The sequence below is a fragment of the Benincasa hispida genome, chromosome 8, assembly GCF_027475165.1.
Source record: "Benincasa hispida cultivar pf3 chromosome 8, pf3_genome.v1.1, whole genome shotgun sequence".
Classification (NCBI taxonomy): domain Eukaryota; kingdom Viridiplantae; phylum Streptophyta; class Magnoliopsida; order Cucurbitales; family Cucurbitaceae; genus Benincasa; species Benincasa hispida.
Genome location: NC_143485.1, coordinates 9,977,799 through 10,049,887, shown reverse-complemented (window position 1 = coordinate 10,049,887; position 72,089 = coordinate 9,977,799). Strand labels below are relative to the sequence as shown.

Below are 72,089 nucleotides of genomic sequence, written 5' to 3'. Positions count from 1 at the left end.
TTATTTTTTAAATTAAGCATATAAGTATCACTATCATCTATTTGTTTATATGTTTTGTTGTCTAGGTTTGAGAAATGTTTTCAAAATCAAACCTATATTTTGAATTTTTTTTTAAAAAAAAAAATAGTTTTGTAAAACATTTTTTTTTTTTTTTTTTTTGAGATTGGTAAAAAAATCAAATGTTTATAAAAGAAATATAAAAACCATGAGTAAGAATTTTGAGAAAATAAACACAATTTTTAAAAAGCAAAAAATAAAATAAAATATTTATCAAATGGGTTTAAACTTTCAGTTTTGCATTTAGTAGATATATGAATTATATATATATATATATGTATGAAAGTTAAGGAACTAAATTTGTAGTTTTAAACTTGAAACCTCAAAGTTTAAATATTAAACTTGAAAAATAAATAAATAAATAATTCATGTCTATTTGATTCTTAAATTTCAAAGTGGACAATTAAGTACATAAAATTTGAAAAATGATTTTAAACCGTCCTTTAACTTAACTTAAGGTACAAAGTTAAGTATTGATTTTGAAGACTATAAAAGTGATTCTTAAACAATTTTAATGGTTTTTTTTTTTTTTTTTTGGCGTTTGGTAAAACTGACTATTAATTTTAATAAAAGTTATTTATCGATTGAGTTGATTTGTAAAATCTAATTAAGAATATTTTTTTTTGAAGGGCAAAATATACTTTTTAGTCCCTAAATTTTGATGTTGTTATCAATATGGTCTATGAGATTTGAAAAGTTATAATTTAGTCCTTGAAGTTTGGAATATGGTTCTAAATGGTCTCCAAGTTAATTTGACGGAGAGTTAATTAATCGAAAAATGATGTAACATCTTTTAAGTGAGGTAAATTTTTTTATTAATTTTCTATATTTTTTATTAGATGGATTTTTTTAATACCATCTATTTTAAGGGTGTACATGAGTTGGGTTGGATTGTGGCATAATTTTGGATCAATTCGAAAATTAAGATTGGTCAAGTTGATAACCCAAATAACTCAAACGTGCTCTCCAATCCAACCTTCAAATTTTGAGTTGGATTGAGTTATCGGGTTATTATTTGTTTTATTTTTAATTTAAAATATTTAAATTTATCTATAACACATATCTAATAACTAAAGTCACATAATACTCAATTCTTACCTATCAAATATCTATAATATCTATTACAAACTTTTTACAAAAGGAAACATTTTTAAAAGAAAAACATAAAGAATTCACAAATATATATATCACCGTCGTTGGATGAATTTCATAGTTGCATGCTATTTATCTTGAAATTATGTTTAATACATGTGAAAAAGGATCAAGTAAGTAATACAAGCTCTGATCAGTATTAATTAAGTGAAGAAATGATAGTTGCATGCTTATGGGTTATTTTGGCTAATTTCAGCAACCTTTTGGTATTAGTTTTTTTTTAATGTAGAACTAACCGTATTTTTAACACAGGACAAGTAAATTTTTGCTTCAATGTGGTTGCATTGCTTCATTGGTAAAAATCTATTCGTTCAGTGATTTTCAGTTCCTAAGGTGTTCGTCCACTTAGAAACTAACTAGGGTTTCATGGTTTCTTGGAGCATGAATATATCTCGACAATAAACCATTCATTTGGAGTCTAATTTAAAAGCACCAAAGGTCATCATTTCGGGAGAGCCAAGTCTTGAGTCAAAATCTACACTTAAAATCAAGAAGAAATCTTCCATTACTTTGAGAACGAGAATTCCTATGGTGATTAGGGTTCCTCGTCCAAATCTCACCTAAGAGAATGTTGTAAACCGAGATTCACCTTAAGGAGAGAATTTTAAAATGTAGAAATTATCCCAATACTCACACATTCGGAATATTTTGAGATTCTTATAGTTGTTGTCCTTCGGTTCTTTATTGTTTTCTTTTCTTTACTTTTCATCTTGTACTTATGTGCATTATATTTCAATGAAATTATTATTATTCTTTTTCATGATGAGCTAAATTCTTTAAAGGATTTGGTCTTCTCGATGTCTAAAAATGATAATTAAATAGCTTGAGAAATTGTGAAGCATAGCATCCGTTATTTTCTACCATTTCTTTTGTTGTTAATTTGAATTAATCATTTAAGTTAACATGCTAGTTGAGACTTAACAATAAAAAGGTTAAGACAATATACAGAGTTTACAAAAGAATACAAGACTAACAACTTAGACATAGAATATCACATTATTTTAAACATAGGCACATCGTAAAATTAAAAGACTGTACGTACTGATTACTTAAACTCTTGAAATGCAAGATTGCATAGAAGTTAATCTTAGTTCATTGTGTGAAAGACAACTGGCTACAATCCTCAAAGCATTTTTTTTAAGGGCTAAAACTTGACTTAAATCTCTTGTTTGTTATAATTAATAGTGAATATGGTTGAAATTTGAACTGTTATGATGTAAGTTTCAGAAAAGAATATATTTTTTAAAAAAAAAAATACTGAAATATACTGCATTAAAATCCGTTCACTATTTTTGTTTTTTTTGTTTTTTTTTTTTTTGTTATTTAATATTTTATTTTTTAAAATCAGTTCTCTTCTATATTTGTTTCAAGCATATTTACAAATACACTCTACTATATTCAAGCTAGGAAAAAATACGTTTTGATCTTTAGGCTTTGGGTCTAGTTTCTATTTAGTCACCTCGTTTATGTTTCAAAATATTACATATTTAATCGTTAAGTTTTGATTTTGGTTTCAATTTAGTCCATCGATTTCAAAATGCTACAATTTTATCCTTGACACTTGAATTTTGCTTGAATTGGGTTCCTATGTTTCAAGGATTTACACTTTTGACCTTGATTTTCGCTAAATACTCACTTTTCGTCGTTACAGTTAATTTATGTTAATAAATTAAAAATCATTAAAAGCATTATAATTAATTAAGTTTCACTATTTTTATCACTTTTAAAATTAAATTTAAAACTTCACTTCATAATAATTTTTAATTAATTAATAGAAATTGGCGTCAATGATTAAAAGTGAGTATTTAATGAAAAGTTGATGTTAAAAATGTAAAATCTTGATACTCAGGGATCAAATTGAAACAAAACTCAAATCTCAAGGATAAAATTATAGCATTTTGAAACTTAGAGACTTAATTGAAATAAAACTCAAAACTTAAGAACTAAATGTATAACATTCTAAAGTCTAATTATCAAATAGAAATTAGAGCCAAAATCTATGGGCCAAAAAGATATTATTCCCTTCATTTTATTTTCTCAATCGAGGTACTTTTGTCTATTTTAGTGAATTGATTGGTTCGTTGGTTTGTTATTTGTCCTAAAACAGGTGGTTGTCTGTTTTTAAAAAACTGACAAAAAATTTAGGCATCATTTGATAACCATTTTGTTTTTTGTTTATGTTTTTTAAAATTAAGCCTACGGACACTACTTTCACATCCAAATTTCTTCATTTGTTTTCTACTTTTCACCAATGGTTTAAAAAACAAAGCCAAATTTTGAGAACTAAAAATAATAGCTTTCAAAAAGTTATTTTTGTTTTTGAAATTTGGTTAAGAATTCTACCATTATACTTAAGAATGATGAAAATCATTGTAAGCAATGTGGATGAAATAGGTTTTAATTTTTAAAAAAAAAAAAAAAAAACTAAAATGGTTACCAAACGAAACCTTAGCTATTTGTCTCGTTAATCCAAATAAATTAAGGGCTGGTTTCATAAATAGAATTCAAGTCTAAAATAATAGAATATGTAGTAAGGATAAAACAATTGCATATATAGATCAAAAAATGGTAAAAGACTAAAAAACTCATGCCTAGCCACCATTTTGCTCGCTTCTTCCCAGTTTTCTCAAATTAAAAGCTATCACTAATAGCAGCTATCAGTGATAGCCACGATACCTGCTATCAGCTGCTATCGCTGATAGCTTCTATCAATTGCTATCAATGATAGTTGCTATCAGCGATAGCTTTCAATTTGAGAAAAATCATACAATCTTGAAATATTAGCTTTAAATTTACTATCAATTATCAGTAGCTATCATTGATTGACTTTCATCAATTGGAATCAACCTTGAAATATCAATACTTAAGGCTATCAATGATAGATTTATAAATAGTGATAAACTTTGAAAGAAGACCAACAACTTCGATTTCTACATTAGCTATCACTGATAATCTTTTATCATGGCTATCACTGATAAGCTTTCATCAATTAGAATCAACCTTGAAATATTAACACTTAAGGCTATCAATGATAGACTTCTATAACTGATTATCACCTTTGAAAGAAACTCGATATATAGATATCACCTAAGTTCTGTCACTGATATCACTAACATCACTCATATTATGGTTATCAATGATAGCTTCTTTCACTGATAACATCACTGATAAGATGCTATCAATGATCTCGCTGATATCATGCTATCAGTGGTAGTTCTCTATCACCAATAACGTGTTATTAGTGGTAGCTTCTATCACCGATAACGTGCTATCAATAGTAGCTTCTATCATCGATAACGTGTTATCAAGTAGTTTCTATCATCGATAACATGCTATTAGTATTAGCTTTTATCACTGGTAACATGCTATCAGTAGTAGCTTCTATCAATCATAGCCACTGAACACCTTTTTGCCCTTTATTGTCCTTCCCAAACATTTATAAGTCCCTTTTCTTTTCGATGATAGCTTCTATCACTGATAAACATGCTATTAGTGATAACTTCTAAGCATTCCACTTACATTTTAGTTCGAGATTCAACTTTATTAATTAAGTTCACTAAGTTGGCTATCAATGATAAATTTCTATAAGTGGCTATTAACTATGAAAATATAATCAAAGATTAAGCTATCAATGATAGAAAATATTAGTGGTTATCACTGATAGACTTTCATTTGCTATTTATATTTATTATTTATTATAATAATCAAACTTGATGATTGGCTTGATGGTATTAAGTCACTTATGAATTGAGTACTTTCAAGTCTTGGGTACAAAATACAGCCTCATAATTCTTGTGAAAAAAAAAAGAGGAAGAAGAAAAAATTCAAATAAATGAAAGAAAAATTTTAAAAATAAGAGAAAGAGAATAAAAAAACTGAAGAAAGGAAAGAAAATTAAATAGAAAAAAAAAAAGAAGCAAAAACTAGAGAAACGAAAGAAAAATTAAAAAAAAAAAAAAAGAAAGGTAAGAAGCAAAAAGTCGGAGAAATAAAAAAAGGAAAAAAGAAGGAAATGAAAGAAAATAAAAAATAAAGGAAAGAAACAAAAATCGGATAAAGGAAAGAATAAAGTAAAATAAACAAAAAAAAAAAAAGCAAAAGTTGAGAAAAAAAGAATATGAAAAAATGAAAAAAATGGAGGAAAGAAGCAAAAATCAAAGAAAATAAAAAAAATAAAAAGACTAAAAAAAAGAAGGTGTGTAATTAAGATAAGACAAGGGACGGTGAAATTGGAAATTAAAAAAATTCAAAAATTGACTAGTCAATTCATCCATATTTGCAAATATGTTAAAGATGTAATATATTTTTAGATTTTTTCTCTTATTCTACTATGTATTACAAATATCCATAAATTAAATAGTGGTATTTGCCTAACCAAACCAAGCGAAAGTCGATTGTGGATTGTACCCCAATTTAGGTCTTGTCATGCAATATCAAGTCATCTAGACCTCAACTAACAAAATGTCGATCTAGTTTAGCAAGACATGCACTCCTCGACTAAAGGAGGTAAGACCTTAAAATCTTAATTCTTAGTGAACCTATCACTATTCTTGTTTGACATAGGCGTTGGATTGTGTGTGGCAAGACACCACATCGATTCATTTTGTCTTCTCTCAAATTCTTATTCACCTTTGTTGGATTCATACATGAACAAATTCAATTGGTAACCACAAATATATATTTGAAGAGAGATGCAGTTGAATTTATGAGATAATAGAAAATATATTAAAACTAGATAACTTTAAAAAAAAATAGTTGTGAATGTGGTTGAAATTAAAAGTGTCATGATGCTAGTTTCAAAAAAGAATATGATGATATAGATAAATGTTCATCATTACCCACAACTTGAAGGTAATAATAAGAAGGAATAACATGCCATTTTAGGTTTGTTGCATTAGTTTTGTATTGCTTGAAAAACAAGATTGTTTTGTTTAGTAAGGTATTCAAAATGTCTCCCAAATTGACCCTACAATACAACAAGGATTGTGAAGTTGGCTTCCACTAATCAGGTAAGTGGTTATATGGATATAATTTTATAAAGTGTGTTGATGAATATATAAATATTAATACCAAGAAACACTAAGTATCCATCGTATATCGTATGTAAAAAAGGTGAGAATTTTAATTGATACTAACTAACAGAGTGGTTATTTTAAGGATTGAGATTGGATGAGTTAGATTTCGTAAGTCCAGTTCTTATTTGGGCAAGAGTTTAGGAAGCCAAACTATTCAAATTGATGGGTTACATTTTTTTCTCTTATTTAATATAGGAAGTTTGCCAACCAACTTCCGGACACCACCTCCGATGACAGTCATCGGCCAACTCCAACAACTACCGTCGACCAACCTCCGGTTGCTATTTCCAACAACCCCATTGGCAAACTTCCGTCCACCAACTCTGGCTGCCACTGACCAACCTTGAAAAACATTAATAATTAAGAACACTTCTAATATATAACAAACCAAACAAACTTGTGTATAAAAATACTTTTAAGAAAGAGTTGTCAAACACATGTATGTTGAAAAACTTTTTTTTCTAAGTCATTATAAACATGCTTTTAATTTAATTACAATAATATTTTTTAAAATGAACTCTCTTTCTTCTATTTTTCTTTTCTTTCATAGTCTTTTTTAATTATTATTATTATTTATCAGATTTTTATTAATTCTCTCTTCCATTCTTTGTTTAACATTAATGTTTTCTTCATTTTGGGAGTTTTCATTTATTTTCTTCTATTTTTCCTAGTTGAAAATAGACCTTACCTTGTATAGATTATGAAAAAAAAAAGTTTTGAAAAGTTGATAACCACAAGAAACTTCCCCTACAGGTTTCTTTTTATAGTAATAATAATAATAGTCAAAATTATTATTATTAATATCACCATCATTAAATAGTAAGAAGTGCTCAAATAATAAATTTGACTCGATTTTTATGTAAAATAGTAGTCCATTAGACTATAATTGCGTAATTAGCTAATTAGGTATATTTGTTTAGATTATATGTATAGAAAGTCCTAATTTAAATTAATTAGAGTGATAAAAGTTTATTAAATTTTATTTCAAAACCTAGTAAAATCAAAATATCAAATTATTAAAACAAAAAACAAAATAAAATTATAATTATATTCAAATCTCTATTTAATTCAAAAAGAAATTCTTCTAAATTTTTTAGTTTATTTTAAAACTAAACTATATTAAGATAATTAAGATGATTAATTTAAACTAATTTAAAATCTAACCACTAATTAAATACAAGAAAAATATTTTGCAAACTCAAGATTTATAAATCTGCACTTCATTCCTATACTTCCTAAGCCTTCTCAAACCCAGGCTTCCAAAACCTGCCCTCCAAACTAGAGATGTCTACAGGGCGGGGCGGGAACGGGAAAGCCTTCCCCCGTCCCCGTGAATTTTTCCGTGGAGAACGGGGAGGAGATTCCTCGCGGGAAAAATTCTCCGCCTTTATTTTTCTCTTACATTTTTTTAATTTCAATTTATTATTATTATTTTTTTTTTTACAATTCTTTAAACATTTTCAATGGAATTTTTATTTAAATGAAATATTATCAATTTTACTAATTAAAACAATAATATAAATGCAATTTTAAAAAATATAATTAAAATACTAAATTCTTATCATTTGTAAAAATTAAAATTAAACATTTAGAGCATCCTATGTTAAATATTACAATATCTAAATAATTAAAGTAATAAAAATCTTAAACTTAAATAATTAAAGCATCCATAATTATCTTAATAAAATCTACAATATTAATATGAATATATATATATATTAAAAATTTATATTTTATATACAAAATCGGGACGGGGCGGGGCGGGGCGGGGCTAGGGTCGGGGAATATATTCTCCGTCCCCGGCCTCGGAAAAAAAATTCCCCACTCCCTCTCCCATTCCCCGTGTATTCAGGGATTCCCTGTCCCGTTTGGAGCGGGTTCCCGTGGGCCCCAACCCCACGGATTTTTTGGACATTTTTACTTCAAACGTAGTTTTTTTTTTAAACTCAGACTACCTAAACCTCCTAGTCTAACCCCATGCTTTTAGGCTTAACATTCCACCAAACACCCCTAAGTGTAAGGATATAAATTATTTTAAGTGTAAGGATATAAATTATTTTTTCTCTATTATTTAATTCTAGCAATCTATACTAGGTAAACATGGATTTCATCTCAAAATCAACTGGTAATAAAATAAGTAACTCATGTATCTTATAAAGGTTAGGTCTCTTTTTTCAATGTGTGATTCTTAACATGCATACCCTTTTTGGATTCACAATTCTTGGATCAAGAACCTGATCCTCTTTTGGATTGAATGCACATTTGAGCTTCATAGGTTCGTTCATTAAAATGAGAACACCGATCTCGCCCTTGGTTGAGGCTAAATAGGTTAGTTCAGTCCTTTGGCCCAACCTCTCTTCTTCTCCAAGCCTAATTGGGTCCTAGGATATGGTTTTATTGGCTTGATTTTCATCCTTTCCTTGATTTGACCGTTTGTGGATTCGACAAAGTCTATTATGCCCTTTAGTCTAATTCTACCTTTACAAACTATAGAATTAGTCATAATTACTTATGAAACATTAGGTTGAATATAAACTATTATTAATATTTATGAACGTGTTTTATCTTATGTAAAAGTACTATTTTACAATATCATATAATTCATAATATAATATATTGCACATATTTTAATTTAACAAAAATAAATTGAGTTTATAACGTGATATTATAAATTTATTTTAAAAAGCTATCTTTTTTCTTTAAAATATAATTTACAATTTAAAGTTTTCAAATTCAAAATTTGGTTGATATAAAAAAATGTTATTATCAAAATTTGCACTATTTGGATCACAAACTTCAAATAGAGGCCTTAAAAACACATTTTTACATATTCACTTAACTCAATGAATCTGAAAATATTAAATAAAATTTAGATTGTCTAGCAAATAGACTTTAGATGATGTTTTAAATTAGAGGTATTGCAAGAATAGAAAAAAAAAAATATTAGTATATTTGCTAATCTAGTAATAGCTTTTTTTAGTTTTACAAGTATAGCCAAAAAAAAAAAAAAAAAATTAAACATGATTTCCTTTATCATTTCAATATTACATTCATTAGTGTCAAATATATTTATTGTATATTTGATATACTTTATATTTCATATATCAGTAAACAAATATATATGACCTACTGATATACTAAATTCTATCGTTGATATACCAAATTGACTAATCAATATGTATGCTCGTACAATTGTTGTTATTAGATTATTTTGTTTCAAAAATCATTTTACTAATACATTCTCATCAACTTATAATGGTGCATTTCATCTTGTTAGTAACCATCCACAAGTATTATAGAGATTTATTGTAATGTATTAACTCCAATTACTAAACATGAAATGGGAAGGCCTCGTAGAAAATGATAGCTTCACAATGATGAATCGACAAAGCTTACACGTGAATAAAATGATAGCTTCACAATGGTGAATAATTTTATTCTCACTAAATTCGTTTTAAATGTAACTTCAACAATAACATTGGTGTATTCATTTTTAGTATAATATTGATATATCAATAGCATATTATTACTTCATTAAAATGCATTTCCAACATATAACATATCTCATTAATGTATTAGTAATAGATCATGACTCATTTAAAATGCAATTTGAAACATTGGTGTATCGACAATTTGTAAATAATCATTCAAAATTCATTTTTAGAGAATTACAAGATCTATTATAAACTATGAGGTTTGTTACAATTACATCCATGAAGTTTTAATTTGATCAATCATCCCCCTAAGCTCTATAGTTCGTTACAATTACACCTTATAAATTTTTAATTTGGTCAATTAACCCCCTGTAATTTGTATATTGTTGCAATTAGTCCCTATAGTTTGTTAAAACTTTATATTTATCCATGCTCATGAGCTAAATAAATACTTTTATTTTTTTTTTTATTGAAATAACGTCAAATATGAAATCTAAAATTCACAAAGAAAATTAACAAAAAGAACTAAACTAGAACATAAGAATAAAATTGAAAATTTTTAATTAAATAATATTAGAAACATATAAAAATTAATATTAAAGTTTTACATTTACCTTGTTCATGAGTTGCAAATATATATATATATATATATATTATTAAAGTGATATTTGATAGAAATTAAAGTTGAAAAAGAAAATTGGCCAAATGAATTGAGGCCACGTTTATGGAAGACGTATCACAATAAATGAAGGGTAATTTGAAAAGTGAGACCCATTTTTTTTTACATTTGTTAGTGTTTACCAGCATTCCGCATTCGTACTGACAGGTGGACCCCAATTGAAAACCCGTAATCAAGTAATGTAATCTGAATGACGAGCGTGAGGTGATCAATTGAATTGTGTCCGAAAATTACGTCATATTGTTACCATTATTGTTATGGTTATAGTTATGGTTACCATTATTGTTACTGTTTCAGAGAAAAAACTATGAATTTTGACACATTTACTGTTACAGTTACCGTTACGGTTTGGCTCTCAGAGGTAAATGTAATCGTCATGGTAATAGTAAATTTGATAAAATTCTTAATTGTAGGCAAATGTGATCAAAAGGGATCTAATTACATTTGTAATTGAGTCTCATTACGATTGATCTGTCAATGAAATTCGATTACGATTACACCAATTTTCATTACAAATTGGTAAATGTGGCCTGAATGTAAAGTAGAATTGAAAATTGAAAATTGAAAATTAAATAATATTTAAAGAGTGTTTAAAATTAAAGATGAAAGTGAGGTCAAGTTTTAATGTAGATTAAAGAATTAAATATTAGCATGCCATAAATTGACGAGGAGCATTATTAATGACAAGCTTTGAGGAGCAACAAATATCAATATAATTTGGATGGCGTGGGTGGAGGCGTATGTTGTGCGTGGGCGGTCGTTGTGGGTTGTTCGGAGTGAGGTTGGGAGGTCTTGGTACTTGAGGGCTATCTTGCGAAGTAGATAGATTCAAACATCTGGTTCGCTTGATGATTGGCGATGGATGGTCTTGTTTTGTTTGGTGGGATCCTTGGCTGCCGGGGGACGCGATGTTAGAATCATATGGGTCTACGGTGGTTTATGATACAAGGAGTAGTTTGGAAGCGCGGTTGTCGGAGTTCATGGATGGTGAGGGAGGTTAGAGGTGGCCTACAGTGTTTTAAAAGTTGTTTGAGATCTAGGGTTTTATCCAGGCAGTAGGGCCTAGGGTGAGGGGAGAAGATTATTGGGTTTGGGTGCCGGATGCTAGTGGTCGGTTTTTTATCGCTAGTGCTTGGGAGAGTATACGTCCTCGTCGTCCTAGGGTGTTATGGGCTGGTATTTTGTGGGCGGGGGGTGGTATTCCGCGTCACTCCTTTTGTGGTGGTTAGCAATGAGGGACAGGTTGGGTACGCGGGATTGGTTAAGGAGTTGGGGTGTGTTGTCAGAGGGGGGGTGTCTTCTGTGTGGGGGAGGTGTAGAGTTGCGGGATCATTTATTTTTTAGTGTGGATTTGGGAGAGAGGTATGGTCTAGTGTGTTGCGTCAGTTGGATTCGACGCATCGGGTGACTGGTTAGGATGTAGAGTTGAGTTAATTGTGTCGAATGGGGTTGGGTAAGGAGGTTCGTAGTAAGTTGTTCCATGTTTTCTGGTGTGCTTCCATATACTACATCTGGCAGGAGCGTAATCGGCGGCTGCATGGAGGTTGACCGAGGTCGGTGTCTGCTTTGGTTCACCTTATGGTCTCTACGGTTCGTGCTCGTGCTACTTCTTGGCAGGTTAACCTTCTTGGCTTATCTAATGTGTGTACGGATGTTTTTTTCTTTTTGAACTTCATGTTGTTCTCTGTTTTGTTGTAACCCCTAGTTTGTGGGGTTTTGGGTTCTTTTCTCTGTCTTTCACCTTGGGTCTTATCCTGTTGGCTTTGTTTTGGTTTTGTTGCCCTGTCTTTGCTTGTGCTTTGTTGCTTTGATGCCTTGATCCCGGACTGTGGGATCCCCTTTGTTGTTGTATAATAATATCACATATTCTAAAATATATATATCAATATCACATAGGGGTGGATTGCAAAAAATACCAAATTACAAGGGGATAATTGATCATAAATTAAAAGTTTAGGGATATATTGTAACAACCATATAGTTTAGGGGATGATCGATCAAATTAAAAGTCCACCATATAATAATTGTAATAAGCCCCATAGTTTAGGGGTAGTCTGTGCAATTTTCCTTTCATTTTTTAAAGTATAACATTATTAGTGTCTTGATAGTATATTAGTACCCCTTCAAATGACATTTGAAGTATCTCACTAGTGTATTAATAATATATCAACACTCATTCAAAATCTATTTAAACATAATGTTGGTGTATCACTAGTACATAAGTACTCGTTAGAACTTTATGATTTCAAGTATGTCATTAGTGTATAAGTAGTATATCAATACTTATTCGGAATATAATTTCAAGTATAACTTTGATGTATCAATTATATACTAACACAGTCAAAATTCATTTCAAGTATGACATTGGTATGTCAATAGTATATTAGTACTTATTCAAAATGCATTTTAAGTATATTATTACTGCATCAGTAGAATATGAATAATCATTGAAAAATGCAATTTCAAGTATAGACTACTATTACTATGTTATACCTAAAATAAAATTTGAATGAGTATTGATATATTATTGGGTATAGCGGTTGATTTAAATATATATATATATATATATAATCAAATACACTAATGTAATATACTTTATATATCATACATATTTGAAGGAAATCAAACAAGAAGATTTCCATGAGTAGCGGAAGGATTGTTCCAAATTCCATTCGAATTGAACACTAACAATTACAGTATAAGAACAGAAACTAAAAAGTCATGTACAACAAGAAATTACAGCATGCTAAGATAGAATTCAAGGGATAGAGTATGTGTACCTTTGAAGAAACATTCTTCAAGAATCCCTTGAACAGTCTCCTATGCGTCCAACACAACAATATACGAACGCAACGAACAGAAACACCACATCCACGAACACAACGAACGATCAACAGATCCTCAAACCCAATCGAGTCCAACTCGATCCACGAAGTAAGTGAGGACACCACCACAATGGTTACCTTGATATTCTCGGTGTGAGAATCCAGAAGTTTTGGGCTCTGTATGATCTTGGCTTGAGGAAGAGACTGGAGAACAACGATCGTGTAGACGATCGAGCAAATGGGAGATAGAAAGTTTCTATCATATAGACGAAGTGTTCGATGGTTTAGTAAATGGCAGCCTCATCGTTTAGCTACGATCAGCTGATGAACTATCGTATAGTAAAAGCTCCGTGATCGTTCTCTGTACAACTATCGCTTAGTGAAACTCTTTCACTTGATAACTTATCACCGTAAGTTATTTTCAAATGAAGTAACTCTTAATTTTAGGAAAACATTTTTCCTTTTATCTCACGGTTACCATAAAACCACCAATAACCTCCCACTTAATCGGTTATTAGAGAAAAAGAAATTAATCATCAAATAATTAATATATTATAAATAAATATGATAACCAATTTACCATATTATATTTATAACCTATAGTTTTAATATTTCAGTTCATGAAACATATAAATCATAGTTCTTTTTCTATTTTATGGTACTTAATGTAAATCATATACGATAGGCTGATATACAAAACATCAAGTATATCACATATATTGTCGATACACCATTGAAAGTAAACGTACACCCTTAATTCCTTTTCCTTACATCTAACCTAAAAATGCACTAAAGAAAAACTTGAGCCAAGGAAGTATGATAGGCACATGCTTGGACCTTGGAAGATAAAAATTTGGCTAAGTGTTAAACTATGCTGTGAAGGAAGCAGTGGTACTTAGGAAAACTTCTAAGTACTGAAACTGTGCGTTTAACATTAAGAAATAAAGGTTTAACGCACTATCCATGAAGGATTGGAAATATGATAAGGAATAAGGACTTAACTTCTATTAAAAGCATGATTGGAGTATGATTGGAAGTCTTGGATGCATACTAGGGTCAAGAAAGTACCAATATGGACGCATTCTTTGTGTAAAGGGAGTTATCTTGGTCGCATCTAAAGTTAAGCATACTTAGATGGACACGTGAGGAGAAACCAGGGTTGAAATCCAGAGTTAAAGAAAGAATACATCATGGGCGCATGATTGAACTCTTGGATGCATCATTTGGATGCATACTTAAGTCAAGAAGGAAGAAGAGTGTAAGAAGAAGCATTCTTGTGACCTATGCTTTGAACTTAAGAAGTAGAGGTTGGCATATGAAGGGGGAACCATGCGGCCAATAAAAGGTAGGAGGCGCCAAAAGAAGGAACCATGCGACCAAAAGAGGAGAAGTATGTGTTGAGTTGGGAATTACTTGGGAAGCAAGGCCAAGTTAACAGCTAGAAGAAGCATGTGGCAAATTTGGAAGAAGTCTTGATCAAGGTCTAAGTAGGAGGTGGCCACATATGGAGTGAGGAGAAGTCATGCAAGAAGCTAATGAAGACACCTTAAAGGGGGTGTATACATGCTGAAGACACCTAGGCATGCATGTATGGAGAGCTGCCACAATAAGAGGGACTTGGAACTAGTAAAAATAGGAGGAAAATAGGCTTAGCTCTTCCAATTCATTCGTGCAAACTTTGATTTTCTTGAGCCAAATTAGAGAGAATTGAGTTGTAGAAAAGGGTTCTAGGTTGCCATAGAGTTTGGAGAACAAGAAGGTTGGGAAAATTGTTGCATAGGCCGACACCAGGCACCCAAACCAGCCACTCTGCCCAGCTGTCGTATGCCCTCAGCATGCTCATACGCGCATGCTGTCATAGATTTTTGCACGCCTCACGTGCATCATTTCCGTTAGGATGCGCATGACACTAGCATTGGCACCTCACCCCTACTGCGTGGACAACCCCTGACACGCTCGCCGCACGCCCCACGCCTTACACTGAGCCTATACTCGCATGCCAACTGCTAATCTATGTAGCCAGAAAGCCTAGCTTAGCAACCGCTCGTGTCGATGCGCATCAGTAGCCCCATCCACGCCCACTTGCGTGTATGTTAACCCAGCAAGCATGCCCTACGCACCCAACATGTCTTCTACGGCCTTTTGAGTGCCAAACTACCTAATTTTGCCCTATTTTAGTATTGTTAAGAGAAGTTTATGGCCAATGAGGTATTTTAAGAATATTTTAGCCCTAAATTAAATAAATTTGGATTTTTTAGTTAATTTTAAAATAAATTAGGGAAGGTTAAGAATTAGAGAAGCCAAGAGACAAGGAAAGAATTAGGAAACACTTTAAAAATGAGTAATCCTTGCCGGTAACTGTGAGTAGTTTATTTTTAAATGTTTTATATATATATATGTTGGTATATGTATGTATGATTTGAAAAGCTTGATATGATATGTTTTATATGTTTTATTCTGGTTGAAAACTCTGGATTTAGATAAATGTATTTTATCTATGGTTTATACAAAAGTCTGTTTTCTACCAGAATATATCTACGATTTCAACTTGTTTTATATGATAAAGTAAATGTTTAAACCTATGGGTTGAGTTAGGAAAATCATACTCGAAGGTAGTTTGAGGGATTGAATTTCAAACCACTAAAGGATTATGAACCTTAAGAAACTGCACAGGATAGTCAGAAAGATCTGTGGATCTAGATTTTGGGCCTGTGGGCAATGTACCCATTGGATAGTCAGAAGATCTCACGATCGGCTATCTGAGTCATTGGAAGGGATTATCATATAGGATGGATAGAAGGGACTACATGCCCAGTTTTGAGCCTATGACGAGATTTTAAGTTGACATGTGCACATGGTTAGGTAAAATTGAATTCAAGGAAGATTGGTTGTATTTTATGAGGAATCATTGCCAGTAACTATAGCGTGAAGCGGAAGAGTTCCGGAGTGCCACTGGAAATCAAGGTCTGCCACACCACAGGGTCAATTCTTTGTCTTAGTTATTTAGGAGTCTTGCAAGTCTGGTTGTAGGTATTAAAGTTGGTGGTCTGTAGAACTTGATGTAAAAACATTAAATTTGCTTGTAATAAAGTAAATTATTTGTACCTTAAAATATATAGATTTGTAAAGGTAGGCAAACAGAGTAAAGTGGACAGTAGATATCACAAAAGGGTAGTATCTACTGTCTTCACGCCTCTTTATGGGTGAAAGAGGTAAACTCGAGAGGGAGTATGACACTAAAATTAGTAAATTTAAAAAAATGTATATTCAAATTATAAAAAAAAATCTACATTTGCAAATCTAGCAAACTATTCATAAATTTGTAAACATTCTTAGGACAAAATACACTTTTGGTCCCTGAGGATTTAAGTTAAACCGATTTGATCCTTGAAGTTTCAAAAGTGATACTTTAGTTCCTGAGATTTAGAAAATCATTCTAAATAGTCCCCCGGTTAAATTGACTAGTAGTCAACTAACAGAAAAGTGACCTAGCATTAATGAGTTGACAAAATTAAGTGATTTAAAAATATTTATTAATCTTTACATTATATTTTATATTGGGTAACATTTTTTTCGCTCTCTCTCTCACCCCTTTCCCCCACAAATTAGAGCTAATAACAAAAATACTCGTATTTTTGCTATTCTTCTTCCCCTGCCTTTACATATCAAACTGTCGGTATTATGTATGAAATTTGTCCATTATTGGACACCGTTGAAATTGTTGCTTTGATAAAAATATTTCAGTGGGCGGACTTTGATTTTTTTTTATGGAGCTTTTGTGTGTTTTTTATTTTCATTTTCATTTTAGGTGACTGTAAGGTTTCATTTCCTATTAGAATTTTGTGTGCTCTATTTTAAGTGTTCAAGGTCTAAATAGGGACCAATAGCTTAATAAAAGTAGTTTAGTTGGCACTCTAAATTGTAACCTAGTTTTCCAGCTTGTAACATTTGTTCACTAATTTATTTTATTTCCTTCCTCCATGATTATAATTTGTTGATGGAGCTTTGTATTTGGAATTCTGGGTATTTTTGTCATTAGCTCTAATTTGTGAGGGGAATGTGGCTCAAAGGGAGGGGTCAAGAGAAAAGGAAAAAAAAAAAATGTTATCGATATAAGTACGGAATAATACTTTTTTGGTCCCTACGTTTTGGCTTAAGTTTTTATTTGATTCTTAGGTTTTAAAATGTTATACATTTAGTTCTTAATAAGGGTGTTCGTGGGTTGATTTGGGTTAAAGTTGAACAACTTTTTAGACCCAACTCAATTGTTGCGATTATTAATTTATCCAAATCCAAATTACTCTTATTAAAAAAATGAATCCAACCCAATCCAACTATGAAACACTTGGGTTGGGTTGGGTGAATCGGGTTATTTATTTAAATTTTCATTCTAAAAAGAAATAGGATGTTAATAAATAAAAATTTGATTGAAATATTTTCATATATTGAATTAAGATTAACAATTTAATTTCAATTTATATAATGAATTTTTTCTTTCTAAAGTATTAAAAAAAAAATTTTTTTTTTAATAGAAATTGTTGGAGAATTAATTATCCTAAAAGACAATCAAACTTAAATAAATATATATTTATAATTGTATCATAAGTAAAAAAAATATATACATTTTAAAGTTAATAATAAGTTCGGATTGGTTTGAATTGGTTTGGATTATTTTAAGTGAACCCAATAACTAACCCAACCCACAAAATTTTCATATATTTCAACCCAACCCAATCCAAATGACTTGATAACTCAACCCAAACTAGAATTGGTTGTTGGATCGATAGAGTAACCCTAGAGGGGTGAATAGGGTTTAATTAAAAAAAAATTTAAATTAACCCAATTAAACTAATTAATACATTTTTATAAATAATAAGAAAAAATCAATTTATGCAACAAATAAGATACAAAAAGTGTGATAATTTAATTCTATCAAATTTTAGCAAATAAATAAGAATAAACTAAAACATACAATAAATTGCTTAAATTAATTGCAAAAATAAAAAGGAAAGAGTTAGAGAAGAAGACACGGTTCGGTCAAACTTGACCTACTCCACTCCCTAAGCGTCTCTTGGAATTTGAATAAAATCTTTCCGACTCCTGACTCCTTCCACGGATTAGAGCCTAACCGTTACACCACCGCTCCTTTTACGAGTTCAAAAGCAAACCCGATCCTTTCCACGGTTTAGGATCAAACCGTTACAAATGTTGGAATCTCACTAGAGTGGATTTACAAGTTTAAGCACTCAATCAATTTATCAAAAATTGGGGATTATGAAATGTAAAATTTGTTAGTTCAAAATTTAGAAAGAGAGATGATTTATATAGAGATGGAAAGGGAAACAATCGAATTTAAATTGGACCATTAGATTTGTGTTAAAAAAATGAAGGACGAAAATTAAAAGAAATTAAGAAAAATAAGAAGATAAAATATAATATAATATAATATATATATATATATATATATATATATATATATATATCTTAAATTCGAAAATTTTCAAACAATAAAAAACATATATAAAAAAATATAATAATAATAATAATAATAAAAAGTTAACGGTAAAAAAATTTGAAATATATATATATATAAACTTCCAATAACAAGAGCATTTAATGTTTTCTGAATTTTTTTTTAATTTCAAAGAAATCGGTTGACAAATTTTTTTTAATAAAATAATAGATATATAATATTTTAAATAACCAAAAGCCCATGTGTCACCGGATTGGTCATTGATGTTGACTCAGTCGCAATGTCATCGCCACCATTATTTTTCGACAAAACTTGTTTTGGTTATAACTTCTTCGTTTTAGCTCCGATTTGAGTGATTTAAGAGATGTTAGAATCGTTGTTCCAAGCTCTACGCTATGAACATAATAAAACACTAAAATTTTCAATAATTAAAAATTAAGTTTGTTAACATCAAAACATTGATTAATTAATTAATTAAAATTAATTAATTTGAGATTAAGGGCCAAAAAACCAAAAATCTCCCTTTTTTTATGATGACAAACCATTTAAGAAAAATAACTTGAAATACAGGTAAATCATATGTAGCACATAATAAAATTCAACATATCACCATTGAAATTCACTCAAAAAATAAATTCTCCCCTTAATTAATACAATCAAAATCATAATAAATTTATAACATATTTTTCTCAAACTTCTCCCCCTTTGGAATCATCAAAAAGAATAATTAAAAAAAATTTAGAACTACATAAATATTTCCCTTAAAAACACGAACATAAATTTAGCACAACTCCCCCTAAGAATATTAACACATGTTTTCCATATCTCTCCCTATCAAAATGTCTTCTGAAAGATTTAACAAGTAAAATTATAAAATCAAGAGGCATCACAACGAATAATACCGAGCTCAAGCCTATTTTTGCAAAAGTTTGCTTCATTTAAAGGCTTGGTAAAAATATCCGCTAATTGATTATTAGAGCCTACAAATTCAAGAGTAATATTATCATTTTGCATATGCTCTCTAATAAAGTGATGTCTAATATCAATATGCTTAGTCCTAAAATGATGTATAGGATTTTTAGTAAAATTAATAGCACTAGTATTATCACAAAATATAGGCTATCAAACTTTAATCCAAAATCACAAAGAGTTTGTTTCATCCAAAGAATTTGAACACAACAACTAGTAACTGCAATATATTCCACTTCGGTAGTGGATAAGGCAACCGAATTTTACTTTTTACTAAACCAAGAAACTAAGGAACTACCAAGAAATTGATAAGTCCCACTAGTACTCTTACGGTCAAGTAAACTACCCGCAAAATCCGCATCGGAATATCCTATCAAATTAAATTCAACATTTCTAGGATACCATAAGCCTAAATCAATAGTACCAAGCAAATATTTAAAAATTCTTTTAACGGCATGTAGATGTGATTCCTTAGGACAAGATTGAAATCTAGCACAAAGACATACACTAAACATAATATCGGGTCTACTAGCGGTTAAATAAAGTAAAGATCCAATCATACCTCTATAGGTTTTTATATCCACACACTTACCTTTTTCATCCTTGTCAAGCTTAGTGGATGTGCTCATAGGAGTTTTTGCAATTTTACCTCCATTGAATTTGAACCTTTTGAGCAAATCCCTTGTGTATTTTTCTTGACTTATAAAAATACCATCCTTGAGTTGTTTGATTTGGAGTCCAAGGAAGAAGCTAAGTTCTCCCATCATACTCATCTCAAATTCACTATGCATACACTTAGAAAATTCTTCACACAAAGATGGATTAGTAGAACAAAAAATAATATCATCCACATATATTTGTACTAAAAGCATATCATTTTCTTTAGTCTTAATAAAAAGAGTAGTATCAATTTTACCCATTTTAAATCCATTCTCAAGCAAGAAATTACTAAGTCTATCATACCAAGCTCTTGGAGCTTGTTTTAAGCCATAAAGAGCCTTTTTCAACTTATAGACATGATTAAGAAAATCAAAACTTTCAAACCCCGGAGGTTGTTCTACATAAACTTCCTCCATGATATAACCATTTAAAAATGCACTTTTCACATCCATTTGATACAAAATGAAATTCTTATAAGAAGCAAAAGCAAGAACATTCTAATAGCTTCTAATCTAGCAACAGGTGCAAAAGTTTCTTCATAATTTATTTCTTCCTCTTGACAATAACTTTGAGTTACAAGTCTAGCTTTATTTCTAATGGTATTTCCATTTTCATCCATTTTATTTATAAAGACCCATTTAATTCCAATTATAGAAGCATGAGAGGGCCTAGGGACTAACTCCCAAACTTTATTCCTTTCAAATTGATTTAATTCTTCTTGCATAGCTAAAATCCAAAATTCATCATTTTCGGCATCTTTAAAACTTTTTGGTTCAATTTGAGAAACAAAAGCAAGATTATTAAACATATTAAGAGAGGAAGGAGATTTCACACCTTGTTCGGGATCACCAAGAATTAATTCTTTGGGATGGGAAGAAGCATATCTCCACTCTTTAGGCATGGAAGAAGAACCAATTTCGTTCTTTTCGATTAAGCTCACCTCTTGCTTACTTGAAACAATTTCCTTGCCTTTGTCACTAACAAGTAAATCTCCAAAATTTCCTTCTAAAACATCACTATAAATAGGCTCATTAGAAATAACATTGTAAGATTCATCAAATACTACATGCATAGATTCCTCAACTACTAAAGTTCTTTTATTGAAAACTCTATAAGCTTTACTAGTAGAGGAATAGCCAAGGAAAATACCAACATCCATCCTAGAATCAAATTTTCCAAGTTTTTCTTTGTTATTCAAAATAAAACATTTGAAACCAAAAACTTTGAAATACCCAATATTTGGAATTTTGTTATGTCAAAGTTCATAAGGAGTTTTATCCAAATAAGGTCTAATTAAAATTCTATTTAAAACATAACAAGTGGTGTTAACGGCTTCCGCCCAAAAGTATGTAGGTAAACATACTCATGCAATATTGATCTAGCAAATTCTTGCAAAGTACGATTTTTCCTTTCAACTACACGTTTTGTTGAGGAGTTCTTGGAGCAGAGAAATTATGAGAAAAACCATTTTCTTCACAAAAAGTTTCAAAAGCATTGCTATCAAATTCTCCTCCATGATCACTCCTAAATTTAGAAATCAAAAAACCTTTTTCATTTTGAACTCTTTTTGCAAAACTAGAAAAGCTTTTCAAAGCATCATTCTTATGTTTTAGCATCAAAACTCAAGTAAATCTTGAAAAATCATCAACTATCACAAAGGCATAATATTTCCCTCTAAAACCAGCAATTCTAGAAGGTCCAAATAAGTCCATGTGTAATAGTTGAAGGGGTCTAGTTGTAGAGATCACATTTTTAGATTTGAAAGAGGGCTTAGTTTGCTTACCCATTTGACAAGCATCACAAACTTTGTCTTTTTCAAATTTAAATTTGGGAAGACCTCTAACCAAAGAATTCTTGGAAATATTTGAAATTAAGTGCATGCTAGCATGTCCTAGTCTTCTATGCCATAACCAAGAATCATTATGCAAAGCCGATAAACATTTATCATTAATAGGACAATCATTCAAATAAATAGTATAAACATTTTCATCTCTATTTCCAACAAATATAACTTTTTTGTCACTAGCATTTTCAATGATGCAATTCTTTTTATCAAACACAACTCTAAAACTTTTATCACACAATTGACTAATACTAAGTAAATCATGTTTCAAACCATCAACCAAAAGTACATTTTCAATTAAAATAGAAGATTCATTACCTATACTACCTTTACCAATTATTTTACCTTTCTTGTTGTCACCAAAAGTTACGAGACCTCCATCCTTTTTGGAGAGAGAGACAAACTTGGATGGGTCTCCCGTCATGTGTCTCGAGCAACCACTATCTAAGTACCACTTGTTTTTCTTAGAGGTTTTCAAACAAACCTACAAACACAAATGTTCAAGTTTGATTCTTTGGTACCCACACTTATTTGGATCCTAGATGGTTAACATTGACAAACTTGGGAATCCATTTCATTTTTGCATAGACATTTAAGGTATTGGATTTAGACAAGTAGCAAGAATAAGTTGTATGTCCAAACTTACCACATGAGAAACAAACAGCATTATGCAAAGATTTATCTCTTACAACAAATTTATGCACTCTACTTTTCTTGGAGAAATTATTCCTTGGAGCATTGTGAAACTTTACCCTTTGAGAAAAATTTCTTCTTAGAGAAGTAGTATGAGCATATTTCAATTTAAAACACTTAGGTCTAATATGGCCTTCAACACCACAATAATGACATATAGGCTCAAAGTTAGATTTAACATTCTTAGACACAACCTTAGGCATATTGAGCTTAGCATATTATGAGATGCTTTAACAAAAATAGTTTTAGAACTTGAAGGAGTAGACCATTCATCAATATAGCCTAAACCTCTTTTATCACCAAAAGGCTTGCCTACTTCAATTATCTTGTCTAATCTTTGAGCATTTATTGTCAACTTTTTAATAGATTCTTTAGCCTTATCAAGTTCTTGCAAAGCACTAAATTCCTTTTCTTTGAGTCATTTAATCAAATTATATTTTTCACAACTATCATGCTCGAGAAATTTAACTTTGTCAAGCAAGGCATTTTTCTCATCACAATCAAAAGCATGCTTGGCACAAGAGATATTCATTTCATTAATATGCATAGCATCATGCTCATTCTCTTTTAAGCAAGGAATTTCTTCAAGTAAGGACTTATTTTTACTAGATAAAACATTGTATTTCTTTTTAAGCACAACATACTTAGAACTAAGTTTTTCTAAATCATTTTGCATATTTTCAAAAGCGTCAAACAATTCATTATAAGAAAGAGGTTCTAGAGTTACCTCATCATTTTGTTCATCCTCTTTGTCACTATGAGTTATGAAGCAAAAATTGGCCACTTCTTCATTATCACTCCTACTTTCGCTTTCACCGCTATCATCCCAAGTAGCTTTCATTGCTTTCTTTTTAGATTTCTTGGATGATTTGAGAAGAGGACAATCGGTTCTAATATGACCCGGCTTCTTGCATTCATAGCATATTACCTCATCCTTTTTGCTCTTTTCACCTTTTGACTCTTTTTGGTTGGAGAGATGCTTCTTGAATTGCTTCTTTCTCTTGATGAAGTTCTTATACTTACGTGAAAGATAGGCAACATCATCTTCATCAAGGTCATCTTTATCTTGGGAGTTAACTTCTAAAGAGATGGTCTTTAAAGCTATACTTTTTTCTTTCTTTTTCTTTTCATCCTCCATGTTTTTCTTGATCTTTATCTCATGCGTCAACAACGAGCCCATGAGTTCATCAATGGAGAGAGATTTGAGATCCTTTGCCTCTTGAATGGCGGTGACTTTAGGCTCCCATTGTTTAGGCAAAGACCACAATAACTTCTTTATCTTCTCAAGATTTGAGTACTTTTTCCCAAGTCCTTCTAAAGCATTGACAATGTTAGTAAATCTAATAAACATATTGGAAATAACTTCATTTTCATCAATTTTAAATATTTTATATTGATGAACTAACATGTCAATCTTTGTTTCTTTTACTTGACTAATTCCTTCATGAGTAATTTCTAATTTATCACATATCTCTTTAGCAATTTTGCAAATAGACACCCTATTATACTCAACTTCATTCAAAGCACAAAATAAACAATTAATAGCCTTGGCATTTAAAGAGCATGTTTTCTTTTAATTTATTGACCATTCTTCCTTAGGTTTTATAGTGTTAACACCATCAACATCTTTTGTTGGAATTTTAAAACCTTCCTCAACAATATCCCATAAATCATAATCAATAGAAAGCAAGAAAAATCTCATTCTATTTTTCCAATAACTATAATTAATACCATTAAAGAAAGGAGACTTTGTAATAGATTGACTATTGATAAAAGGGATAAAACCTAAAGTTATCGTAGCTAAAAAACAATTAAGTTTATCAAGAAATAAATATTTCAAGAAGAGCAACTCGCTCTGATACCAATTGTTGGATCGATATAGCAATCCTAGAGGGGTGAATAGGGTTTAATTATTTTTTTAAAAAAATTAACCCAATTAAACTAATTAATACATTTTTTATAAATAATAAGAAAATTTCAATTTATGCAACAAATAAGATGACAAAAAGTGTGATAATTTAATTCTATCAAATTTTAGCAAATAAATAAGAACAAACTAAAACATACAATAAATTGCTTAAATTAATTGCAAAAATAAAAATGAAGGAGTTAGAGAAGAAGACACCGTAATTTTTATAGTGGTTCGGTCAAACTCGACCTACTCCACTCCCCAAGCGCCTCATGGGAATTTGAATAAAATATTTCCGACTTCTTCCATGGATTAGAGCCCAACCGTTACACCACTGTTCCTTTTACGGGTTCAAGAGCAAACCCGATCCTTTCCACGGTTTAGGATCAAACCGTTACAAATGTTGAAATTTTTTAATAACACAATACAACTCTCACTGGGTGGATTTATAAGTTTAAGCACTCAACAAATTTATTCTCACAATACAATAACACTCTCTTAAGAATAAAATGAAAAGAAAAAAAAGTGGGAGCTTAGAGAGAGCAACAATGGAAACTTTTGAGTTTTAGAAGATTATGAAATGTAAAAATTTGTTAGTTCAAAATTTGGAGAGGAAGATGGTTTATATAGAAATGGAAAGGGAAAAAATTGAATTTAAATTGGACCATTAGATTTGTGTTAAAAAAATGAAGGGTGGAGATTAAAAGAAATTAAAAGAAAAATAAGAAGATAATATATATATATATATATATATATATATATATATATAATATTTTAAATAACCAAAAGCCCCACATGTCACTCTCCCAAAGCTCCACGTGTCATCGCCAGATTGGTCATTGATGCTGACTCAGTTGCCACATCATCGCCATTGGTATTTTTCGATAAAACTTGTTTCAGTCATAACTTCTTCGTTCCGATTTGAGTGATTTAAGAGGTGTTGGAATCATTGTTCCGATCTCTACGCTATGGACATATTGAAACACTAAAATTTTCAGTAATTAAAAATTGAGTTTGTTATCATCAAAACATTGATTAATTAATTAATTAAAATTAATTAATTTGAGATTAAGGGCCAAAAAGCCAACATGGTTTGGGCTGATTGATTTTTTCGGGTCATCAGATTTTTTGAACCTTCCTAGTTTTTAAGTTTTAAGTTTTTTTTTCAACTTAGTCCATAAGTTTCAAAATGTTACAATTTTACTCTTAGATTTGAATTTTGTTTCAATTTGGTCCATGGATTTCAAGCTTTTATATTTTTAACCTCAAATTTTCATTAAATACTTACTTTCAATTATTGACACCGATTTCTATTAATTAATTAAAAATAATTAGAATTGAAATTCTAACTTTAATTTTAAAAGTGATAAAAATAGTTAAATTTAATTAATTATAATTCTTTTAACGATTTTTTAATTTATTAACATAAATTAACTCCAAACGACGAAAAGTGGGTATTTAGTGAAAATAAATTTGAGGTTAAAAGTGTAAACCTCGAGATATGGGAACCAAATTGAAACAAAATTCAAATGTCAATGGTACAATTGTAGCATTTTGAAACCTAAGGACTAAATTAAAACCAAACTCAAAACTTAAGGACTAAATGTGAAACACTCTGAAACCTAGAGACTAAATAGAAATTAGATCCAAAACCTAAGACCAAAAAGATATTTTTCCCATATAAAAATTAACAAATATTTTAAAGTCACTTAATTTTGCCAACTCGTCAATGTCACATCACTTTTTCGTTAATGAATTAATGGTTAATTTAACAGAGAGACTATTTAGAATAATTTTCCAAACTTCAGGGACTAAGTTGTCACTTTTGAAACCTCAAGGATGATAGACATCAACTTCAAACCTTAGGACTAAAAATGTATTTTGTCTTTTTTTTTTTTTTTTTTTTTACTACTCATCACACATTCCCTTCGAATTATTGATCACTATACCTCTAATAAAGATAGTGTGGACTTTAAAATAAATAAGAAAAAGAAGGGGAAATGAATAAACAATACGATGGAAAAGCAAATTAGCTGGCTTTCCAAAAATCATTGAAAAATTATATGCTTAGGGACTTTGTAATAAAAAAAGAGAAAAGAAGAACCGACTTGTATCACTTTTTCATTAAAGAGATTAATTTGTACGAACGGCATCTCAATGTGAATTAATTTGTACGAACGGAATTTTAATATGATTTTTTTCTAAAGGCAAACAAATCAACAAAATAGGTTTTCTATTCATTTTTAATCTTTAAAGTTTAATTTCAATTTTATCTCTTAAGTTTCAAGAGTTCTTTTTTTTTTTTTTTAATTTTTAATTTTTTATGAGGGACTATTACAAAGTTCTTTTTGATTGATGACCCGTCCCTCATGAATTCTAACCTTCTACTTATGCCACATCACACTACCACTATTTTATAATGAATCGATGACTATATCTATGTAGCACTAATGCGGTGATCATCTCTATCCAATCTCCACTTTTGTGTTGTGTTTTCCTTATTTTTCTCAAAGTTTGTTGTGTTTTTTTGGTAAAAAAATAAGTTCATGTTATAGTCAGTTTTTTGTTTATTGGCGTTAGAATGTTTATAGTCAATTTTTTGTGCTTTCCTTAATTTTCTCACAATTTAGTGTGTTTGGATAAAAAAAAAAATTAGAAATCCCGATAGGGATAGAATTCATACATTTATAGGGGTGAGTCATCGGTCATAAACACATTTGGAAAAGGATCATCCGTACAAAACCCTCAGATTTCAATGGTCTTTTATGATTTTAAATTTTGTGGGTTAATAATATTATCTAATTATATTAATGGCTAAGGTTTTGAGTGAGGTTAAATAAATTTAGTCCAACCATAATCGACATGTACTCCTACATTAAATAAGAGATAGGAGAAAAGTTAGTTTCAAGGAATCGAGAAAATTTTCCTATTAGACATAAGATTAAAAAAAAAACTTAAAAACATACTATCTACATAAACTTGAAAAATATCAATTATATCCCTATACCTTGGGTTATATTAATTAAAACTCTAAATTAATAATTGCATCAATTTAAACTCCTTTTGTAAGTGTATTAATTTACACTCTCCACTACATTTCATTTGAAAAATATCGTGTAACACTTATAATTGTATTAATTATAATCTTAAATTTTCATAACTAAATTGATTTAGGCTCTTTGTTAGAATTTTCTTTCAGAATTTCTCATGAATCAACTCTAATCATCTATTTTGTAGTATTAACACTTGAAGAAGTCTACCTATTTATGATAATTGATGCATCGACATTTTTCAAATGTAATCGTAACGAAAGGTCTAGATTGATTTGGACATAAAAATTTAGAAGCTTAATTGATGCAAATTATATAAAAAAAAATGCATGAACGAAATCTGGAGGAAGATGTAAATTAACATACTTACAAAATGTTCAAGGTTTATAATTGATAAAAATAATAATTCAAGGTTTTAATGAAACAATCAAAGTTTAAGGGCATAAATTAATATTTCCTCAACATTTTTTTATTACAATTAAGTCGAGTATGAGAATTCTATACATATCAATTACTATTAGACTAAAATCGCTTTAGATGAATTTGACACAAACTTAAAATTACATACATTAAAATTGTATTTAACTCATTAACATATCTTAGGCAGTCAGTATACCCCCAACACAAAAACATATTTCTTAGAATGGAATATTCCTGCCATCACTTAACTTCTGTACATAACTAAAATACTTCTAAATTTAATACCTTGTTTCAAAAAATTTTGAAACTTTCAAAATTTTCATTAATATCATTAAAGAGTATTAATGAAAATTTTGAAAATTTAGAGGCATTTTTTAAAACAAAAGACAAAGTTTTAGGAATATTCTTTTTTTTTTTTTGTTACTTTACCTTATATATATTTCTTTTTGAATAAAATTCTCTTAGAATGATTGAGTGGGGTCCAATGCATCTATAATTTTTTTTAAAAGATTTAGAGTGTGTTTGGAATACATTTTCAAGTGTTTAATTTAAAAAAATAAATCATCTTAAAAGAAATTTGAGTGTTTGACTATTACTTAAAATAGTTTTTTAAGTATATTTTAATAAGTTTTTATCAAATGTGTTTAAATAAAAATAAATATTTTGAAATTTTTTTTTTTTCAAGTCATTTCAGACAACTGTTTAGGAGTGTACCAAGATTACAATGGAAATCTTATGATCACAACTATCATTACTTGTTTACATGAATATCAAAATTTGGAGTTAACGTGACTTTTACTCTTATAATTGTTAAATGTATAATAAAAAACTAGATTTTTAAGGTTTCGTTTAGTAACTATTTAGCCCCGTTTAGTAATCATTTTGTTTTTTAAAATTAAACCTATGAATATTATTTTTACCTCTAAATTTCTTCATTTATTATCTACTTTTCATCAATGGTTTAAAAAACCAAATTAAATTTTAAGAACTAGAAAAAAGTAGATTTCAAAAAGTTATTTTTGTTTTTGGAATTTGGTTAAGAATTCAACTATTGTATTTAAGAAAAATGTAAATCATTGTAAGAAATATGAATAAAAAAGACTTAATTTTAAAAAACAAAACAAAAAAATAAAATGGTTACAGAACGGGGCCTTAGTTTTTTGTTTTTGTTTTAGAAAATTAAGCTTATAAATTCTACTTCTACATCCAAATTTCTTCTTTTGTTATCTACTTTTTATCAATGATTTTAAAACAAACTAAGCCAAAATTTGAAAGCTAAAAAAATTAAGCCCTATTTTATAACCATTTCGTTTTTTATTTTTAGTTTTTAAAAGTTAAGCCTTTTTCTCCCAATTTCTTACAATAATGTGCATCTTTCTTAAGTAGTGGTTGAATTCTTAGCCAAATTCTAAAAATAATAACAAGTTTTTGAAGGCTACTTTTTTTTTTTTTTTTTTTTTTTTTTTAGTTTAAAAATTTTGGTTTAGTTTTTTAAACCATTGGTAAAAAGTAGATTAAAAAGCAAGAAACTTGGAGGTGGAAGTAGTGTCTATATGTTTAGTTTTCAAAAATAAAAACAAAAATTCAAATGGTTACCAAACGGTACCTTAACTTTTAAGATTTTGTTTTTGTTTTTAGAATTTGGTTAAGAATTCAACCATTGTACTTAAGAAAGATGCAAATTATTATAAGAAATTAGAAGAAATATGCTGAAACAAAAAACAAAATAGTTACCAAACTGGGGCTTAAGAAATTATTAATGTAATGGTTGATGATAGTTATAGATGCAATGTAATTAAAAAAAAGTTGGATTTGTTTTTTGGATTTTCGATTTATATAATATAAATTAATAAAAAAAAATAAAGTAAGACGATTTTAAAGAAATTTTAGGAAAAATATTGTAGGTTCAGATGCAATGGTAGGTCAAGTAGAAGTTTGGTAAGAAACTCTGGGGGAATTTTTTTCTTTTTTTTTTTTTTTTATGAAATTGTCTAGGGATGAAAATAAATCTTTAAAATTTGGTTGAAGATAATATTTTAATTCATAGTTTTTTACCTTGACAAAACTATTAGGAGTAATTTGTTTCTTTGAACGTAGATAACTAGAATCTTTGAATGCTCTAAATTATAAATATCCAGAATTATAAATGTCTGACATTCTTAGAGAACCATATTTATTTTGTACGAATATTTTTAAAGATATTTGAGAATTAGATAATGTTCCAAAAGTACTCTTACGGCTATTCATGAATTTATAATAAATTTAATATAATTTAAACTTATATAACATATTTGTTTCATTAATTTGAATTTTTAAAAATTAATATAATTTTACTATTTTATTTGTTATTTTTTCCAACAAAATAATATATATTAATTTTAAGATATTCTATAAAATAAATATAATTTAAATTTGATTTTGAATGTCTTTCTAAAAAAATATAAATAGTACAAAATAATCAAAAACAACCAAAACAATTGACCGTATTTATTTTAATTATAAAATAAAAATAAATAAATATATGAAAAAATTAACAAAATAAAAAGTGAATGCATTCTGAGAATATTAAAAACAAATGACCTCCTCTAGTTTTCATTTTTTTTTAAAAAGCTACCCTATTAAAAAAAAAACTTATTATTCCGAGGAAATATAGGCCTTAATGAAAGTCAGATCAATATAACTTCTCCAAAATTTTATTTTCATGTAAGAAAATAAAATTTACTATTTCCACATTTTGATTTGGAGATAAATTACAAGTATTATTTGTAATTTGCTTGATATATTGATGAGAAGCTTAAATTTTGGAGAGACTTTTCTTTTCTTTTTCTTTTTATTTTCCAAGAATACGACTAACAATTACAATTACAAAAACGAAGCGATATAATAATTTGAAGTTGACGTTAGACTTCTAAGTATTTTTAAAATTTTAAAGAGAAAAAATAGTTCATTATTGGAATTGAGATAAATAATAAATAATTTTTTCTTTTTCAATTAACTTACAAAGTTAAATGAGTTCGAACATCTAATTTCTTAATCAGTAATATATGTTTAAACGAGAATTACAATTTACCAATCCCTACCACAAAGAAGATTCTATGTTTGCATTCTTTTCTCTTTTAAAATAATAAGATCAATAATATTTCTGAAAACTATTTTTATATCCAATATATAAATAAAAGTGACATTTTTGTAAAAAAAATTAGTACATAAAAAATCTATAATTCTTACCGAAACAAAAAAAGTATATCCAATATAAACAAAAGTGATATTTTTGTTAAAAAAAAATTAGTACATAAAAAGACTAATTCTTACAAAAAAAAAAAAAAACTTATATATATATTTATATTTTTTATATTTAGAGTAATCACATAAGTGCTAGAAATATTCTAAAATATAATAAAATATTACTGTTTATCAATATTAGATACTGAGAAATACTATATTTATTGTATATTTATATATAAAAAAGTTAAAAAGTTAAAAATATAAAAATATTTGACTACACCTATTTTTATGCATTCCACCAAGTTGTCATCATAATTTACCACGTGACCAATTTATTTTATTCTTTACAAACAAAATATTTTAATTATCTATGGTTGTAGGATGAGGATGGGATGTTCTATCTTATGCATCCAAATATTGCTATATAAATATATATAAAAGATAAATACAATAGTGTCTCTAGCATAATGTTTTAAAAGAATTGGCCAATTTTTAAAAATTATAAAATGTAACATGTAACAAATAACATCTTTAAATTTTGCCGTTAAAAGAAAAATCACAATTAACTTTTTTTTTTTTTTTATTTTTATTTTTTACATCTAACGTTCAAATCCACACTTCTAATATATATATATTTGAAAATCACACACCCACTTTTCAATATAAATTATAATCATGTTATCTCATTTTTTTTTTATAATATTTGTGGTAAAAAAATAGAATATATAATATAAATTTTATATTAATTGAGTTACAATAAAAAATATAAATCAATTTTATTTGTTAGGAATTAGAATGAAATATATTAAAGTAAAGGGATAAAATAAAAAGTGATACACATGGTTTAAAGAAAAAAAGAATGCATAAAATTCAAATAGAAAAAGAAAAAGAATCAATAATGAAATGAACACTTTTCTACCTTACCTTTATTAAATTCAAAGCGTAAGTGTTGGGGGAGCTCAAAATCAAATCATTATGTCCGCATAGAAAATGGAAGTATTTGTAATAAATAAAGAAAAAAACAGGAAAAAGAAAAACGACAAAAAGCCAAAATTAAGGACATAGAAATAAATCCAAAAAAAGGAAAAAGAAAAAGAGATGCAAAACAGAGAGCCAAACTGGAGGAAAGCGGGTCAAACCAGAGGATCCACTTCCCTTAACCTTACCTATACACTTACTTCAATACTTCAATTCAGTCTTCTTTCTCTTTCTCTTTTCTCTGTTTCTTTCTTTTATCAAACAACAAAGACACCCATTTCTCCTTTCTCTCTCTTTCCCTCTCTGTTCTTTGGCTCAGATCCAGGTCTCTTTCTTTCTTTACCCTCTTCAATGCATTCATTAATTTCCCATTTTTTTTTTGTTTATGTGGGTTTGATTCTGTTTATGGGTTTCTGCACCCTGTTTGAAAGCTGAGAAATGGAAGAAAGTGATGAAAAGAACATTAAGGAATGAGTGTTTTTGAGTTCTGTTTTACGTTTAATGGGGTTTTTGCTTCCTTTTTGGTCTCTGTTCATGAATAATCCCTGATTGTTTTTCCCCTTTTCTTTTTGTCTGTTCTGCTTTGTTCTGCTTTTCTGATTGTTTGGAATAGAATGTGAAGTACTTGCATTTCTAATGAAGGGTTGTGGTTGAGAATGTTTTTGTTGAAGTTTTGGATGGAGAGAATGTGTTTTTGGGCTGTATGTTATTAGTTCAAGCGGTGGATTAAAGTTTTATTTGCTGGTTTGGTGGATTTCAACTTAACTTCAGCACTCTTTTTTGCAACTGAATATTTTATTGTCTTGAAGAATATCGAACTCTTGATCTCTTAATGTCTGCCTATTCTTCTTTTCGCTGAGTGTATGCACATGGATTTGTTCTACTGCATCAAGAAGTTTGAGCTGGATTGGAGTTTCAGATTTTGTTGGCTTTTGAATATCATGAAATGTAGTGAAATCTATTGAGATAAAGATATTATCCATAATGAAAACGCATTCTATTTCTACAAAATGTTTGTCTTTAACTCAAACAGTTTAGGGCTCTGTAGTCAGGTGAACAAATTTATTAGCTCACGTTGTTCACTAATTCTTCAGTCAGAAATGCAATTGTTAATATTAAGTTATATTCTACCATTAATCGTGAAAACTAATGTAGCCTGTATCACTTTGCAGTTTCTTGAAAACAACGGCATATGTCATGTTTTGTGATGCAAGGTTTTCAGCATAATGAAGCAAAGCTATTATATTTTATAAGAACGTAGAGTGCTTCTATTTCAGAAGAGTAGAGTAATTGGGATACGCTGTGGGAGGAGCCAATCGTTGTAGCATGTTTTCTCATACTTGAAGTTTTAGACATTGGAAGCAATATTTTATGAGAAAAATATTATGGAGGAAATCCAGTCTCAATCAGATAATTATAGGTCTTCATCATCTTCAGCAAGTAGTCCAGTGAGTAGAGTACCTTCGAGTAACTTTTTTTACTTGCGAAAACCTGGTTCACTTCGACAGCCTATCTCCTTTGAGGATTCACCAGACTGGGAGGAAACAGATATAGATGTGAGGATGGAGGAAGGGGGTGACTCCATCAATGTTGCAACCACCCCTGCTTCACCCTCTCTCTCTAAACTTAACAGTTGTTCCTTGCCATCCCCTCCATTACCAGAGGGTGCAGGTGTTGCAAGAAAAATTTCTGGGGCATACATTGCATGGAAAGATTTGACTGTAACAATAAAGGGGAAAAGGAAGTATTCTGACAAGGTTGTGAAAAGTTCCAATGGTTATGCATTGCCTGGAACTATGACTGTAATAATGGGTCCAGCAAAATCAGGGAAGTCTACACTGCTAAGGGCACTTGCAGGTCCCCAGCTGACTATGCATAATAACTAATCTTAAAATTTTCAGATTCTTTTTTCTTTCTCATTTTAAATTTGGGATTTTTCTGGGGTCTATTGTAGGAAGATTACATCGTTCAGCAAAAATGTATGGTGAAGTATTTGTTAATGGAACAAAATCACGCATGCCGTATGGGTCATATGTAAGTGAGATTACCTGCCACTGCATTTTCCCTTCACATCTTTCGTTTTATATGTGATTTTATATTCTACAATCTATGATTTTTATTTCTACCCACCTCAGCACGTTAATTATTTACCATCATTTTAGTTGAGTATTGGTTGTGGCGTCATGATAGGATGTAACATATCTTTTGGTGTTGGAAATGCATGCTAATGATTTCTTGTTTCTTGATTTGGTGACATTACCATTTAATTAATTGATTTCTATTTGCCATAATTTTCTAGGGTTTTGTTGAGAAAGAGACGACTTTGATTGGTTCCCTCACAGTCCGGGAGTTTCTTTTCTACTCAGCATTGCTTCAACTACCTGGTTTCTTTTTTCAGAAAAAGAATGTGGTAGAGGATGCCATCCATGCAATGTCATTAAGTGATTATGCAAATAAGCTAATTGGAGGCCACTGCTATATGAAGGGCCTTCCTAATGGTGAGAGAAGACGTGTTAGCATTGCTAGAGAACTTGTTATGAGACCGCAAATATTATTCATCGATGAGCCACTTTATCATCTTGACAGGTACTATTGATATTGTTCTTAATTTTTATGGACTTTTCTCTGTACTTCATCTACCTATTCTGCAACAAAATGTGAAAATCTGCGACAGTCTTAGATTGCACACTTCATCTTACATATTCATTAGGCACAGTAATAGTCAATACACAGAGAAATCTTGTTAATGTTGGTGTGATGGTGTTTGTTTTGAGCATCATTGTTTAAAGTTTAAAAAGCAAACTTTTATTTATTTTTCAGGATTTTAAACCTTTTTTCTTTTTTTTTAAAAAAATGATGGTCAAGAGCAGTAGGAATGAGGGACAAAAGAAAGGACCTCATGGAGTGGTAAGGAATGAGAGTATGAGCACTTCATGATGTGCTATTTCAACAGAATTTGTAACGATTTATCTTTGTGATGTTAATTCTTGTTTAGGAGCTTTTGTTTAGGAATTGGTTTAAGATTGGGATTTTAGTGATTGTACATTTATGTATTTTATCTGCAAAGTTTACTGTATCCTTGAAGGAATTCTAGCTTTGTGACTTTCAAATATCATTGAAAAATTTAGATTTCTCAGTTAAAAAAAAAAAAAAAAAAAAGAACAGAAAAAAAGAAGGAAAAAATAAAAAGATAGGGAGAGAGAGTAAATGCATGCACATGTGGAAAGCTAATCAAGTGAGTAGAGAGCTAGTTGCCCCTATCTTTCTTTTCTATTACATTCAGTAAAGAAAAGGGAGAGAAAGGGGAGAAAGTGCTGGTTTAATAGTCTTTATCATTTGTCTTCATTATGACACTTATTATGACACTTACCTTGGTCTCCATGAATGGTTATGGTGACAAAATGGCGGCCATGGCAAGGGCTTAATTGACTTGAGGTTGCTGAGCTTCCTGCCAATGCTTTCCTTGAGGTTGTTGAGTTTGTTGATTTTCTTCTTTCAGTGTATCTGCACTTTTAATGATGGTGACATTGAAGAAACTTGCAAGCACTGGTTGCACTCTTGTTTTTACCATCAACCAGAGCAGCACGGAAGTATTCGGCCTTTTTGATCGAATTTGTTTGCTTTCAAATGGAAATACACTGTTTTTTGGAGAAACACTGGCTTGCTTGCAGGTAATATTAATGTGCATTGTGTGAGCATTCCCCGCTGAAGCATTTTGTGGGGAATCATAGCTTCTAAATAAGTATCTTGTTTTCAGTGGCTAATATACATATATATTTTTTTTCTTATGAAGCATTTTGCTAATGCTGGATTCCCTTGTCCAATCATGCAAAGTCCTTCTGATCACTTCTTACGAGCAATAAATACAGATTTTGATAGAATCATTGCAATGTGCAAGAATTGGCAGGTAACTCATTCCAGTCTTGTTTTTATTTATTTATCTGTTTTCTTTTAATAGGTTTGAAATATTGTTTGAACATTTTTCAAAGTCAAGGTTAATGATTATTTAAGTCCATCTATAATCTATCATATAATAGATGATGAACTCTATGATGGGAAGGAAACATATTTCTGTGAGGATAAATGGATAGGGGATAGGACCTCTGCATTATGTTTCCTTATTTATATCATTTGTCTTCAATGAAAAAAAAATTCATCAATGAAGTCTTGGGTACGATGGGGAGCTATCTCTCTCTTGCTTGGATTCCACCGATCTTTTTCGAAAGGAAAACGACAGATGTCATGACCCTTCTATCTTTGATCAGAGGTTTGAGTTTTGGATATGGAGGAGGGCACTTTTGTAGTCTTCACCCCACTGCGGGGTTCTCTTTTAGTTTGCTCTTTTGCCACTTGTTGGATCCTCTTTCTCTAGTGAGTCTTTTCTGTGTGTAGAAAGTGAAGGTTTCAAAGAAGGTAAAGTTTTTCGTGTGACTGATTATACCCGCAGAAACGTTAAAAACTCATGAGTTCATCAGAAAACTCAATGAAAACTCATGAGTTCATCTTTACACCATCAAATGTAATTTCCTTTTAATTATTGGTAATGTGTATGAGGAATCAAAAGAGATATTGTTGGAGGTAATTTAATTTATCACATTTAAGCCCCTAGTTAGTAGTCTCCATTGAGAGACATTTGTTTCGAAAATCAGCTTGTAACTCTAGGGGTATTTTAGTAATTGTTTGTACTCTAGGGCTTCCCACTAGTCTATTTATTTTGTCTATTCTCTTGTATTTTGTGTATCAGAATTAATAATAAAAATCAGTCTCTATCGTGTTTTTTCTCCCTGATTTAGGGTTTTCCACGTAAATCTTGGGTTTTTTTCTTCCTCTTATTTTCAACATGGTATCAAAGCATGGCCACGAAACCCTAGCCATCATTGATGAAAATAGACCAGATTCTCCATCAGCAACCTCCATTGGAACTAGTCAGGAAGCCGATATCACCAAAGCCGTTCTGGAAGCCATGGAACAATACCTCCAAGCCGTGCTGCCAAAAATAATCAAATTTGTTTAAGACCCAAACCCTAATCAGCCAAGTTCTAGCCATCCATCCCTAGCCGACCAGATCCCAACCGAACAGCAAACAGTCCAGTCGCTCGACCCCGACGTTTTCCAATCGCTTGATCCCGGCGTTCTCCAGCGACTTGACCATTCCCAACCGCCGCGAATATTCCAGCCGCCCAAGCCCAACGTTTTTCAGTCGCTCGACCACCCTCAATTGCAGGGTTTCCAGCCGCACGACTGTAGCCGCACCTCCTTATCGGTCGACCCAGCCGGTGCGACGAGCCAGCCGGAGCAGATCTCGCTGATCGCAACTTCTTATTAGCGGGCAGATTCAAAGTGTTTCCGGAGAGCTGCTGTGGTCGAGCCATTCCAGGAGAAGTCAATAAGTCCTTATGCACCGGTCTTCTGCCTGAGTGGGTCGATTGACCCGTCGATCTAGCTGTCTGCTCCAATGGCACCGGTGGTTGGATCTACACATCAGCCTTGCCGGGGGTCTACAAGTGATCTCCAATAGCGTTTTGCCCATCTACAATAGCAGATTGCAGATTTCGAGACAGTTCTTGAGACAAACTCTTAACCAGATTTCTCGGCCAACATACCAGTATACTTTAAAAACCTGGTAAATTCTTTCCCTATTTTACCCACTACAAATATTTTGTCTGGATCCATGGGAAATTCTGCAGGGTTTATTACTGGAGAGAAATTGAATGGCCAGAACTACTTTTCCTGGTCTCAATCCATCAGAATGGTCTTGGAAGGACGTCATAAGTTTGGATACTTGACTGGAGAGATACCTAAGCCCGTTCAAGGAGACTCTCAGGAGCGGATCTGGAAAGGAGAAGACTCGCTGTTGAGATCTGTTCTGATTAACAGTATGGAACCCCAGATTGGCAGACCGTTACTCTATGCTACAACTGCCAAGGATATTTGGGATGTTCAACAACTTTATTCACAGAGGAAGAATGCATCCCGGCTCTATATGTTACGGAAACAGGCACATGAATGTAAGCAAGGCACTATGGACTTAACGTCTTATTTTAATAAAATGACTCTTTTGTGGCAGGAGATGGATTTTTGTAGGGAGACAATCTGGAAATGTGCTCATGAGGAGCACAGTATGCAAAAATTGAAGAAGCAGATCGTGTCTATGACTTCGTGGCCGGTCTAAATTCGAAGTTTGATGCCGTTCGGAGTCGGATTCTGGGGCAACGCCCTACTCCCTCTCTCATGGAAGTATGCTCAGAAATACGTCTGGAGGAAGATAGATCAACTGCAATGAATAACCCTGTCATTACCTCTACTGATGCTGCGGCTTTTGCCACTAAGTCCTCTAGTACTGATGGCGATAAAAGGCCCACTCCTGCTTGTGAGCATTGTAAAAAGCCGTGGCATATAAAGGACCAGTGTTAGAAGCTACATGGATGGCCCCCAAACAGTAAATGTTGCCAGTCACATGACAAATCAACATCTGGACGTGCCCTTGTGAGTGACTCCGTAAATGAGAATCCTCAGCAACCCTCAGCAGATAGTACGACCAGCCTGAGTACGATTGGAGTCAATGCCATCGCCCAGTCAGGTAATATCCAGTCTTTTGGTCTTATTAGTATTAACGGGAAAAAAACCTTGGATTGTTGACTTAGAGGCGATAGATCATCTTACTGGTACCTCTGATTAGTTCCTCTCATATTGTCCAAGTGTCGGTAACGAACAAATTAGGATTGCAGCTGGGTCGTTCACACCTGTTGCAGGAAAAGGGCATTTATCTTCGTTTGAGAGTTTGGTTTTGCGAGATGTTTTGCATGTTCCTAAAATTTCATATAATTTGTTATCCATCAGTAAGATTACAAGAGATTTGAATTGTCAGGCAGTATTTTCACTCGACTCTGTTTTATTTCAGGATCTGAGCTCGGGGACGATGATTGGCACTGCCCGGCATGATAGGGACTCTACTTCCTGACTGATGATGCTTCCACTAGGAATGATTATAGGACTAGCCTTGTCTCTTTAAATTTTTCTAATTCTGAGAATAATTTTCTGTTATGGCATTACCGCTTAGGACATCCAAACTTTCAATACATGAAATTCTTATTTCCGCATTTATTTCGCAATGTTAATATGTCTTCTTTAAACTGTGATGTGTGTATTCGTGCCAAACAAAGTCGTGTCTCCTTCCCAGCCCTATAAACCATCCAAACCCTTCACCTTAGTCCACAGTGATGTTTGGGGTCCTTCACCAACCACTACCTCCACAGGGAAACGCTGGTTTGTCACCTTTATAGATGACCACACTCGGCTTACATGGGTATTTCTTCTCACTGATAAGTCCGAAGTGTTATCTGTATTCCAACAATTCTATGCCACTGTGGAAACCCAGTTTAGTGCCAGGATTGGTATTTTGAGAAGTGACAATGGGCGGGAATTCTTTAACACTTCCTTCCAGGAGTTCCTTGCATCCAAAGGGATTGTCCACCAAAGTTCGTATGCCTACACTCCCCAGCAAAATGGGGTAGCCGAAAGAAAAAATCGTCATTTGGTGGAAATTGCCAGGTCCTTGATGCTATCTACATCACTCCCGTCTTACCTATGGGGTGATGCCATCCTTAGTGCTGCTCACTTAATCAACCGAATGCCTTCCCGAGTCCTCAACTTTCAAAACCCATTAGACTGTTTGAAAGAGTCCTACCCCACTACTTGTTTAGTCTCCGATGTACTACTTCGAGTTTTTGGCTGTGTTGCTTTTGTTCATTCCCACGGTCCAAACCGCACGAAATTTACCCTCCGTGCTAAAAAATGCGTCTTTGTTAGGTATTCACTTCATCAACGTGGGTATAAATGTTACCACCCATCCTCTCGCAAATATTTTGTTTCCATGGATATCACCTTCCTTGAGGATCAACCCTTCTTCCCTGTTAGCCATCTTCAGGGGGAGACATCTAGTGAAGAGACTAACTGGTCCACTTATACAATTCCTTTAGAGTTATCTCCCATTCCCGAACATGTCGGTCCTATCCTCCCTACCAATCAAGTCCCATGGATAACCTACTATACGAAGAATCTCAGGAAGGAAGCAGCGTCACCTGTTGCATCTCCAGCTCCGGTCCATGAGTCAAACCCAACATCAAGTACGTGTATTCCTGAAATTAATGAGATTGATACTTGTACTGAGACTAACGAATACAGAGAGGAAAAAGGAGGAAAATGTGCTAACAGCACCACTATAGCAGATGGGAAGACTACGGAAAATAATGATTCGGACACAGCTCTAGAAAATGTGAGTGATACTAGAGATAATGGTGAAAAGGTGATGTCTGAAGATGAAACCCAGGCAGAGGAGACTAGTGATCACAGTGGAAATTCTGACAGACTAAAGGAGCATGATGCTTCTCTCGATCTTCCAATAGCCCTGAGGAAAGGTATTCGGTCATGTACAAGGTACCCTATGCATAGTTACATGACCTACAGTAACCTGTCATCTAAATTTAGGGCGTTTACCACCAGTTTAGATACAGGGGTGATACCGAGTAATATACAGGACGCAATGGGAACTGAAGTTTGGAAGGCTGCTGTTATGGAGGAGATGAGGGCTCTTGAGAAAAATGGAACATGGGACCAGGTGATCCTACCTAAAGGGCACAAGACAGTTGGATGCAAATGAGTTTTCACTATAAAGTACACGTCAGACGGGACTGCTGATCGGTACAAGGCCAGGCTAGTTGCCTAAGGGTTTACCCAAACTTTTCGGGTAGATTACTCCGAGACATTCTCTCCCGTGGCTAAACTCAATACTATCCGAGTTTTGCCATCAGTTGCAGTTAACAGAGATTGGCCTCAGCATCAACTGGATGTAAAGAGTGCCTTTCTCAATGGAGAACTTGAGGAGGAAGTCCACATGAATCCTCTCCTCGGATTTGAAGATCAGTTCAAACAGCGAATCTGCCAACTGAGAAAATCGCTATATGGGTTGAAACAGTCTCCGAGAGCTTGGTTTGACAGATTTGCCACCTTTGTCAAAGGACAAGGGTATACCCAAGGGCACTCAGATCACACACTATTTACAAAGAAGTCAACTTCAGGGAAGGTTGCCGTTCTCATTGTGTATGTTGACGATATTGTGCTCTTCGGTGATGATGATGATGAAATTGTGAAACTCAAAGCAAAGATGGCCAAAGACTTTGAAATTAAAGACCTTGGGAAGTTAAGATACTTTCTCGGAATGGAAGTTGCCCGGTCAAGGGACGGAATCTCAGTGTCCCAACGGAAATACACGATTGATCTTCTAATGGAAACAAGAATGACTGGGTGCAAACCTACTGACACCCCAGTTGAATATAATTCAAAGCTCAGCAATACTAGTAACAGTGTCCCGGTCAATAAAGAAAGATATCAGTGGTTAGTTGGGAAATTGATATGCTTATCTCATACGAGACCTGATATTTCATATGCAGTGAGTGTTGTCAGTCAATTTATGCAGGTTCCGTATGAGAAACACATGATAACAGCTGAACGCATCCTACGATATTTGAAAGGTACACCAGGTAAGGGGTTAATGTTCAAGAAGTCTGATAAACGCTGCATTGAAGCCTACACTGATTCTGATTGGGCAGAGTCTGTTGTTGATAGAAAATCAACATCTGGGTATTGCACATTTGTTTGGCATCTAGTGACCTAGAGGAGCAAGAAACAGGGAGTTGTGGCCAGAAGTAGTGCGGAAGCTGAGTATCGGGCCATGAATTTAGGGATATGTGAAGAAATCTGGTTGATGAAAGTGTTGTCAAATCTTCATCAAGACAATGAGCTCCCAATGAAACTGTTTTGTGACAATAAGACAGCAATAAGTATTGCAAATAATCCTGTTCAGCATGACAGAACAAAACACGTTGAGATCGACCGACACTTCATCAAGGAAAGACTTGACAACGGAAGTATATGCATCTCTTATGTTTCCTCAAATCAACAAATTGCAGATGTGCTCACAAAAGGGTTATTGAAACAAAGCTTTGACTACTGTGTTAGCAAGTTGGGCCTTATTAATATTTACGCCCCAACTTGAGGGGGAGTGTTGAAAATCAGCTTGTTACCCTAGGGGTATTTTAGTAATTGTTTGTACCCTAGGGCTTCCCACTAGTCTATTTATTTGGCCTATTCTCTTGTATTTTGTGTATCAGAATTAATAATAAAAATCAATCTCTATCGTGGTTTTTTCTCCTTGATCTAGGGTTTTCCACGTAAATCTTGGGTTCTTTTCTTCCTCTTATTTTCAACAGGGTTTTGGAGACCCGCGTTCTACCGAACTGAACTAAGAGCGTTTTAGCTGTTCAAGTTTAACTGATGTGGATAATAGAAATATGAAAAATGAATAGTATTTCTTTTATTAAAATTTTCTGTGGGCATCTGATGCATAATAACATTTGCTAAACATGTGCAACACTTCTGAGAAATGATTACTTTTATTAAACAACTAGTTATTTGAGGTTCGTAATATACTTGGCTATCATCATATGTTTCTCATTAATTGTTTTGCATTTGATTTCCTGTTTGATTGTAACAGGACGACCAAGGGGAGTTTTCATCAGTGAATATGGATACTGCTGTTGCAATCCGCACACTTGAAGCAACATATAAATCATCAGCAGATGCTGCTGCGGTTGAAACTATGATATTGAGACTAACAGATAAGGTATAACATCTTTATATATATATGTAAATAACTGAGAAGTCTCACACCCGTACTGTTTTCTATTACTCAGCTTCTTGGCATGCAGGTCTTCTGGGATAAATTATGTGCTGTGAAGGATAAATTTGGAATTTAGTCCATTTGTGTGATAATTTAAAAGTTTAAATCCTATTCTAGTCCCTAAAAGTCCTATACTTATTTTACATTGGTCAAACTTTAAATTATCTTCTTATATCTCCTGAATTTTGCTTAACAAGCCATTTCAGTCCTTTTTTATCATAACAAAGACCTAGTATAGGCACATTTTTTTAACAGAGACCTAACGTAAGCACATCTTTTGTTTATTTTGTTTTTATGAAAATATTTTTTTTGTGCATTTACCTGATCAATAGATATATGAACTAGCTGAACTAGCTGTTTATGTCTTAGGTTAAGAAATAAATTTGGATCTTGTAAATGATTAATGGAAAAGTAAGGGTAAGGACAAAAATAGTTTTTTTTATCAAAATTAAGAGATTAAACTGGAATGCTATAAATCGAGAGACAAACAAACCACTAGAAATTTATGGACAAAAATGAAATAGGTATGAAAATGAGGGGGACCAAACATGGATCTAAACCTAATATATGCAGTCTTAAATTTTGAAATACACAAGAAAGCTTATTTGGTTATTTTCAGTAAAGGCACCTGTTTATACATTTGTTATAATTTCTTTGACCCCATGATGAAAACATGCAGAAGCACACAAAAGTTAAAACAGCTGCATTACTTAATAAGAACTAATCATTTTCCTTTTGTGCCTGTTTTCTGTACAAGAGCACGCTTTGCTCCAATTTACTTTCTTAAGTGTATGGTGGATTATCTTCCAGATAATTTTACATTCTTCATGATACATTGATGATCATGTTTAATTCAGCTCCAGAGGTGAATGAATTAATATGCCACATGTTGCATCTTCGACAGGAAGGTCCATCTCTTAAAAGCAAGGGAAAAGCGAGTAATTTAACGAGGATTGCAGTTTTGACTTGGAGGTCTTTATTGGTTATGTCAAGGGAATGGAAGTATTATTGGCTTAGGCTTATACTTTATATGCTACTTGCAGTTTGTATTGGTACAGTATTCTCTGGATTAGGGCATTCTTTGTCTTCAGTTGTGGTGAGTATTTCTGTCTGTGAAATATCACAAAAAAATTATCTCTGCTTGTGATAGTGATTGTGTATTCAAGATTAAAAAAAAAAATAATAATAACTAGTAAGATTACTATTATGCTTAAAAAAACCACTCCAAGTTATTGTTGAATATGGGATAGATTTTCATTGCCTGTTATTGGTACTTAGTAAAGAAAAAGAACTGTGTATCCAATTTATATTATTTAATTTCTATACATTTCATTCCTTTTTCGTTTTATTGTCTTAAATGCAGACAAGAGTTGCAGCAGTTTTTGTATTTGTTTCATTCACTTCTCTTCTAAGTGTTGCTGGAGTACCTGCTCTCATGAGGGAGGTTAAGGTAATACTCTCAGGTGTTATTTAAGAATGCAAATTATTTTCACGGTCTTGAATTATAATTAATTAAAGGCATGATTTATTATCTCATCCGTCTTGGAGTTCATAGAAGCAACTATATCTGTCGTTCAGGAATGTTCAATCTCAATATTGGTGTCATCCTCTGGGAGTAGTGGATCTAATTTCACTCAACTCCTGATGAATAATATGGTAGTATCTATACGGTGTTGGAGAAACTATTAGGAGTATTCCAGGGCTATTATGTGTACATATTAGTCCTTAGCTAGGGACATTCAGAAGTTTAGAGGTGTAGTTAGAATTAAAGTGGATTAAGTGCTTAGAAATAAATGTATTTTTAGAATAGTTATATTAGTGATATGAGCCCCTCATATATATATATATATTGTATTAGTGTATAGCACACTCCTTCTGGGTCAGTTCCAATATCCAATTCTTTGATAATTATATCTTCCAATGGTTGGAAGACTCTTCTTCTGTAGGTTCCTTCTTTGCTGCACTTTGTTGCTTTTGGGTGCGGTCTCCTCTACTCAGTCTCTAGGTCTTTCATTAGTTTGGTCCTTTTTCTTAACATATATACATGAATGTGTGGTTTCTTATTGAAAGAATCGACCCTCTTGAGTGCTTAATAGAGAGGAGTTTGTCATCGAGAACATGGTCAAACTAAGGGAAATATGTTGGCTTGAATATTAGCTAGTGCGTATCAGAAATCAGTTTATAACTAAACTGAAAAGTTCCAGCTTTTAACACACAGAACGAGCATTACGTTGATGCAATTTTAAACAAAATAAAAGATCTTTCAGGTAAACGTCCCTTTTTTAACACACAGAACAAGCATTATTGGAACAGTATTTTCCGGGTTGGGGAGGGGGGAAAAGGAATCAGTAGAACTTTTTGAGGGGTTGACTGATCTGCGAGAGAGTTGTGATCCCTTTTTCATACTTCTCCTTGCGTTTCCATGCATACATATTTTTGTAATTCTTCTTTAGGCCTTATTTTGCTTGACTCGAACCCTTTCTTGGGTTCACTAAGCTCCTTTTGGGGTGGTCTCTTTTATTCCACTTGTATTCTTTCATTTTTTCTAAGAAAGCTTGGGTTTATATATATAACTTGGGCCTTGGGATACACCTTGCACAGAATCTTATTTCAACATATTTTAAATTCTTACTGGTGACCTTGCAGCAGATATATAATATTAGTTTTAATATCAAAACAATATATGGAAAACTGCTGAAAATATAGGGCAAGAAAATATTTTTAAGTATAGCAAAATGTCACTGTTTATTAGTGATAGTTTATTGCTCACTGATAGAAGTCTATTGCGGTCTATCACTGATAGACAGTGACATTTTGTTATATTTATAAATAAGTTGGTTCATTTTTCTTTATTTGAAAACATCCCATAAATATAAGTCGAAAGTACTCATATTTATAGAACCGTTGTTGATGCGTTTTTCATTGATGTGGTCCATGAAATCCTGGGCATCTGAATATGATTTCATCTTAGTCTAATACATCTGATGGAAATGTTTATACTTTTTGCAGATATATACTAGTGAAGAATCAAATTATCATTCTGGCGCATTCGTCTTCCTACTTGGGCAACTTCTCTCCAGCATACCCTTCCTCTTCCTCATTTCTATCTCTTCAAGTCTCGTCTTCTATTTCTTAATAGGACTCCGTGACGAATTCAGATTGTTGATGTACTTCGTGCTAAACTTCTTCATGTGCCTCTTAGTAAACGAAGGACTGATACTGGTTATGGCCTCCTTATGGAGAAATATATTCTGGATCGTTTTGACACTCGTATCTGCACATGTATGCTCGCTTATTCAAGACTATGTTTTGAAAGAAAACATATGTTAACTTCATCTTACTTTTAAGTGTCTCTTCCAATGCCACCGTCCTTGTCTCTAACGGATGATATATATGTCATTTCAGGTGCTAATGATGCTTTCGGCAGGTTATTTTCGAATTCGAAATGCTTTGCCGGGTCCTGTCTGGACATATCCATTATCTTATATTGCTTTCCACACCTACTCCATACAGGTAAGTTTACTTGTGACATTCACTCTTTACTTTCACATATTCAATTTGGTTTACACTCTTTTTTCCAGTTCTGCCTCTGGTTAAATCTGGGTAGGTTCCCTAATGGTTTACTTCTATATAATCCAAGAGTTGCCATTGTTTTAGAAGAAAATGAAAAGATAAAATTTATCCCAATCTTATCTAAACCAGAACAAACCCTTTTTTTTTTTTATTGAAACAACTACTTTCACTGAAAAAAAAAATGAAAGAATACAAGGACATACAAGAAAACCAAGCACACAGAAAAAACCCACTAGAAAAAGGGTTTCCAACTAAATAAGATATTGCTTAGAGAATAATTACAAAAAGTCTTTGAAACCGAAACCTAAAGAGAAACGTGGAACCTCACCAAGGACCAAATTTCACCAATGTCCCTATCCACACCTCGAAAAACTCTATTGTTCTACTCCCCCCAAAGATCCCACAATAAAGCACATACCCTCGCAAACCACAAAAAACAAATTTCTCTTTGACAGGCGGATAGAGGAGGAATTCCTCAGTCATAAAACGAATGCCCCTTTGGCGAGAAATCACAAGCTCAATTCGTGAAAACAAACAATTCCACACCGATCTTGCAAATTGACACTCCTAGGGAAGGTGGTCCAAGTTTTTCTCGGCCTTCTGACAAAGGATAAAGGATCCATTAACTAATCTAAACTGAAACAAACTTTTGCATAAGTCTGATACAATAGAAATACTTTCATTGATGTTTGAAATTACAAAAGATGGGGAGATAGCCCCCAATTCAAAGGAGTTACAAAAGATTTCTCCAATTGGACAACAGAGATACAAAACTATAAAAATGAAAAAGAGAGGACAATTTGCCCCAAGAAACAACAAAGTAATGTTCTCAATAAGTCGATCAAATGACTGCTCCTTGCTTATAGAAAGCCCTTGGATTTTCTCACCTAAAGTGACCAAAAGAAAGGTCTAATAAGATTCAACCAAAGGAGTCCCTAATATTGTATCTTTCTTGTATTCCACATGTTGGCTTAAGAAAATCAAAATGAATGTATTAACTCACATAGGAGTTTGTTTTTTGAACCCTACCAATTATGCTTAAAGGTTGGAAGAAGATTTTATAGATATCATCAATACATGATTTTTGCAATCTTTCATGTATAGTATACTATTTTTACAGGGGCTATTGGAGAATGAGTACCTTGGAAGTTCCTTCGCAGTTGGTGAGGTAAGAAACATAACTGGTTACCAGGCTCTCCATAGTGCATATGAAATCTCTTCTAATACTCACTCCAAATGGAAGAATTTGTTGGTGTTATTTCTCATGGTAGTAGCCTACCGTGTCATAGTTTTTGTTCTTTTACGTTTTCGTGTAGGTAAATTTACGAGTTTGCGTAAAGGTTTTCGTTGTAATCGGGATATGAAAGATTGAAAAATGCGATTTGCCACTAGTATAGCTTTTTGTTTAGATGTCTACAACATTAGTTTTATAGTTTTGTTGTGCACATTCAAGGAATGATGCAAGTTAGTCTCTTCTATTCATTTTGTTTGCAAATTGTAAGCCTCTTCCCTCCTCTTAATCCCTTCTTCCCCTCGAGGGAAAGCTGCTGCTTATTATTTTTATTTACATTGTACAGATATTAATCGAATCGGATTCAAATATATATTTTTCTTCAATATTACATTATGAATGAGTGCAAGAGATTCGAAGCCACAAATAATTAAGAGACATTGATCTTTAACTACTTACAGTATTCTTAGAGATTCTAAAATGGTTAAAATTTCTTGACAATTTCAAAATCACTTGAATCATATTTTTAATAATTATTTTAAATAAGAAATTAATTCCATTGATGTATAAAATTTACAAAAGAAGGGCAAAAGTTCAAGCCATCAAAGTTACAAAAGACTTCTTCAATTGATCAAAAGAGATGTGAGATTGAAAGTATTAAAGTAAGTGAGATAGGAAATATGTTCAAAACAGTTGTTGAAAGAACTTCCCTTTTGTTTGAAAATGTGGTTCCTACAAAATTTCATAAAATGACCCAAATCTCAAAAACTTTTCTATGAATGATGTATTCCTAAAAACTAATTTATGATTGACTTTTTGTCCATGTGAAATACTAAATTTACCTCCAATTTACCTTCAAACCGCTTTATGAAGGATTGTTTACTCCATTTTTTCGCTTGCATCTCTCACTGTGCGATTTTAACTCTTGTTTTCTCTCGTTTTTTCTCGTCATCTCTCATTTTCATTCGAGCGTTTGGCCCCCTTCTCGTCGGTTGTTTGTACACATTTTTCACCGTCGTCAATCTCTCAAAGGTATGTGACTCTTCTCCTTGAATGTATGTTGATATTCGTTTAGGGTTATCGTCGATCGTTTAGGGTTCGTAAAGGTTCACACCTACCTTTTGTTAAACGATCTCTCAACTTTTGTTAAATGATCGTGTATTCGTTCTTAAGAGATTGTTTAGATAATCCTAGGCTAGTGTTTAGTATTCTTTAAATGATCGGTTAGAGAAACGTAAACGATTGTTTAGATAAAGATGTGCGATCATTTAGTTTTATTTACGCGATTGTTTAGTTCTTTGTAATGTGATCGTTTAGTTGTTTGTTACGCGATCGTTTAGGTATTTGTAATACGATGTTTAGTTATTTGTCATGCAATTGTTTAGTTGTTTGTTATTCGATCATTTAGTTTTCTGTTACATGATCGTTTAGTTATTTGTTATGCGTGTAACGACCCGACTCCCTAGGACTCGAGCTAGACCATTACTATACACATGCATGCATAGAATTTAAAATGATACATTTTCATAGGGAAATAAATGCTAAATAAATAAAGTCAAATAAAATATTTTCATTAAAACAAAATAAAAGTCAAATAACAGAGTATCCATAAATCATAATTAGAAATTTAATGAATCTAGAAAACTGTAAAAGTTTGGAAACGAATACTAATCAGTAGGTTTCCAACATGAAAGAAATCTAAACATCATGAGTGGAAGTATAAAATTGGTCCCAGTGGCTCAATCATGGATTTCGCATATCATTCGCCAGCGGGTCCCTACTCTTACCTGAAACATAAACATGAGAAATGATGGGTATAAAATAGTCAGTAAGTAACCCCACTACTGAGGTCAGGCTAGACATCTATGTCCTCTAGATACCTACCTCTAGTGGAACATATAAACTGCTCTAGTCCTCCTGGGACACATACATGAAAAAAACTTGTTTTTATTCTACTGTAGTTAAATATGCCCACTATCTCTAGTAAGTCCTGTAGGACCCACAATCGCTGGTGAATCCCGAAGGAAAACAATCTCTGGTAAATTTCGAAGGAAACACAATCTCTTACGTACGCGTGGTTATGCATACACCTCTTTTATATACACATAACCCACTTAATGTGTACGATCGTACACTTGGTTATGTATACACCTCTTTCGCATACACATAACCCACTGAGTGTGTACCTCTTTCGTACACCTGGTTATGTATACACCTCTTTCGCATACACACAACCCACTGAGTGTGTATCTCTTTCGTACACCTGGTTATGTATACACCTCTTTCGCATACACATAACCCACTGAGTGTGTACCTCTTTCGTACACCTGGTTATGTATACACCTCTTTTGCATACACATAACCCACTGAGTGTGTTCCTCTTTCGCACACCCCAGATCCTCTCTATGAATGTAGGGATGTATACCTCTTTTGTACACATGGTTATGTATACACCTCTTTCGTATACATATAACCCACTGAGCGTGCACCTCTTACGTACACCCCAGTACCCTCTATGTATGTATCACTTTCATACACACCAGCCCTAGTACATCATTTTCATGTACTGGCACCCTTGGACATGCATCACTTTCATGCAGTCACATAGTTTGGAAACGAAAAGAGATTGCATCTAATTTCATAGAGAGGGATTTTTTTTTTAAAATAATAATAATAATAATAAAACTAAAAAGGAAATAAAATAAACTATATTTTATTCTTTTCCTTATTCCACTTTATATTATTAAATTCCTTTCCTTCCCAAAACATAAATATATATAAATAAACATATATTTCTAAACCCTTTTTTTTCCAATTTAAAATAATTTTCCGACATTAACCTAAAGTTAAATTAATGCAACATAAATCCAAATCTATCCTTTAAACAAATATGAATTTCGAAATTAACAAAATTGTCCTCAAATTTTACGAAATTATAGAATTTGAATTATGAAAAACTCAGGGCGTTACAATGCGATTGTTTAGTTTTTATTATGTGATCATTTAGTTGTTTTAGGCAATTATTTACTTATTGTGGTAATGTATACGTTTGTTGCAGGTTACTAAAATGGCCGTCCCTACTGAGAAATATTTCCCTGCTACAATTTCTTGCCAAGTCCACAAAACTTCGTTGGTTATTAAGAATAAGTTTGTAGAAGAACATATGAGAATGTTTAGGACAACGACCTTTGGTCCACTGTTGGATGTAGAACTTGTATTTAATAGGCAACTTTTTCACCATTTTCTTTTGAGGGAGGTAACGGATGCGAACCCAAACGTTATATCATTCAACATATTGGGGAAGAAGGTAACATTCTTCTAAGATGATTTTAATATGATAACTGGGTTGTGGTCAACCAAGGAAATAGTAGAAAGAGAAACAAGTAGTGAAAGACCGTGACAACTCATTATTGGACCGAAGGACTTAAATGATAGGGATAGTTCTTGAAAGAACGTGGAGAACGCGATCGAGAAGTTCACTTTTACAAACGATGAAAATGTCATCAAGGTTACATTGGCATTATTCATCGAAATGGTGATGATTGAAAAAGACAAGAAAACCTAATTTGATGTGAGGACATTTGGGATTGATTATGACAGGTCGTTTGTTTTTTTCAAACATACATTGAATAACATGAAGATTATCATGCGAGGAAAGAAGGAAGCACATGAGACAAAGAAAGCAGAAAATGCTCATCATGCCTTATATTACTATATAAAGGGATTTGCATTTGCATTCTAGGTATATATTTTAGTTTCCATTTCACTTTAATCTGTATATTATGTATGTGTAACAAAGCTCCCATATTATAGGTTTGGGCTTACGAAATTTTATCCACGTCAAGTAAGTTCATAGCCACCAAAGTCAGCAAGGCTGCAATTCCTAGAATTTTTAGATGGACTCAATCTCGTGCTCCATCTTATAACTCTTTAAGTAAGAATGTGTTTCAGCCTAAAAAAGTAAATAACCGATCACTTAGTAATTATTGGCATCTATCATAGTTTCATGCATTATGATTTACTCATTCTCTTTTATATAGACTATTGTTTTGATGAGACTTGTATCAAGAATAGAGGAGATAAGGTACAAGGAGGACCGGTTGGAAGGACTCGATGTTGAAGGAAGAAGGATTGAGGAGGGTGAGGGGCATGATCACTCCATCGATACCATGAGTCCTTTATGAGGCATGATGGGTTTGACCATCATGTTGGGAAGCAAGAACACTCTCCATCCAATAAGCCCCATATATTGGTGATTAAGATCAACATGTAACTAAGCATTGTACCATAGAACCCAAATCACGTAGGCTGGTTCAGACTAATCAGGAGAAGGTTAAGAGGGGACAAGATGAATCATTAAATACGCAACATAAGTCCTCAAAACATCGTCATTTCAAATCGTACAAAGTTTTTAGGGAGGAAATTAAATAAGTTCGCAAAGATTTAGTGAACTTGACTACCATGGTTCGTCAGATGGGTGATACGTTTGCTGTCTAGCATCATCTGATGGGCCAACAGCTGAATGAAATAAAGCTACTAGTCTAGCGTCTATATTGGGTATGTATGTATATAATCCTAAATGATCGTTTGGAAAACCCGAAAGGATCGTTTGAATAATCCTGAACGATCGTTTGGAGAATCCTAAACGATCGTTCAGGATTCTCCAAATGATCGTTTAGAAAATTTTAAACGATCGTGTGGATATTTCTAAACGATCGTTTAGAAAATCTTAAACGATCATGTGGATATTTCTAAACGATAGTGTAGAAAATCTTAAACAATCGTTTATATAATCATGTATGATCACTATTTACTTGTATATTTTGTGTGATTTGTACAGGATAACAATGAAGGGACTCATGATGGTAATAATAATTATGGTAATGATGATGATGGTAATAATGAAGAGACTCATGATGATGATAATAATAATAATAATAATGAAGGAACCCTCCATGATGAGCAATCCAAATTTATCATGATCAATCCGTGGTTGTTGAACACAAGATGATGGAAGCAACAGCCGATGAAAGAATTGAATTCCCCAACAATCGTTCAATCTTAGGAGCCATTTCGATTTGGATCCAACCAATGTTATTGAGAGTGCAACTCAAGAGGAAACCATTGAAATCAAGGTAAGACCGTTGTATGAATTAATTATCTTAACATTGAAATCAAGGTAAGGCCATTGTTATCTTATTAATTAACAATTTAAATGTAGGAGAAAAATGACCTCCCTCAGCGTCGAGAAAGGAATAAACCAACCAAGTTTTCACCTTAGGTAAAAAGGGGGGAAAAGTCACGGTAGTCGATAGTACAGTTAACAAGCTCTTCACTGACTTCTTTACATGATAGTCAAAGTTCTTTTTTATTTCAAGTATTGACAATTTAATTAACATTTCATATTTCGAAAAGAAAATCTGACCAACCTTTATATCCTCGTCATTCTGACAGTCATGAGGTATCTTGATGAGGTCGTCATACGATGAGCCCTCTGATGGTTTGGGTATATCTACAAATAGTTGGGTTGGAATGGTGGAATGCATTTGAACTGAAGGCATCAAAACTGGCGGGAACAGAAGCAAGTGGGGTTGGAACATGAATGTAAAGTGTTGGAGAAGTTTGTGGTTCTGAAGATTGTCCATATCTATGGTCAGTATCGAACTGTGGAGTACATTTGTGTTCATTATTATGACCAAACCAACCTTCGATCCTCCCCTAAGTTACATGGCTCAATATGATCATCCATTGAAAACATGGAGGAAATAATACGTGTTGGAGTGGTTGCATCCAAAGTTTTGACTAGTTGGATTGGGTTGATTCGTTGGATTGCACTGCTGGTAGATATTCTCGATGTGTACTCCATGACTTTCATGAGGTGTAATTGTTGGGGTTGATGCCCTAAATCTCGTAGGGTCCTATAGTTTGTAAACTTTGTATGAACAAACTTTTATGTGATTAATAATATAGATATTTTATTCACTTTGTCTATAAAATATGTAATATTTTAGTAGCATTAACCACAAACCAATAAACTAACATCCAAGGTTATCGTTGTAACTTAAACATGTATATGGAGACATACAGGTGGATCATGTTTATATAGAGACATACAAATGGATCATGTTTAAGTGATAACCTAAATGATCTGTAATATATGGATAAGGTTGGATACCTTATCCTAGTGACACTACGAGTATGACCCGCTTTGTAGGTGTTACAATTGTTGTAAAGTGCTATAAATAATCTGATCATGATCATTCATGTATTAGACATGCGAGCGAGGATATCTATACAAATGAGTTTGTATAAGACTGAACCACGAAATGTTTAGTCTTATTATATAACACAGTTCATAATAAAGACTTTCATTTCACCAGGATGACTATAGGTAACATGACCTGAATCCTGAGTGAGTTGTGAACTCCTGTCTATGAGGGCGGTCCTTTGATTTGTATGGGCGAGAGTGGTCAGATCGTCGACTCAACAAGCCTACCATTTTAGGGATTTGTTTGATTGGGGAGCTGGGAACACGACTACACAAGATGGAACTCACTCCTTCCCCGAAGCAGGGGTAAGTAGATAAATTGCTCCCTTAAGAGCTGATTCCGGGTCTTGAACAATGTGGCGTCACACCCTCTCCTGGCCCGAGAGGGGTTTAGTCATAGTAGGACTATGATCTATTGTTCATTAAAGGGATCAATGGTACTCAAGGAGTTAAATATAACTATAGGGGCAAAACGGTAATTTGGCCCAGCTACACTTACGAGCAATTTGTGAAGGGTCATTGTACTATTGATTGGTTGTATCCAATGGATACAAAAATATATTTATAGTGCGAAGAGTGCAATTGTCGGTCTTTAGTGGAGTGCCAAACAGTTAACGGATGAGGGATAATGTAATTAAAAAGTTTAATTAATTATTTATGTACTATTGGAGCTTCAAGCTACAGGTCCATAAGGTTCCTTTAATAGATCAAAAGGATTTAATTATATATGATATAATTAAATTGATTCAATTATATATGATATAATTGTTATAATATTTGATACATTATAGTTTAATTGGAGGAAATAAATATTTGAATGAGATTCAAATATATTTTCTATGAATGTGATTCATACTTGTTAAATTTAATATAAATATGATTTATATTAAATGCCATAAAATAGAGAAAAGAAACTATAGTTCATATTGTATATGATACAATATTAAGACTATAGGTTATATGTTATATTTGACATGACATATAGTTTAATATGAATATAATATGATAAGTTAGTTATTATATGTATTTATATTATTTTATTATTTTGAATAATAACTTCCCTCTTTTCTCTCCAACCACCTTAGTGAGTAGTTATTATTTTTTGTGGCAAAAAGAATAAAAGAAAATTGTTTTCTCTTCTTCCTCTACGTTTTTACATGATTGAAGCATTGGATATACAATCTAGTTTTTATAGAATAGATCTGTGTGCTTCAATCTTCTTCTTCCTCCAAACTCAAACAATCCCTCTTAATCAAAATATCTAGAGCCCACCACTCCTCGGTTCTCACCCTGAGAATACCAAAGGCTCATTGTGGTTATGTCTCCGTTTGGTTCGAGAAGTTCTTGAAGAAAGTCTTCAAGAGGTTGCTGTGTTCGAGGCTCGTGATTGTTCGTGGGATACGTGAAGAGAAAAGGTCCTCAAAGGTAATGTATCTTGAATCCTTTTTTCTTGTATCAAACATGCTGTAATTTATTTTGAATGCATATCTTGTATGTTTACTATAAATTTAGTTTTTAATAATTAATGAAATTTGGACAATCCGCTTCCGCTCAAGGATCTCCTTAAATAATGAGTTCCTTCATAACTAATACAAATAACGATATCTAGGATGCATCACTACCTTTTAAAAAGAAGCTAAGATTTTCATTGTCGACTATGTCAATTGGAGGAGTCGGGACCAATAGATTGTAATAACATTTGATGTATATATCAAACATATCTGGATCGATATTCAGTCGTTGGTGCATAATATTCACTAATTCACTGACTGTTATATCATTTCTAACCTTCAGACCTTTCATATGACCTCCAACATAATTGCTTCCTGACTGGTCCCATTCCTCACCAAATCATACAAAGATGTGAAGTAGCGTCATTGATCTGCAATTGGATTAGCAAATTTTAAGCAATACCCAATCAAATTTTAAGAAATCACCCAATAATTGATAAGCGATCGCCCAACTATTTATAAGTGTTCGTTTAGAATTGTATATGCGATCGTGTATATAATACTAAACGATCGTTCAATATTATATGCATGATCATTTATATAATACTACACAATCGTGAAGTAATATATAAAAGATCGTTTATAATCATTTAAATGATCGTTTAAATATTATATAAATGATCATTTATATAATACTAAACGATCGTTCATTCAATACTAAATGATCTAAGGGACAAGAATTACTGTAGAATATCACTTACATTCTCTCCGTTTCTAGATCCAATGAAGAATCTTGCTCTATATCCAAAGACACAATGAAATGAATAAAGATGAAAGAAATCGACAATGAAGATGTTGTACTGAAACTCTAAGAGAACAATGAGAGAACTTCATGGCGAGAGTGTCTATGAGAAGATTAAAATATATATCCTCATTGAGGAGGGCACTGTACCATCAGAATGGGAGAAATAAATCCTTCCAAAATTGATTTGCAAACATATAATCATGAATAGGTGAGTCGATGTCTCATAGGTGGCATGACATATGACGCAATAGTGTGGGAAAAGGGCCATGTGAGAGAGGCGTCGCTGCAATTTATCACAAAGTACTAATGGCATTGTGGTTGGCCTCCCATAAGAAGAATTTAACCGTCTTAAGATAAAAACCAGACCAAATTGCTTCAAAAAGAGGATGTATAGAGGATGTCTGGTCACTTCCCATCTCAAGGGATAGACTTTGTGGCGAGGGCTCCGTTTGATTTGAGTTTCCAGACACATATACCCTTCAGTGGGGAATTTTTCCATTTAATATCCCTCATCTATTTAATTTCACTTTTTAAAACCCACGATATTATTATCCAGTAATTTTAAAATCCATATGACCTGAATTTTTTAATATCTTGTAAAAATGTAAGATTTTTATATCTGACAAATGGACGGTAAAAATATAGCTTAATTAATTGATAAATCAATATTAAATATTAATTACTATTACTTTTAATTAATTATTAAATATAAATATATTATTTACACTTTATAAATTTCAACTAATATCTTTACTATTAATATTTTATGTTATCTTAACTATGTAATATAAGGAAAATTCTTATAAATAAAAAAATCCTAAAAATATTTACACTTCCTAGTAAAAAATTCCAAAGGTAAAACACTTTTAGTAGCAAAATGTAAATATCTTTAAATATATTTTATATTTAAAAATACCCCTTAATATAAATTATTATTATTAATTATCAATATTCTAATTTATTTATAATAATTATTTAAATATATTTGATTAAAAATTATTTATTTTATTAATTAAATAATTAATTAACATAACAATACATTAATTAGTATTAAATTTAATTGATCTCTTACATTTAATTAAGTAATTATTTACTTTTAGTTTCTATATACAAATTATTGAATTTAACACAAATACTTAACTTCTAGACATTAATTACCATACACATCCAAACACAGACATTTATTATTTCATACATTTAAAACCCAAACATTTAAATCCAATATATTTAATCTTTATACTCAAACAATATCAACTATCCAAATAGCTCCTAAAAGTAAACTATTCTTCTATCTCTGTTTCTCCTATAAGATATAGCCCATTCATTCCCACTCTAACAGTAATTTTATCTTTAATGAGATTCAAGTACATGAAGATAGCCTGCCAATGACCTTTGTATATTCTGGAACAATGATGTTTGGCCAAGAGAATGGATTATTAACCTCATATTTTGCATCAATAACTTGTCTCCAAATGGAGTCTTCTTCATAGACGTCTCTCCATGTCCATTTTACAAGAAGAGCACGATTTTTATCAATCACACATTGAATATCGAGGCCTCCAAGAGATTGAGGTTTGATAATTTTGCCCCATCTAGCAAGGTGTAGACCATGTTGTGTGTGCCCCTTTCCATTAGAAATTCATGAAACATTTCTAAATGTTTTAATGCAACCTTGGTAGATATCTTGAAAAAGGGATAGATAGTTGGTGAGGAAATTTGATAGAATAACCTAGGTACAATAAAATTGAGATTTCATGACATTCAAAAGCTGTCATAATTAAAATTCGCGATTGTTATTTTCAGTCATCGCATGCCTGTCAAGGTATGAATATCAATGACACTTTTGAAAAATGTTATAATTAGATTTCTAAGGACAATAAATAATTGTCAATAATAAATAATTAAGGGTTGTTTGGGTATTGAGTTGAGATAGGATATTTGGAGTTCATATGTCTGTGCAGAGTTATTTGGTCTGAGTTCATATGTCTGGGGTATCTGATGTAAACTCTTAATAATATGCTTTTATCATTATTATTTTTGTTTTGAAATTTTTTTATTCAATAATTCTACCCATATTTGTTTAAATAAAATATGGATTGCTTTTAATTTTTAAAGCTTTTCTTTCTTCCATTCTTTCTTTTTTGGGCAATGAATAATAAATAACTCATTATATTTCTCGCAGAAATATGGGTAAATAAAATGAGAAAGCAAAGAGAGATAAAATCTTTTGATTTTTAATTTCATTATCATTTTCTTCTTGTTCTTCTTGTTCCTGTTCTTGCTCTATATTTTTATTGTGTCATGTATTTTTTTAAAAATTAAATCTCTTCCATCAACTTAGCAGCCAATGGAATGTCATCATATTTCTTGAACAATTTCACTTTCAATTTATATAAATTTGGAGGATCATCAAAGAACAAATCTCTATTTTTCACTAATTCTTGCGAGAAAATATTCCAGGAATTTTTTTTCATTTATGGTTTTTTTTTAATTATTACATATTTTTCAATTACATACATATTTTTTGTTTAAATATTCTTAGCACTTATTTGATATGTGAATTCAATTAAATAAAAATATTTTTTTTTACAAATTTTTACGTATAAATATTGCATTTAATGTAGACAAAATACTACTTTTTATATAATCAACAACCTTACAACATACTTTAACAATCATCAGTCTTATAATAGTTGGAAGTGGTTGTCCAAGTTGATTAATGAAGATGTTTTTTTGCTAGGGCTTGTAATCGAAGTTGGTCACATGAAGGTTGTTGAAGTTTGTCATCGGAGGTGGTTTTTGAAGTCTGGAGTTGGTCGGACAAAGTTGGTTGTTGAAGTTGATCATCGAACATGATTTTGCTGAAGTTTGCATCAGAGGTGGCTGTCAGAGCCTAAAGTTAGTTGCATAAAGGTGGTATTAAAGTTGGTTGTCGGAGTTTGTCGTCGGAGGTGGTTATCGAAGCCCGAGTTGGTCGTCAGAGTTGTTCTCTCAAAGGTGGTCATCGAAGGTGATTTTCATCGAAGTTTGTAGTCAGAGGAAGTTTTCGGAGCCTACGAAGGTGGTTGTCGTAGTTGGTCATTGGAGTTTATTTATCAGAGCTTGAAATTGGTCATCGGAGTAGGGTCACGAAGGTAGTTATCGGAGCCTTGAATTGGTTGTCGAGAGTTGGTCGCGCGAAGGTTGTTAGAGCCCAGAGTTGGTCACCGGAGCTGTCATCGGTGGTGGTTGTCGAAGCCCGAATTTCTTCATCGAAGTTTTCATCAGTGGAATTGTCATCGGAAGTGGTTGTCAAAGTCTGGATTTCATCATTGGAGTTGTCATTGGAGGCGATTGTCGGAGTCCGGAGTTGGTCGCTGGAGTTGTCATCAGAGGTGATTGTTGGAGCCCATAGTTAGTTCCGAGAGTGTGACAGTGGTCAATGGATGGAGTCATTGAAAATATTGGAAGAAGAGAAAGTTGGGGTGAGTGTAAAATATACCAACTCAACTCCACAAACATTTAAAGTTGGTGGAGCCAAAGAATGAGTTGGTACATTTTACGAACTCACTCAACTCATTTCGTGAGCTAAACACCCCCTTACTGACAAGTATAAATTGTCATTGTCAAATGTACTATGACAGATTACCATTGTCATCATCAATTGACTCAAAATTGATTTATTGTTATAACGTTATGTGTATTGACAACAATTATAAAATGTCAAAAAAGAATATATAATAACATTTTTTTGTTGTCAAGAATATCTAAACCATAGACACATTTTTATTGAAATTAATTACTTTACTTTCAATTAGATTTTAAATTTAATTAAACGATTTAGAATTTTAATAGTTAGATAATTTCTATAAAAAAAATATTATAAAAGTAACTTGATACTAATAAACTAAACACATTCCTAAAAAGAATTTTTTTTAAGAATTTCAAAAGTTAGAATATGAAAAGCTCAATATATAACGTTTATCAATTTTTTGGAAAAAATTATTTCTAAAATTTATGATTTTACTTTATAACTAACAACAGAATTTTAAGTTCTTTTAATTTTGATATTTGAATAATTTTTAAAAATAAAAGAATCCATAAATGTGATGAATGAAATGAACGTAGGTATTATGTAGACCATGAAAATAGTGAGATTTTCATATTTCAACACAAAACATCATAAGTACGTAGTTAAATAAAAATCCGCTCTACCCTATTCAAATATGAAAAGCTAAATATGTAGCATTTATCAATTTTTTTGGAAAAAAAAATTAATTCTAAGATTTATGATTTTACTTTAATAACTAGCATTAGAATTTTAAGTTTTAAAATTTTGATAGGTAAATAATTTTTGTCCAAATAATTTTTAAAAACAAACAATTCATAAATTTGACGATTGAGAATAATTTAGATATTATTTAGAATATGACAATAATGACTTTTTTCAAAATAAATTGTTAATTCATTCCTAAAATTAATTATAAATTTTATGGTTTACCTTGAATTTCAAGAGTATTGGTATATTAGTAGTTTCTCAATCTTCTTCAACTACTAAAACTATTAAAAATAACATTAGCTTCTACTTTAACCTTTTTTTAAAAAAAAAATTGTACCTTCTTATCTTAATGAGTGTTTTGTTGACCCTTGGTTCATTTTTAAAATTATACATCACATAGTAGTCTAATATTTTTGTATGAATTGCAAAGTAAAGTAGGTGATGTTTAGCAATTATACAACATGTACTAAAAAAAAGTAGAGATATTTAAGGAAAAAAATTATCTTAAACACACATTCAACCTCTCATGTAGTTATGGGGAAGTTATTTTATAATTTAAAAAATATGTTATGTATTTTATAATTAATTTTGTTGTTACTAATTTATAAAATGTATATTGTTAGAATTCTTTAAAAAATTATTGTTATATAAATTATTAAGTTGACATTTTATTTTAAGTAGTTTCCGATCACGTGCATTGCACGTGGTTTATAATGTTTAAAATAGGTACATGTGAACTTATAAATAAATTTGAGAGTTGACTTATAATGAAGTTATCAGTTGAACGATGTAGATTTTTTTTTTTTTTTTTTTTTTTTTACAAAATATAAATTAGATAAACTCAATATAAAATACATGCAAATTAGATATAAAAGTTGAAACTATTCTATTTTGAATTATTTGCATAATTATGTGTCATTTAAATAGTTTTGATGCTTATTATTTTAAATATTTAAGTTTGTTTTTAAACATATCTTGGTTTATAAATAATTATATTATTTTTAAGATCGACTCTTGCTTATTAAATAAAAATATAATAAGTTTTAAAATAACAAATTATTAATTAAAAACAACCAAAGCAACTAATAATGAAAAGAAACTAAACAAGCAAAAAGATTGATTCAAATTACAAACTTGGGCTAAAATGATGGTCCTCCTCGATAAAGCAAAAAGTTTAGTTTCCTTCATCATGTCTATCATCATTGTTACACTTTTGTTTTCATGTAACAAAAAAAAAAAAAAATCAAACCAGTAAAAAAGAAAAACACATTTTTCTTATTAATCACCAAATCAGATAAAAAAAAACAAAGCATATATCAAAATAAATTTGCATTTCAATATTCAAATATCCCGTAGTCCTATGTGTCTTTTGATGCCAATGAGACGCAACCATTTAAGTTGATACTACTTTTCATGATTTATCTATATTAAAAAAATATTTATAAATACATATACATTCTCAAATTTCATAATGTTTATTTCTTTAGAAAGAAAATATTGAAAATTCAGAAACTCATTATGGGTAAAGAGGTACTCTATATATCATTTTTCTTTAATTTTTTATGAAATGTGTTAAAATGTATTTGTTTTATAACATGATTGGTTATAAATGTTCATTTAGACGCAAATTTAGGATACAAAATAATATTTAAAGTATTCAGATATAATGATATTTATTAAAATACTCTAACCTTTTTCATTATCTACTTCTTGAGTTACTCCAATTGTGTTATCTTCCAAGCTCTACAAACTTCTAAAATCATCCTATATTTTTTTCTCCGACAAATTTTTAGTAGATGTTTTTTATTATCTGCACATAAATTGTTATTTTTTGTTTCAAAAATTGGTTGGCTTTTATGTGTTAAAATTATGAAAAAAAAATATACGAAATTTTGTGGTTAAAAATATTTTTACCAAACATTGTGCTATATTTAAAATAGAAAACATATACTTCATCTAAAAATTTTAAAAATAAAACCTCAAACAATTTTTTTTCTCCCCAAATCTCATTATTATAATTTTAACATTTATGTCACTATTTAAATATTTCATTAAAAAGAAATCTCTCAAAATATTTTCTTTTGTATTTGATTTAGAAAAAATCTAATAGTTATTATTTTTTAATGTAATTTATAAATTTCAAGTAGCATACACTTTTTTAAGAAGGTAAAACACTTAAAAATTAATATAATTAAATTGTTATCTTACTTCATTAACTTGAAAAAAATAAAGAAATGCTCATTAACGTACCTTGTATTAAATATAACTATAAATTTATGGTATAAAAAAAATATAAGAGAAGTTATAATAATAAAGAAAAATTAATATAATAATTGAATTAATAAAAAGACTTTAGGAGCATGATGAAATTGGTTGTGCTTTTTAAAATTAAGAAAATTGAGTCAAATTTACTTCTTACTAATTTTCTCCTCTCTCCATATCTCCTCCTTTCTCCTAAATTTCTCGCCCTCCTTCTATATCTCTCTTTTATATATTTTTTTCATATCTAAATCTATTAAATCCATTACAATTACATAAAAGTCAAATTGGATAGAGATCATAATCTATGAAATCTCAATAGAGAAAATGTACATACTTGACTTCCCATTCATCCTATGTCATCTTAATGCAAATAAAAAAAAAAAGAGTCAATAAGGGGGTGTTTGATAAATGGGTATGAGTTGAGTTGAGTTGGTGGGTATTTATTACCCATGTTTGTTAAGCCCATAAAGAAAACCTATGGGTTATTAAAACCCATTTTTTACCCACTCAACACTCTCTTTTTTTATCCCCTCAAAACTAGGACCTTTTATATTAATATGATTGTTTTCAAAACTTATTATAGTATAGAAATACTAGACCTTTTATATTAGAGAGATATTGTTGTTTTGCTAGAAGTCGAGGGTTGAGGATTGGTTTAATGTAGAGGTCGAACGTTGAGAACTCGATAAACAAGGAAAAACTTGGAAACAATGTATATTAGGGTTGTCGTAGGTTGAAGTTTCGACATACATAACTCGACAAATAAAAAAAAACTTGGAAACAATATGTATAAAGGGTTGTACATAAGTCGAAACTTCAACCCTGTACAAGTGAAATCTCGCTAATTTTGTGATGAGGATCTCGCTCTAAAAGGAAATCTCGCTAGAAATGTGGGCTGAATCTCGCTATGGAAGGAAATATCGCTAGAAATGTGGGCTTAATCTCGCTAATTTTGTGATGAGGATCTCGCTCTAGAAGGAAATCTCGTTAGAAATGTCGACTGTTGAAATGCAGAGCACACACATGGGTAGACTTGCATCGTGGCAAAAGGAGAAGTATGAGCTAAGAGCGAGATCGTTGAGAGCGAGATCATTGAGATCGAGACCAGCGAGATCATTGAGAGCAAGATTTTGAGCGAGATTGGAGAGAGCAAGACCAGCAAGAAAGTTGGAGAGAGCGAGAGTAGAGAGAGCGAGATTTTGAGCGAGAAAGTGGGAGAGAGTGAGAGTGGAGAGAGCGAGAGCAGCCTCATGAGCGAGATTCTCCTCATGAGCGAATCTCACTAATTTTGTGATGAAGATCTCACTCTAGAAGGAAATCTCGCTAGAAATGAAGATCTCACTCATGAAGATCCTCATGAGCGAGATCCTCATTGTTTTTTTTTTTTTTTTTTTTTTTTTTTATGAAAATATGTTATTTCTATTTACTTGACTTTACTATTTGTATTTACTTGACTTTACTACCAACGTGGCTGCTACTTTCTTTCAACTAACACTCAAATTAATTTCACTCTTTAATTAATGAAGTTAAATTAATTTCACTCTTTAATAAATGCACCTAACTCTCTCCAACAACCACTTATTTCTCCCTCTTCTATTTATAGATGACTTCCCACTCATACGTTTTATATTTCCACTGTCTTTCCCCACTATATTTCCACTGTCTTTCTCCACTAAAAAAGATATGCTTTTGTTGGTTACTCTTTAGTTCAATTTATTTTTTTTTGTTGGTTACTTCTTAGTTCAATTTATTTTATTTTATTTTTAATCTAACTATCATTATTTTGTGTTTCTTATGGGGTCCAAATTAATGCACAAATCATTCTCAATTAGTTTGAGGAGATTATTTATTTTGAGGTTTATCTCTTTTTTTTAGGACTTATTATTTTTTTTTTGGAAATATGTTATTTGTTAATTGTTGGCCACATTTTTTTTGAAATACTAGTTCACAAATTTTTTTTTTTATTAATGGTTGACGACATTATATTTTTTAATCTGATACTTCTCAATTTTTTTATGAATTATGGGTGAAATAGTACTATTATGTAATTTTTTTTTATCTAATAATAAGTTCATTTCAATGGGTGAAAAACAATGAGGATCTCGCTCATAAGAGTGAGATCCTCATTGGGAAATAACACCATAAATCTAAACTATAACCCAATATGCCCAATACCGACGCTTGACGTCGTTTGCTGTTCTTTCTTAATCATGAAACATAATCCGCCAAATACCTTACCCTTTCAGGAATAACTTGTGTATCCCTTTCCCTATAAAGATGGATACTGTTGAAGACCTCTTTTCGATCATGAGAATTATTTCGCACTCTCAAATACAGTTGTTCATAACACTAACCACGTTATTGAACAACTACCGAAGGATAGAGAGACAACCGATATATGCTAGGCACTGCATTAGGTAGTTGACCTTCTTTCGCCTAATTTACGAGAGTGACTTGGCATGTCGTGAAAGCACCCGAATGGATAAACGTACCTTTACGATTCTATGTAATATGCTACGGTCGACTGGTTGTTTGGAACCAACAAGATGTATGAACGTCAAAGAGATGGTTGTGATATTCCTACACATTCTTGCACACGATGTCAAGAATCAAGTGGTACGCAGAAACTTTTCGAGGTCTGGTGAGACAGTTTTGAGATATTTCAACGCAATTCTTAGGGTAGTCTTACAACTTCACACTGTTTTGTTAAGAAAACCAGAACCGATCACAAATACATGCACCGATGGAAGATGGAAGTGGTTTCAGGTATAAAAAGTACTCAGTTTTTTACATGAATACGTCATAAATATGCATGCAACTATAGTTTTTTTTTAATTCATTCTGATCACTTGAGAGAAACAGAATTATCTAGGTGCATTAGACGGCACATACATTAAAGTGAATGTTAGTGTCGTCGATCGACCTCGATATAGGACGAGAAAAGGAGAGATTGCCACAAACGTTCTTGCGGTGTGTGATCAAAATGGGGAGTTCGTCTTCGTTTTGCCAAGGTGGGAAGGGTCTGCAGTCGATTCAAGGGTTCTTAGGGATGCGGTTCCGCGACCGTACGGAGTGAGGGTTCCAAAGGGTATTATAATAATCGTATACGTTATTTAAACATGTGTACCTGCCACAACACATGTGCATGACATTTCGAAATGTGTACAGGATACTATTACCTATGTGATGCTGGATACCCCAACGCTGAAGGATTCTTGGCGCCGTACAGAGGGGAACGATACCATCTCTCCGATTGGCGTGGAGTAGGAAACGCACCGACAACAGCAAGAGAATTTTTCAACATGAAACATTCTTCAGCAAGGAACGTTATCGAGCGAGCGTTTGGGTTGCTAAAGGGGCGGTGGGCTATTCTTAGAGGAAAATCATTCTACCCAATACAAGTCCAATGTCGAACAATAACTGAATGTTGCCTTATTCACAACTTGATCACAAAGAAGATGGGAATCGTTGCAATGTTTGACGTGCCCGATGAGGAGAATTCTGCATTAGTTGGTCTTGATGGGGATCATATTGAATTTATTGAATCATCAGAGGAATGGACCAAGTTTAGGGATGACTTAGCAGTCGAAATGTTTACTCAATGGCAAAGAGCCTGATTATTCAATGTTCATTGCTTACTTTCCTTTTACTATTGAATGGAATTTAATTATGGAACATTTCAAGTATGTCGTGAAAATGTTTTGTGCCAAGACTCTGTGTGAACAAGTTAAATTGGAACATATAATTTCAGCAGTTTATCCTTTATTTGTGCATGTGTTTAATTTATAGCATCTTTTCATTCAACAAACGTTTGCATGCAGCATAATGACAGGTAATGGTAAGAGGTCTAAACACGTATGGTCGAAGGTGGAGGACGCTAAATTGGTGGAAACTCTATTGTATTTGGTGGAGACCGGTTGAGGTCCGATAATGGGACGTTTCGACCAGGATACCTACAACACTTAGAGCGAATTCTGCATGAGAAAGTGCCCAGGTGCGCACTGAATCAGAACACCATTGAGTGCAAGGTGAGGAGTCTGAAGAAACAATACAACGCAGTATCAGAGATGTGAAGTCAGTCGGGGTTCAGCTGGAACGAGGAGTTCAAATGTGTCCAGGTCGAGAGGGAGATTTTCGATCTTTGGGTTCGGATAAGATTCTAGAAAAAAAATGTACGGATACGTGTTATAATATAAATATTAATAATGTGTATGTGTATCAATGCAGAGTCATCCCAATGCGAAGGGGATGTGGAACAAGCCATTCCCACATTACAATGACCTCTCCACCGTATTTGGGAAAGACAGAGCAGTAGGGCAATCAAGTGAGGACCCATATGTGATGACGACGAATGCATTTAGAGAGTTTGAAGATGAGATTCGACTTGGATCACAGGATTATCACACTTCTGAGGTTTGCCAGACAGAATCACCATTAAATCAAGATGAAATAGATGAAGAGCCAGTAGAGCAATCTATAGGTAGAACGAGTGTACCTACCAAGTCATCTCGAGGTAGTAAGAGGAAGAGGTCATCATTCCAAGCTGAAATGATCGACATCATGAGATCGACTGTTAAAATGCAGAGCATACACATGGGTAGACTTGCATCATGGCAAAAGGAGAAGTATGAGGTGGAGTTCGGGCGTCGGAAGGAAGTAGTAAATGTCATATACAACATTCATGGCCTGGATAAGGATGATCAAGTCACCCTTATTAACCTCGTTGTCACAGACATTCAGAAGAGGATTGCTTCCTTGCAGTACTAGAATACGCACGGAAGAGGTACTGCCTCCGTCTACTAGAAAGAAACATGTAGACTGACCACAGCCCTATATTTTGTTTATAGTTCTTTTGGATGACAGTAAATGGACAATGGACTGTCATGTCGAAAAGAATGATAACTTTTGCATACTTGAAAATATGTAATTTTTGTGTTTGTAAATATAACTAATATTATAAGTATCGAAAAGAACCTATATTTTGTGAATTTTTTTTGGATATATATACATACAAACATTCAATATGAAATATATATACCTTCAATATATATACATACAATATACAATATACCAATTAATTGAGCAGCAATATGAAATATATTTTGTTGGTATGTTTTATCGATTGAAGAGAATTAGAATTATTACAGTTTTTGAAAAGAATATATGAAAAATAATCTATTATGTTCTACAAATTGAGAAAAAATTGAGATCGTCCAGTTTATGTCATAAATGATTTGAGAAAATACGTGTATATTTGAAAATTAATCAACAATAGCAAAGCATAAAACTAAAAAAATAAAAGAATGAAATAAAAAACAAACAGAAAAAAATAGAACTAATCTCATTCACAAAAAAAACTGCATCAGATCCTCCAACTCAACTCAACTCTGCACAAGAAACACAGACAATAATTACCAACTCAACTCAACTCTACACAACAAACACAGACAATTTAACTCCCCAGGTAATTTAACTCTCCAGATAATAATTACCAACTCAACTTAACTCAACTCTCTACTTTTATCACATACCAAACACACCCTAAAAGTTTTAGAAAATAAATAATTAATTAAATAGACCAAATAAGCATAGAATTAGAGGGGTGTTCAAAACACCTTATGACTAAAAAAAACCGACCAACCCAACCCAATCCGTGAGGTTTTGGGTTGGGCTATCAACTTATTTGGGTTGGATTGGTTTCAAATAAATGAAAATTTTATGGATGGGGTTGGTTCATAGTTTTACCTAATATAACCCAAACCAACCAGAACTTATTATTAACTTTAAAATATATATTATTTTTGTTACTTATAATACAATTATTTATACAAATATTGATTTTAGTTTTATTTAATTTCATTATTTTTTTAATAATTTATTCTCCATCCACTCTTATAAATAGTTTCTTAGCACTTTAAAAAGAAAACTTTCATTATATAAATTAAAATTGAATTGTTAATCTTAATTAAATATATGAAAATAATTAAATCAGATTTTTATGTATTTATACTTTAATTATTTTTAGATCAAAATTTTAAATAAATAACCTGAGTAACTCGAACCAACCCAACCCAGGTATTTCATGGTTGGGTTGAGTTCATTTTTTTAACAAGGGTTATTTGGGTTGAAGAAATTACAACTCGAACAATTGGGTTGGGTCTAAAAAATCCTTCAACCCAACCCACGATCACTCTTACATGTATCCCTAATTTTAATGAAGTAATATATATATATATATATATATAGGAAAAAACAATAAATCCCCAAAATGAATCCAACACTAAAAATAAATACGATCAAATAAACATTTACATCTTTCGTGAGATTGATACGAACAAATACATAAGGGAAAAACCTGCAAAAACTTATGAAAGAAGTTCATAAAATTGTATATTAAAATATTTAGAAAAAAAACTTTAGTATTTTGTAGGAGTTGTGGATTGTCCCTCAAATCAAATCTGTGGCAAGTGAAACAGATAAATAATCCTCTCAATCAATTGTTTTCAAATAAAAAAATCTAATAACAAACAAACAAACATCATTAATTAACCACATAAAGTATTTTCATTCGTGACCAATTTTAGAAATCATTCATTTTAAGTCTAATCATCTAAATTTATTGACAAAAGAAAAAAAAAGAACTTATCTTCTATTGTTAGACAGTAACAAAAGAAAAACTAATTGTTGAATAAAAAAATTGTTGGGCGATATGATGTGGCTTGTAAAAAACACTCACTTCAGCAAAGATTACTGCTCAATCACCATCGCACCATAAAAGTTTCTTTTAGAAGATTGTTGGTCTAGCTTTGAGAGATATTTTGAAAACGATCTAAATTTCTACTTTTTCAAGAAAATCTCTATTCATTCCTGACCAATTTTAGAAACCATTCATTTTACGTTTAATCATCTGAATTTATTGGCCAAAGAAAAAGAATATCAATAAAGGAAAAAGAATTTCTATTTTTTTGATAGACCGTAACAAAAGGAAACTAGACAAAAATTGTTGGGAGACGTGATGTGCATCGTGAAAATTGTTGGGAGACATGATATGCCTCGTGAAAAAATGCTCATGCTAGCAAAAATTTCTCCTCTAACGATCAACACCATACCACAGTTTCTTTTGAGAGCTGTTGTTGGCGACATGATGTCTCGTAAAAAACACTCATGTTGGAAAAGATTACTGCTCTGACCATCATCACCATACCACAAAAGTTTCTTTTAGAATATTGTTGGTCTAGTATTTTGAAGACGATCTAAATTTCTTCTACTCACCATTCATTTTAAGTTTAATCATCTGGATTTATTGGCAAAAGAGAAAAAATTTCAATACACGAAAAAGAACTTCTATTCTTTTGTTAGACGGTAACAAAAGGAAACTAACCAAAAATTGTTGGGAGACATGATGTGCCTTGTGAAAATTGTTGGGAGACATAGTGTGCCTCGTGAAAGAGTGTCATGTTGGCAAAGATTTCTCTTTTGACATCATCAGCACACTACAGTTTCTTTTTAGAGATATTTAGAAGACGATATAAATTTTTGTTACCTTCCCAAGTATTCTATTTATAACTTTTCATTATATTATTAAGATTTAGATCCTTTTATGATAGGTGTCTTCCAAAAAAGGATACTTTAGAAAGTATAATAACTCTTCATTATGTTGTTAAGATTTGCATTTTTTTATATAGATAAGATATCTTTTCACGTATGTGGTTTTAGAACGAACGGGTATAAGGATAGAATAGGCATCTTGAAAAAAAGTAAAGACAAAAATGGAAGATAAAAATTCTCACTTTTTAGCCTCATTTATATATGGTATAGATGTATGATTAAATAAACTGAAAAAATCATGTGCATAACACATGTTAAAAACTATGGTGGAGGGTAAAGGTCTTTTTTAAGAGTTTTGAGAGAACTCTTATGATGATCTTATATGCTTTAAATGATTCAAAATCAATTTTGATAATACAAAAATTGCATTTAAAAGTTAAATTTTAAATATTAAATTATTTGAGTGATTAAAGGCATGTATCAAAATGATTTTGAATATGACAACAATGATTTTAACAATAATTTCAAAATCACTCTCAAACATGCACTTATTGTGATTGTTGTTAGCAGGCTCGAGATCATATGAGACTTTAGGTAAAATTTTGATAGAGAGATCTTCATATAGAAAATATTATCTAAAATTTATTTTTCTTGCTTTTTGAGATGCAAAATTATATATTAAATTTTGATAATCTAAGTTCATTAATATATCTTTTTAATGGATAATATGACCAATCCAAATCTTTCTTGCAACATAGTTAACCTTAAATAAGATTTAATAAATTTTAGTTCTAAAATACTTCTTTTATCAGAAGCAAGAAGCAAGAAGCAAGAAGCTCCTGGTATTGTGAATAATATTCTATAAGCAATATATACATTTGGAAAAGTAGTTACTTTTTTTTATATATATAATTTAATATTTAATAGGAGAATCAATTTCATTTTGCAAGACTTTTCTCTTAATATTTTTAATCCAAAAAATAAATCTAAATTGTTAATGTCAGAAAATATATTGTACAATCAATAATATAATTTTTTTTCAAAACAAGTAAAAGAATTTGAACGAAAAAACCTGGAATTTTGAAGATTGAGTTGAGGAAATGATTTCTACTTTGGCAATTGATAATCAAACTTGGATTCGTGAGGCTACATAGAATATCGATGAAAATTTGAGAGTTGAGAGAGATTTAGAGAGAGGAAAAAAATCAACTTAAAATGAATCTAACCAACCATATATAATATATTTATAAGGGAACTGGAAGAAGTTTTGAGAGAATTATATTAGTGATTGAGATTTTTAAGGAAATTTGAAAGGAATTATGAACAAAATGATAAAAGGTTAATAAATTTGAAACGTCAACTAATCAAAATTGAGAGAGATTATGAGCTCATTTATTATGGAATTTTTTAGTAGTTTATATTTTCAATATTATAAGAAAATTTTTATTGAAAAGTAATAAGTATATTATTTTATATTTTAAATTTAATTTCATTAAAAATTAAATTAAATAGG

General features: G+C 31.6%; 2 protein-coding genes across 2 annotated transcripts; both read left to right on the top strand.

The window, feature by feature from the left end:
* The first annotated feature begins 32,558 nt into the window (after window positions 1–32,558).
* Window positions 32,559–48,380, top strand: ABCG3 (ABC-2 type transporter family protein). The gene is made up of 12 exons (XM_039038816.2): window positions 32,559–32,767; window positions 33,615–34,299; window positions 34,397–34,476; window positions 34,742–35,028; window positions 35,942–36,113; window positions 36,236–36,349; window positions 42,995–43,123; window positions 44,085–44,276; window positions 44,544–44,630; window positions 46,190–46,462; window positions 46,586–46,693; window positions 47,874–48,380. The coding sequence occupies exons 2-12, from the start codon at window positions 33,828–33,830 to the stop codon at window positions 48,123–48,125; spliced, it is 2,166 nt and encodes a 721-aa protein (XP_038894744.1). The 5' UTR covers window positions 32,559–32,767; window positions 33,615–33,827; the 3' UTR covers window positions 48,126–48,380.
* Window positions 48,381–52,164: 3,784 nt separating this feature from the next.
* On the top strand, window positions 52,165–66,645 carry LOC150034350 (uncharacterized). Its single transcript, XM_090316685.1, has 8 exons — window positions 52,165–52,236; window positions 52,825–52,976; window positions 53,050–53,119; window positions 59,386–59,518; window positions 59,608–59,882; window positions 65,450–65,794; window positions 65,891–66,116; window positions 66,197–66,645. The coding sequence occupies exons 1-8, from the start codon at window positions 52,165–52,167 to the stop codon at window positions 66,643–66,645; spliced, it is 1,722 nt and encodes a 573-aa protein (XP_090172811.1).
* Window positions 66,646–72,089: the final 5,444 nt, after the last annotated feature.

Coding starts and splice junctions, on each gene's coding strand:
- ABCG3 (XM_039038816.2), top strand. CDS start 33,828: ATGGAGGAAATCCAGTCTCAATCAGATAATTATAGGTCTTCATCATCT. Junction 34,300..34,396: donor ACTGCTAAGGGCACTTGCAG/GTCCCCAGCTGA, acceptor GGTCTATTGTAG/GAAGATTACATCGTTCAGCA. Junction 36,114..36,235: donor AAACACTGGCTTGCTTGCAG/GTAATATTAATG, acceptor TTTCTTATGAAG/CATTTTGCTAATGCTGGATT.
- LOC150034350 (XM_090316685.1), top strand. CDS start 52,165: ATGAGGCATGATGGGTTTGACCATCATGTTGGGAAGCAAGAACACTCT. Junction 59,519..59,607: donor CTCAAAGGTGGTCATCGAAG/GTGATTTTCATC, acceptor TTTATTTATCAG/AGCTTGAAATTGGTCATCGG. Junction 65,795..65,890: donor GAAGATGGAAGTGGTTTCAG/GTATAAAAAGTA, acceptor TGAGAGAAACAG/AATTATCTAGGTGCATTAGA.